A 71343-nucleotide genomic window follows, 5' to 3' on the forward strand; every position below is an offset into this window, starting at 1 on the left:
CTGGGTGAGGTAGGCACTCACTCCATGGACCACCCCCACCCCATGCCTTTACTTCCTCATCTCCTCTCTAGACTGCAAGACCCTTGAGGGCAGGAACTGTGTTTGGTTCAGTGTTGCATCCCCATTGCCTGGTATCTATTAGATGCTTAATGCACGTGTGCAATGAATCAGAGAGTGTGGGCAGCTACGGAGCTGCCCTAAAACACGCTTGACTGAAGCCGTAGCCCTGGATGCCTCACAACAGAGCCCTCTGGGAAAGCACCCTCTGAATCAGCACCCTCTCTCCTGAGAAAACGGGGCAACTCTTCTGGCGGTACTGTGTTGAGTTCTGCTTGAGAGACCATCTGAACAAAAAGCTGCTATTTCTGAAAATATCTCAAAAACAGAGAATGTTAAAGCACCAGGTTGGCCTTCTTAACTAAAAGAAAACTCTCTAGATGAGGAAAATATTACACCAGAAAATGGGAAACTGACTAGGATCTGGCCGACCTAGTTCTAGGCCCAACTCTTTCACTTACTGACTGTGTGAAGGTGGACATCTGTGAGCCTGGTTCTTTGAGAATAGAACAGGCAAACCCTTGGGTTGGATGAGCCCAAATCTCCCTTTTACCTTTGTGATTTAGTACAGCCCAACAGCAAAGGAAATCCTTTTAGCCTTCATGGTCTATGTCCTCTCTGAAGCAATTTACCAGCTATCCTTGCTATATTTCCATTTGGCAACTTGTTTATAATAATCTTCATTTCATGTATGGTGCTCATATTCTCAGTTTGCCCTCACCTGCACCCCACCCTAGGTTAAAGGACTCTTTATGCCCTTTTCTGCAGACTGTGTCGTCTGTGGCTCCCTTGCCATTTGAGATCAGAGAGCAGGAAAAGGAGGAGACCAGGGTATTTCTTCCCCATTCCTTCTCTGATATATTAGTTTCCTAAGGTTCTCAAAACAAATTACCACAAACTGTGTGGCTTAAAACATTAGAAATTTCTTCCCTCTCACAGCTCTGGAGGACAGATGTCTGAAATTAAGGTGTCAACAGGTTTAGCTCTTTCTGAGGCTCTTGGGGAGAATGTGTTTCATGCTTGTCTCCTGGCTTCTGGTGGCTGCTGGTGACCCTTGGCATTCCTTGGCCTGTAGAAGCATCACTCCAATCTCTGCCTCCGTTTTCTTTTCTTTTTTTAAATTTTATATTGGAACATAGCTCATTAACAATGTTGTGTTAGTTTCAGGTGTACAGCTAAGTGATTCAGTTATACATATACATGTATCTATTCTTTTTCAGATTCTTTTCCCATTTAGGTTATTACAGAATAGTGAGCAGAGTTCCGTGTGCTATACAGTAGGTCCTTGTTGGTTATCTATTTTAAATACAATAGGGTGTACACGTCAATCTTAAACTCCCAAACTATGTCTCCCTGGGCTCGAGTGGGCAGGGCAAACGCCCTCCTCTGCTGCTCCTCTGGTCTGGGGGTCTGGGAGGGCCGCTTCCGCCTCCTCTCCTGATCTTCCAGGCCTCCCTCCTATGTCCCCAGGACAAATGTGGGCAGTGAGGGGGAGATGGGGGCCTTGGAGGGCAGGGGACTGGCCTGCAAGCTCAGCAGGCTCCCCGTGCCCGAGTGGGTGGGGCAGTCGCCCTCCACTCCTCCTGGAGGGCCCGTCCCACCTGCCTCTCCCGATCTCCCCAGCCTCAGGGGCACCGATCTTGTCTGGCCTCCACTTCTTCACCCCTCTCGGTCCCCCTACATCCTACCGGCTCACTCTGGGGTTCCTCCCGCCTCCTTGGGGGTTAGACTTCCCCACCAGTGGCAGGCAGGTGCCCTAGTTGTGGGGAGATGCTAACTTCGCGTCTTCCCATACCACCATCTTGACTCTAAAATTAATTCTTACAGTGACCCTTAGGTAAGTACTATTCCTATTCCCACCTTGCAGGTGTGGAAACTGAAAGAGAGTGATTAAGTAACTTGCTCAGAGTCATACACCTAAAATAGGAAAAGTCAGAATTCAAACCTCAGGCAGACTAGCTCTAGAGCTTGTACTTTAACACTATGCTATCTTGCCTCCATGGCATTCCAATGCATGAACAAAAGAAATTAGATAACATAATAAAGGAAATAAGTAACAGACATAAAAGGTATCTCTACAAGAGCATCAAAAACTTTCAAAGAAATTAGGTATAAAGCTAACAAAAGATATGCAAGACAGAGCTCCTTACTGTGGAGGAAGCCCTGGCTTCCAGCAGGCTTGCAGCTTCTGACAGGGGTAAAGAGTGGGCTCAGGACTCCTGCAAGTACATAGGATGCTCTGTGTGGTACAACTGTCACTGTAACTTCCGTTAGCAAATCACCTCCTGGATTTCAAACAATGAGCCCTGGCCTAATCTTCTACAATTCACTTATCAAGTTCCATCCCTGGGGCCTGACTTTGCAGGGCAACAGTAGAGAGCAGTTCCTCTTTCTCGATCAGCACTGTGGCTTTCCCTCCTTCCAGAGGGTGACGTGTGGAGCCTAGTCTCCATCCAGCATAGTCTCCCTATGTTATTAGCAGCTCCAGAGACAGTGCGTCAGTTTGGAATCTCCACCTGCCCCCAGTGCCAAAGCTGTCTCCAAAGCTTGACCTCCATCTCTATAGAAAAAATATCTTTTAGCACCTTGGAGAAGCTCTTATCTATAAGAAGCCTGGCCAAAGACTTCAGCCAAATTTTCCAAATTTCAGTTTGGCAGGCTGCTTACAGAGGTTTCTTTTTCAACATACACAGTTTAATAATTAATATTCTGAAAAATTTAAAGAATGATCCCATAAATATCTCTGATATTATGCGCAGGACTAACTTCATCCTTAACAGGACCCTGTTTCATAACAGACTGTCTGCAGCATTCTTCCTACTAATATAGGACCAACGGGGTCTTTGCTGTCAGGCTCCCAGAGTAAGAAGAGGCAACAGAATGAAGAGAGTTTCTGAGATTCCCTTCAAGGCATAGAAATATCCTGGGGATACCTATGGAACTGTGCTCAAGGTTGGTTCTTTGTGTCCTCGGAAGTTAATTAGTCATCCACCTCGGCCGCGTAGTCTGCGCTCTTAGCTGAACGGTAAACTCTACTGTATCTCTATTCTCAGTTGATTGTTGTAATTCTAAATCTTCTTTTTTTTTTAAGTTTATTTATTTATTTTTGGCTGTGTCTGGTCTTTGTTGCTGCGTGCGGGCTTTCTCTAGTTGCGGTGAGCGGGGGCTACTCTTCGTTGCGGTGCGCGGGCTTCTCATTGCAGTGGCTTCTCTTGTTGCAGAGCACGGGCTCTAGGGCACACAGGCTTCAGTAGTTGCAGCACACAGGCTCAGTAGTTGTGGCTCACAGGCTTAGCTGCTCCTCGGCATGTGGGATCTTCCCGGACCAGGGCTCGAACTGGTGTCTCCTGCATTGACAGGCAGATTCTTAACCACTGCGCCACCAGGGAAGCCCTCTTCTTTTAATTGCAACAATACTTATACTTTTACTTATACTCCTCTAACTGGGGGAAGAAAAATTGCTAGGATAATTTTTAAAATAGATTTAAAAAACTAGACTAAGCTAATATTTGTAGAGTTTAAATTTTTTAATGTACTGTACTGTTGACTGGCTTCTAATTATCTTCTATCTACATTACAGATCATGCCTCTTCTTTCTATTCCTTAAACGTCTGTTCCTCTATTGTAAGACTCACTAACTCCAGGGAAAATGCTTTCATCAAATTAATTACAACCATGATAGTGCCAAGACACATTGTAAAAACAGCGCTCACTTTTCAGTATTGTTAGGGGTTGCTTCGGTGTCTTTTATCACTAGAATCCCTAGATGCCTTCCATTTCTCAGAGTCCTAAAAGTTTAATCTCCAAGAGCTTCTAAAAAAAGGAAAGAGAAACTATAATTAACTCTCTGTAGTACTATTATGGACTGAATATTTGCCTCACCCCACCCCATCGTGGCTATATTTGGAGATGGGGCCTCTAAGGAAGTAATTAAGGTTAAATGAGATCATAAGGGTGAAGCCCGGATCCAACAGATTAGTGTCCCTACAAGCAGAGACACCAGAGCACACACACACTCTCTCTCTCTCTGCCCCTCCCCTCTTTCCTTCTCAATCACCCTCTTTCTCCAAACACATACTGAGGACAGGCCATGTAAGGACGTTAGAGAGATGGTGGCCGTCTACAAGCCAGGTGAAAGTCCTCACCAGAAACCAAACTTGCTGGTGGCATCTTAATCATGGACTTCCAGCCTCCAGAACTGTGAGAAAATAAATGTATGTTGTTTAAACCACTTGGTCTGTGATGTTTTGTTATCGCAGCCCGAGCAAACTAAGTACCTATAAAGCTTCAGAGGATTTTAAGCTGGGGCCCATGGATAGTACTGTGTTTCTATAAAACTGTTTTAAATGTAATCATATGTAGTTTATGGATTTAGAAATATTATTCTGAGAAGGGCTCACCAGACTGCCAATGAGGCCCATGGCACAAAATAAAAGATCAAGAACCTCTTTATATCTTATTTGGGCAGACATAAAATAAGTATATGTGGTGTCAGTGTGATATGCCTCTCCAAGTGTTTTCAACCATAAATTTTACTAGGACCTAGTACATGCTAGTCTATAATCTTTAACTATATTAATATCTGTAGATCAATATAGATATAGAAGAGGAAGACTATTATGTAGAATTTTCTAAAATATTTAATTCTACCAGATATGTTGAGTGCAAGCCACTATGTTCTATAGTATAACTGTATATATAGGTACCATATGTGTGTACCATACATACCATAGTATACTACATAATAAGCATTACAAATTGTTGTGAACATTATGAGGGTAATTTCAACGGGCAACTAAAATATTATCAATAATATTTTAAAGCTTAACTGTAAGAGTCCTTCCAATAAAGTAGAGCTGCTGACGTCTGAAATGGAAACAACTCACACATTTGCAGTCAGTGCTTCGAGAAGAAAGCTAATGAATCAATGCCAATGAGCAGACCAGGAAAGTCAATCAAATATTTCTGCTGCACTAGGTGCTAGCCAGAATAAAGAATGAGTCAGTGGTTTATATACAGGTCTAAGGAACCTAAATATCATATCTGGGAGAAATCATTATCATCATCATCATCGTCACCTCCAGATCTGAGATATCTCACAACTCCATCAACATCAAATCCTACCACCAAAAAAACCAAACAAACTAGTGCTTTATAAAATAAAGAATTGGGAAGAATTAAGCAAGCAGAGGCCAAGCTTTCATGGTTTACTTGCCTTATGGCAAGTAAAATAGCTATGAAAATAGCCTTTCTGAGGGGTTTTCCTTTGCATTGTATTTGTACACAATTATATTTATAATTTATATAATTATATTTTGAAAGATGTTGCATAAGAATAGGCAATATATGAATAATACTACCAACCTTCAACAGTTCATCCTAACGACATGGAAAAAATATGGATAATATAAATAAAGGGAACTCTTATTTTATATAGTCTGTGCCCAATATCCTATTGAGTTGACTTTACTAGTTACTCTCAGACTAGCCTGCATTTGGGGAAGAGCAAATTGCTATAGAATAATGATTTTAAAAAGATGTAAAAAACTAGATTAAACTAACATTTGTAGAATTCTTTACATTTTATAAACGACTTTCACACACATTCTCTGAAGCTATTTAATAGTTGTCTATATGTGGTATACATTTTTACAAGCACGTCTATAACTAAAAGATTTAAAATTAGTTTCTTTAAAGTAAACTACCAAATTACAAATGGTTTTAGTATTGATTTCTATTAAGTATATTGTTCGGTCAGATGTCTGTTTGTGTTTGTTATATTGTCTAACACTACAGTTTAAGTGGACATTTACCTGAATCACTATACTGAAATTAATGCTAATTGGTATACAAAGTGATGAAGGAGAATGGACTATTTAATTGAGCTAGATGTGTAGAGGTATGCATGTTTTCAAGCCTTGATTCCAAGAGATAAGAGTCATATTTTTCTTAGTGGACAGGTAGCCATAGAGATGGGGTAGCCATACAGTGGGGACAGTTCCTGGAAGATATACCCAAACATCTGTGCCCCTTCCTAGTCCTATTGAATGGGTCCTTTAATACTTGAACCTGGGCTTCCCTGGTGGCGCAGTGGTTGAGAGTCTGCCTGCCAATGCAGGGGACACGGGTTTGTGCCCCGGTCCGGGAAGATCCCCCATGCCGCGGAGCGGCTGGGCCCGTGAGCCATGGCCACTGAGCCTGCGCGTCCGGAGCCTGTGCTCCGCAACGGGAGAGGCCACAACAGTGAGAGGCCTGTGTACCGCAAAAAAAAACACAAAAAACAAACTTGAACCTGATTGCAAAAAATGTAGGTAGCCACCCATAGTTCTCAAAACTAGCAGAGGGGAGATATATATAAAAGGACTGAGTCATGTGGTTTGTTATAGAAAGTGAAGTAACTAGAATGCGGAGTGCATACTAAGGGGTGATGGACAGGCCTGGGTGTTTGTGAGGTGGACAGGTCGGCTGAGTCCAGGTCATAAGAAAATTTGAATGCCAGGTTAGGGAGTCTGGAATTTGTTCAGTAGTCAGTAGGGAGCCATGGAAAGCATAAGTTGATAACTACTTTTTAAAAAGTCAAAATTTCTTTAGAGTTTTATGACACAGATAGGAAGACTTTACCTGCCTTGTTCATCTTTGTATCCCCAGGACCCAAAAGATTGCCAGGCGCATAATAGGAATTCACTATATATTTGCTGAAGGAATGGAGAAGCCTGAAGGAGTCTCTGTGGAGAAATTACACAAGATTTAAAAGCCATTTAGAATTATTTCAAATTTGGGGGAGGCAATTTGACCATATGCACCAAGACTCTTATAAATACTCCTGTCTTTAAATCAGTAATTCTATTTATGGGACTCTGTTCTAAAGTAATAATCCTAAATGAGGAAAAGCTTTATGTATAAAGTGTATTACAATATTGCTTTTAATAGAAAAAAATGGAAATAATCAGCCTAACAATTGGGAAACAAGTTACTGTGTGCCTTCCTCCTGTGCGGTATTTAATATGCTGTCACCAAAATTATGATTATAAAGACAATACCAGAGGAAAACATTTATATTATTAAGTATAAATATAACAAAACTCTACCAAGATGCACAATTGAAGATAGAGTATGATTATAAATTATGGGAAGGGGGAATCTCTCTCAGTTAAAAGGGTTTTTCCCGGGGTGGTAACATTTTGTTTTCTTTCTTTTCCTCTTATCCTTCTGTGCATTTTCCTGTTTTTCAAAATTACTTCATTCACTCAGCAAGTATTTACTGAGAGCCCACTATGTGCCAGGCACTGCTCTAGGAACTTGGGGAAACATCAGTGAACAAAACACAAATCCTGTCCTCACGGAACTTACACATTTTAGTTGGAGAAGGCAGAAAATTAACAAGATAAGTCAATTAAGTGGCATGTTAGATGATGAGTGATCGGTAAAAAAAATAAGGCAAAGAAAGAGAATAAAGTCAATACTACATTTACTTTTTGACCTGGAGGGGGAAGATATTCATCCAGGTAAAAGGACCGAATTCGGAACTTCCGCAGCGGTAAGACTGAGAGCCCGGGATACGCCAGCCCTGCAGGTGACGCTGCAGCCCGGGCCGGGCGCGGCGGGTTTAGGTGGGGCGCGGGAGCGCTAGGTGAAGCGGGTCACGTGATGTGAGGGGGCGGGAGCAGGAGGACCACAAAAACACCGAGTTTGGCTCAGCACTTTCTCTCCAGAAAGGCGGGCGGAGCCGAAAACCAAACAAACGTCTTCTCAGAGCTTGGGGGCGGGGCAGGCGGGAGAAGACGGAGCCTCCAGAGCCGAAGCCTTCGCGGAGTTGGTTTTTCGGTTGCTGGTCGTTGTGGCCGAGGGGTCTGAGGTCGGGCTGAGACGTGGGGAGCAATGGCGACCTTTGTGAGCGAGCTGGAGGCGGCCAAGAAGAACTTGAGCGAGGCCCTGGGGGACAACGTGAAACAGTAAGAACTCCCCGGACGCAGCCTCCGGGTTGCCGCGCGGGTGCTCCCCCAGCTTCGGGCTGCCGACCCACTATGGAGTTGTCCCCCGCGGCCGCGAGGCCTGTGCAGCCCTCGCGTAGCGGGTGGCGGGGCCTCTGGGTTTCTCGGGCCCGGCGGGCAACCCCGACTCACCCGGCTGGAGGGGCCGGGCCTCCCTGGTTCCCTCCGGAACCTCGCGGGCGCCTTCGCCCGAGGCTGTGCCCTGGGTGGGGCGGGAAAAGCTAACTCCACGCCTTCACGCCCAAGGGCCTGTTGGGCGACTGCGGCCCGTGCGAGGGTGCGGGACGCATGTGGCTGACTACCGGCCTGGTCTGAGCCGGCGCCGTGCAGGCGGCCCGCTCCCGAAGGGCTTCCTGGAGGCAGAGGCTTATTGAGCGCGGGTGTTGTGGAGGCACTGTCGGTAAGAGCGTGGACAGCAATTTCGGAAGGCAGACAGACCCTCCGGTGAAATAGTCACCGAACAATACTGCAGTTATAGTGATGATAGCAGTAGCAGACATTTACTGAACACCTTTTAAGCGCTCTAAATGTACTATCTCATCTAATTCTTACAACAGAGATGTGAGGTAGGTGCAATTATCATTCCCGTTTGATAGATGAGAAGACTGAGATTTTTGAGAGGTTAAGTAACTCTTCAAAGTCATGGCAGGATTGGGGCCTTTGCATCTGATTTCTGGCTCTGATACCTTACAGAGGGTTGCAAAGGACCCCAGAGACTCTCAGACAGACTTTCACCCAGGTTATAGCAGGGGACCGAGTACACAGTGGGGTCAGATGCTGAAATGGCCGAGTGTAAAATCAATAACTCAATACAAGGCTGAAGTCATAGAAGGAACCCTCCGAGGTACAAGGTCAAGTTTGGAAATTTTCAAAACATTGTTATTACAATTTTATTTTTCTAAAATATAAGAAGCAAATTTTAAACGTTTAAAAGTATAAGTCTTGTGTTGTTGTTGCTAGATGGTTTCTGTGATATTCTACACGTTTGCATTACTCAACAGACACTTTGAAATGATGTTTCCGGAGGAGCAAGGTGTTTGGGGGATCTTTCTTTTTCTCCAGCACTTTCTCCTTCTCATCTTTCTACTTTTCATTATGACTGGAGATTGAAGTTACTTAACTTGGATGTCATACGTGATCTTTGGAGTTTTTCCTTCTTGTGAAATTTTGGGGTGGCAGAATCTACTTTTCGTCCTCGCGAGATAGATATGCAGAATTCCCATGTAAGACTTCTTGGAACACTCATGGCCTAAATGGAATAACTAAGAACAAAATATTTTTAAAGATTACTTTAATATTAGGAACGTTAATAAATCAAACTACAAACACTAGAATTAAAATTTAATCATCTAATCTGTTATTTTGGCATAATTATTCAATTTTTTGTAAACATTGATTCCCAAAGATAAAATGTTCTACCTAAAGTTATATTTTAATATTTATGTTGACTTTGTCTCTTTCCTTGCTTACTTAATTAAAAATTCTTAATTATTTTAATGAGTAAAATTGACAGCTTTTACCTTCATTAATTACTATAGCTTATTTTTGTAATAACAGCTAAAATCTACACTTTTTAAGCACAAAAGACTTTTCACTCGGTTATATCTAAGATGCTTACAAATATTTGAAAGTGAATGTTTCCATGTTACAATAAACCTGGCTTGTGTGTATAATTGATTGATTAGATGCGATGGTGAACTCTGTGATACCACACTCCTCACACAAGCTTGGGGTCGCCAGAAATGTTGAAGTTAGCATTTCCTGTTTGGTCTTTAAAGGTCAACACTGGCTGTCAAACGTTGGTCACATAGAGCTGCCAAAGCTAATTTGGTACATCTTTAGCTGAATCTCCACTAACAACGCAATCAAAATATGCTTTTGTGCCAGGAACAGTTAATGGTACAGTGTTGTTCTCTATTAGTTTTTCCCATTCTCTCATTGTCTTTTCCCCCTTCTGCCCCTTGAAAAGCGCTTCTTGGTTGAACAGTCTGTGATATTGCTATACAGTAATTTCTCACATTTCCTCCATGAGTAGTTAGCTTTGGTTTGTACAACGTGACCATTTAAATGTGGTCCTTGTTCGTAGGTAAAATATATAATAAGGTGTATAAGGAACTCAGATATGCGTTGCTTTCTATTTATGCAGTGGCCCTAATGTTCTTTATGTCAGGTTGTGTGCCCATGTCAGTTTGTAGAAAGAAATGAGCTTTGCTGGCTAACTCACTTTGTATAGTACCCAGTAGAGTTCTGGGTTCAAATGGGTGCCTAGTTTTTCGGATGATTTAGCCATATTTTTTTTTTTAAATATTTATTTATTTGGCTGTGCTGGGTCATAGTTGCGGCATGCGGGGTCTTTAGTTGCAGCATGCGAACTCTTAGTTGCGGCATGTGGGATCTAGTTCCCTGACCAGGGATCGAGCCCGGGCCCCCTGCATTGGGAGCGTGGAGTCTAAGCCACTGGGCCACCAGGGAAGTCCCAGCCATATGTTATTTAATTCAGGTATCTCAAGTGCTTCCTAGTCTGACCCATTTATACTCATCAGCCATCATCCTCACCTACATAGAGGTTGACTAACTTTGTTTTTGTTATTTTTGAGGAAAACAGTCATTTGCCCATGGCTATACAGCAAGTTAATACAGGGACCAGGATTGGGGAGCGAGTCTTCAACTTGATAGCCAGTGCTGGCTATTTGAAAGTTTGCCACTGGAAAAGATAGAGAGCATCATGTTGGCAGAGCCTTGCCTTAGTTCTGGAACAAGTTCATACACCAAATATAAATATATTTGCCTCTTTCTTATAAAATAGGAACACAGGGCTTTTAAAATAATGAAGTTTTTCTCATGTTACTATCTTCTTTTGTTGTATAAAATGGGATAGGAAAAGACTTCTGTTTTTCTGTGGAGCTTTATTTCATTTTTTAGTTGTTCTTTGAAAAAAAAAAGCAGGGGTTGGGGCATTTAAGTGTTTGATGTTGGGAAGTTATTATTGACTGCTGGGTGTGACTAGTCACGTGGAACATGGTGCCAGGCTCTAGAACTAACATGTTTTGCTGTTGAATGAAACGGGTCTTGGGAAGCTTTAAGACGCCACTAAAGCTACGGGTTTTCTCCGGTGTGGGGGGATGGGGGGGATGAGGGCAAAGCACAGGAACCCAGGCAATTACATATATACTTAGTCAGACTTAAGCTAGTCTACATATGGGAGAACAGGAGAAACCCTGCCATGGGTATAATAGGTCAGTGAGAGCATTAAACCATCTCATTTAGGAATCGCTCCTTTTTTTTGTTCTTTTCTGTTAGAAACTCAAATGAGCATTAGAAAGTAGTTAATCGTGAATTGAAAGTGATTGTAAAACATACTAAGTAATTTTTAGCCCTGTTTCTTGAAGGAGGAGTAGCTTTCTTCAGCACGAACAAGGGGTGTGGATGTGAAAAGTAAAGTATTTTACTCCTATTTCTAATAATGTTGTTAAGGTATAAAAGATTGGATCCTTTCTTCCTACTAGTTAACTAGTAATTTTTATGATTAGTGGTTGATTTTCACTTTAAAAACCACTAAGTTTCTCCTATGCTCAGGTATTTTTCTTTGTGGCGAGCTGTTTTAGAATCCCATTCAGCCAGGATAGATTAAAACTTGAGTTCATTTGAAAGGAAAGAGGTTGCCCAGAATTGGTATTAATGCCCATAAAACACATACACATTTTAAAATATAAATCTTTTTAAAATTGAGGTATAATTGACATATAACTGTATATTAGTCTCAGGGGTACAACATAATGATTCAGTATTTGTATATATTGCAGAATGGTCACCACAGTAACTCTAGTTCACGTCTCTCACCATACATAGTTTAAAAAGTTTTTTTCTTGTGATGAGAACTTTTAAGATCTCAGCAATTTTCAAATATGCAATATTTGATAATTTTAATAATACTTTAAAATATAAATCTTAAGTGTAGGTTTCTGGTGAGCAGGTCTTTTAGAAGGGCAGCAGTGAGAAAGGAAAGGTACAGCAGTGGTTTTTGGCTGGTTGACTCATGAGTCTGATTCTATGACTACTGCTCAGTCCCTTTTAGGGAGGACTTTCCTTCTTGTGATGGTATTCGGACTCCTAAGTAGCTTAAACAACAGAGATTTATTTTCTCACAGTTCTGGAGTCTAGAAGTCTGACATCAAGGTGTGAGCAGGGTTGTCTTCTGAGGCCTCTCCCCTTGGCTTTTGCCTTCTGTCTCTCTCTCTGTGTCCTAATCTCTTCTTATAAGGACACCAGTCACACTGGGTTAGGGCCCACCCTGCCGACTCCATTTTTCCTTAATTACCTGTTTAAAGGCCCTACTTCCGAGTAGAGTCACATTCTGAGGTACTGGGGGTTAGGGCTTCAACAAATGAATTTGGGGGGAACACAACCCAGTCCATAACACTAGGGAATGCAAAATTTCCTTCCTCTTCTGGGAGTTGAGGCAGATAAGGTGAACTTGGGGAAGAAGCAAAACCTGAGGCTCTTAATATTGTTTCTGCCTCTGCAGATACTGGGCTAACTTAAAGTTGTGGTTCAAGCAGAAGATCAGCAAAGAAGAGTTTGACCTTGAAGCTCATAGACTTCTCACACAGGATAATGGTAAAATAATTATCTGGGGAGTTATTTTACTGTTCTGAAGTTTTCCCAGATTTGCAATAAATTAAAAGTTTATTTAAAATTTTTAAAAAATTTTGGTTTTAGTGGTATAAGGTCATTTAAATAATGTGGATATTTAAAATTAAATGGAAAGAATGGCAGAGTAGGGGATATCCAAAGTTCTTAAAAGCTAGACTGAAACAGTGGGTTCCTTATGTTGTAAATATTCTGTATTTGACTTGTGACAATCTTCCCTTTTTCAGTCCATTCTCACAACGATTTCCTCCTGGCTATTCTCACGCGTTGTCAGATTTTGGTGTCTACACCAGGTAAGGCAGTGGGAACACCTCCAGGGATGTCAGTCAGCAAAACCACAGAATGCTGGGCTTACTAGACTTTCACTTCCTTTAACAGACTTGTTTGCAAATGAAATGTTCTTTGAACTGCTCAGAAGAAACATTTTATTGTGTAATAGAGATTCTTCTATAGAACCTTTTTAAAGCAGGTGATTTCTCTGTCCTTTCATTGACTTTTGGTCTTTACCCCCCATTCAGCTGGGTTTAGGTTACTTAAATGAGAAGTGAGGAGGAGGGTAGGTGGTCAGGAGGAAGAAGCTGAGGAGTGAAGGGAGGGAATTTGGTGGTTAGGAGAGCGTTTCCATAGATATAGGGAAGGTAAAGTACGTGGAGGGGAAACCACAGCATATGTTGAGAACCTGGACTTTCTCCTATTCTTAATTAAGTGACATATTAGCACCTGGAAGGTTGGAGCTTCAGCATGTGTTTGGCAAACTGTTGGTGAAGAACAAAGGTAGTAATAGCAGCATGGTGGGGAGGTATGTGGATGCTAAGTCTGTCACTTCGACCTAAATAAATAGGTATAGACAGAATGATTCCTTTGTCCCTAATTTTTTGGAGCTTAAGTGGTACAAGTCCCCTCTTTCAATTTTATTTTAATCAGTCAAAAAAAAAGGTAAATGCATTAAAACTTTGCCTCATGATAAAGCTTATCCTGGGCTCTTGTTAAAAACTTGAATTTACAGGTACCTCCTACTGTAGATTAAATTGAAGTTTTTGTTGTTTAAAGGGCCTGTGGTGATTCTGATGATCATTTATTAAAAGCCCATGTTTACCTAGAAGTGACTAGTATTTTGTATCATCCCCCTCTGCTAAGCTCTGTTGTAAGATAGAGAGTTCAGATGAGATCTCCTAAAGGCTTGTTCTCCACACTCAAAGAAGTCGCCATTGGTGTGAAGAGTAATAAGCAGTGAGCGTTTGTTTACGGAGGTTGGTGTTAGAGAGGGAAGGCAGTTTTCCACTCCTCACCACACCCCTCACTGCACATCCTACACTGTGTCACATTTCTAATGTTTTATTTAATTTAAATAGAAGTGGACTTTCGCCAGTTAGATCATAAAGATAATCCACTTCATTGTATAAAGTTTAATTTGATCAGAAAAGCCAACATTGTGAGGATTAGATCTTACTTTTTAGGTAGGTATATTCTAAAGTGGCACCCACCCAAAAGGTTCAGTGGGATGATCGGAAATAAAAACCTTGGTTGGGGCTTCCCTGGTGGCGCAGTGGTTGAGAGTACGCCTGCCGATGCAGGGGACGCGGGTTCGTGCCCCGGTCCGGGAGGATCCCACATGCGGCAGAGCGGCTGGGCCCGTGAGCCATGGCCACTGAGCCTGCGCGTCCGGGGCCTGTGCTCCGCGACGGGAGAGGCCACATCAGTGAGAGTCCTGTGTACCGCAAAAAAATAAAAATAGAAACCTTGGTTGATAGGAGTCAAGGGGCTTGGGTTCAAGTTTAGGTTTTGCCACTAGCTTAGATAATGTAGTTAATTATTGAGTGTTCTTAGCGTCCACATTTATAAAACAGAGACAGTAATATCTACCCTGCAGGATTATTAAAAAAAAAAAAACAGATGAAAGAACATGCAAAAAGTGCTCTTAAAAATAAAAAATGCCAAACAAATACGAAGTGGTATTAGTATAGGTGGCTGATTTTAATTAAATAAAGCCTTTGATATTCTTGAATATTTGTTGTTGGTTAAAAATAAATGAAGAAACATTAGAATTTAGAGATTATTTCTCAAATACCCAAAATGTCTTCCTTTAAAATGAAATTAATATTTGCTGGCAACAGAGGTGATTTCTATTAAAAGTAAAGTATAGAAGTACAGTTTTTTGTACTTTAATAATTGTGATCAGGTTGGTTACTGTTTTTCTAAGGCAGGCAGGAAAGCTGATTTTAATAATGTTATTTATTGAATACTGTAACTGCAGCGCCTTAGACGCTTTATGTGCGTTATCATTAATCCTCACAACAACTCTTCAGAAGTATTAGCCTCTTTTTTTGTATGCTAGGAAACAAACTTCAGAGGAGAGAAAACAAAACAAAATAAAAACTTACCTGAGGCCCTCTTCAGCTAGTAAGTAGAAGTGTTGGATCCAAACCAAAATCTGACTGCTGCTGTGAAGCCCTCCTTCCTTGGGGTCAGAGTCAGTCCTTGCCATGCTTTGCTTCCTCACCCGAGGTATATTTGGCCACTCAGCAGCAGCATCGCCTAACATCAAGTTCCATTCATCAGGGAAATCATCTAAGATTGACTGGTCTTACCAGGTGTGATCTAGGTGTGCCAAAGATACTTAAAGCGATGGAGAAGAGGAACTTGACTTTCCAAACAGTTCTTTTTTAGCTGAGGAACCAGGAATATTTTTTCAAAGCTTTACGAACTCATTCTTCCAAAAACATCAAGATGAAATAATGTTTTGTTAGAATGATGGGTGATTTTTTTTTTCTTTTCCTAAAAAAATTCTTTGGGATATTTTTTTCAAGTGTACTGTAATGAGCTTGTATAACTTTTGATTTTTTTTAACACTAAACTATATATGTTCATGGTTTAAAAAAAAATAGTACAGAGGGTCTTAGAATGAAAAGCTTCCCCCTCCTAGACCAGCTTGTTCTCAAAGACAACTGTTTTTGCTTTTTGTTCTTCTTATGGGATCTCAGTGGCTCCGTATAGTGTGCTGAAACGTCTTTCTGGATTGACTGGTTTTTAAACATCCATCTTGCCTTATTGCTCTGTGTTTTGTGAGATTTCCTCAATTCTTTCTTTCAGCCCTTCTGTCCAGTGCATTCTTTAATTCAGCAATTTTTGTAGCGTCTTCTTTTTGTTTTATGGATACCCATCTTCTCAGACTTCTCTGAGGATATGAATTAGAAATTATTCAAGTTCTTTGTGTTGCCTGAATTCTTTATCTCTAGGATCTCAATTTTTTTTTTTTTTTTTTTTACTTTGGTCTTTCTTACCATGTTACAGCTTACCATCAAATGTCTGAGAATCCACATTTACGAATGAAGCATAAAACCTGGAGATTGTGCTTTAGAGTGAGCTGACGGGAGGCCAGCCATTACAGTGAGGTTCCTCAAATGCCAGCTGCAGAGAACTGTGCTCTAGGGTACCAACATTCATACCAGCTACCTCAGTAAATCCCAGAAATTTTGTTCTATTTAACTAGAGAAGAGTTCTCCATTCTCCATTCCCTGCCACCTGTTTATACTGCACTGTGTACAGGAGTGAGTGGGGCTGGTTTCATGGGGCCAGGAACTGTCCATGAACTTGGAAGGGCCTGCACTTGGTTTAGTGCTGTACTGTGGTTGTCTTGAAATTCTTAACTTTTGAGCAAGGGACCCTGCATTTTTGTTTTGTACTGAGTTCAGTCCTGGGGGTGAGGGAAGGGGTTTCTATGGATGACTTTTCAATATAGATCTTCCATTAATCTTGTTTTAAGCTGTACTATCCCTTCTGGTTCCCACTGCACTCACCTTCTCCAAATCCAGATTCTTTGTGGATATCTACTAGTCAGGTTTATTTACTTCCACCTATTTACCAACCTTGCCAACTTAGGTCACAGCTTCCAAGTGTCCGCTTTGTAAGTTGGCTTCTTTTTAGCCCATCTTTGAAATTTGTTGATATCTCATCTTGGTCTGCTACTCGTTTTGCTTTTTATCTGTGTTCTGGATGTGTGCCATTTACTTTTTTGTGTGTGTGTGGTACGCGGGCCTCTCACTGTTGTGGCCTCTCCCGTTGCGGAGCACAGGCTCCGGACACGCAGGCTCAGCGGCCACGGCTCACAGGCCCAGCCGCTCCGTGGCATGTGGGATCTTCCCGGACCAGGGCACGAACCCGTGTCCCCTGCATCGGCAGGCGGACTCTCAACCACTGCGCCACCAGGGAAGCCCCCATTTACTTTTTTCTACTGTCATATTTAGTAGGGTCTTGGAAGAGAGAGGAGACAAATACATGTGCTTATTTCACCATCTTGAACTAGAAAATTCTGTCCTGCTTTTATAATACTACTGCTACTAGTAAGCAAACAAACACCCAGTAAACAATGAAAAATGTGAAAAACAAATTTGTCTTCCTAAAAGAACAATTTTGGTTACAGCTAGAGAAAAAAATGTGATTTGAGAGAAGTTGTGTTTAGGGAAGGAGAATGTTTTGTTTAGAGAAGGAGAATGAGAGATCTGAATTTAAGCGTTTGTTCGTTTTCATCATTTGAGCATTTCATACTTTTTTAGCCTAAAGTGAAAACAAACTTAGCAGTTATCAATTGTCATTCTTTTCTCTTATGATTGTTATTTCTCTGTCTTATAGAGGGTGCTGGATCTTTACCCTGGACAGGGGGTTCTGCAGCCAAACCTGGAAAACCAAAGGGAAAGAAAAAGCTTTCTTCTGTTCGTCAGAAATTTGATGTAGGTTGTTTAGTAGATCTTGGTAACAACTGATTTAAGCACTGGTGTGATGGAACTGGCTTTAGTTTTTTAATGAATATTACAATTCTGGTAGTAAAGTTGAAAAAAAAGGGCATGATTTGGGGAGAAAACGGCGTTATTATATTTGAATTTGGTGAAGAGGGTTTCAAAGATTGTGTCTGAATTTTTATTCCAGTTTGTTATTGTGTAATTATTAATATGTTATCATTAGTACCTAATGATTTTTCAGTAATTCAACAACTATGCCTGTGTTCTTTTTCCTCTTAAATATCTGTGTGGAATGAATAATGTTTCTCAGATTGAAGACTTCTGTTCCAAGGGTCCAGGAGGCCCAGAGGCCTCTGGCAGGATGCTGCTGACGCCCCACTAGGCCTTGAGCCTTCTGGGGATCCTCAGAGAAATCTTGAAGGCATTGGGCTATAAAATTTGTAAACGTTTTAGAATAACTTGCTTTTTTTTTCTGGTTTATATCCAGGGAACACAGTTTCCCAAAAGTATCCCTTTTATAGATTTGACTGGGTATTGATAGCCTTATTCATTAACATTAACAAGTATTTATTTATTTCTACCTTGGCTCTATGTTTTAAGTCAAGAATATTCGATCTGGAGGGCATCAGTATCTCCAGAGAGGTATACTTGGTTTAAAAAAGCATGTTTGATATAAAATACAGTTTTATACTTACTTGGAAAATGGAAAAACAACAAGAATTGCTTTTATAGTACAAACTTCAAACAGGACAAGCCATATTCGCTACAAAATCTTGTGAGTTGGGCTTAAGGAAAAGCTACTGAGGCATATCTCCCACTGATTATGGAGAATATAATTGGGCTATCAGCATCTCCCAGAGGAAGGCTGAGATTTTATAAGCGGAAAAGATTGGGAAAAACTATTTTTAAAAAAACTAATGACTGTGTCTTAGAAAGATTCTGTGTTGAGAGTTGTTAGTAGAAGATAATGGTAAAAGTTACACTACCCTACATTATCTTGGAATATTTGTTATTAGATCTGTTATATTGGTTAGCTAGGTTTTTTTAGGGCTTTTCTTAAGCATTAATTATATATTTTTATTTTCAGAATCTGCTTACTTACAAGTATACTTAAAATACTCTGACTTGTTTGAAAATAGTTTGATATCTTCTCCTTCTCCCCAGTTGTTATTTTTAGCACAGAGCCATATATTCTGTGATTGCCGAGGTATTAATTGAATAGAATAAACTGCTATGCATAGTACTGTTATTCCCCATAACTCATGTCTTCATTATTACTATGTAATGGGTGTGAATCTGTGATTAGTTGTGCTAATTAGAGTAATTAGAGTTACTTTTTTTTTTTTTTTAACTCTTGTGGTATAGTTTTGGTGGCATTAATTTGTGGGATCTCAGGTCCAATTCATAGGTTACTTTTGTTTGTGTCTTATTACTTGCCACATAATGAATAATTTTGAAAAGTTTTCTTACCCATAGCATAGATTCCAGCCTCAAAATCCTCTCTCGGGAGCCCAGCAGTTTGTGGCCAAGGATCCCCAAGATGATGATGACTTGAAACTTTGTTCCCACACAATGATGCTTCCCACTCGGGGTCAGCTTGAAGGGAGAATGATAGTGACTGCTTACGAGCATGGGCTGGACAACGTCACCGAGGAGGCTGTCTCAGCTGTGGTCTATGCAGTGGAGGTTGGTTTGCTGGTGGCAGAAACACTCTTACAGATTGAATGTGACAAACTTGTGTGAGTTATTCAAAGCTGGTACTGCAAGAAAAGAACTAAAATGTGACTCTGATCTCAGAATTGTCATCATTGAAAGTTGTTTTCTTTTGAGGGGAGAAACATCACAATCCAAACAATTGCCTTCAGTTAACAGACTAAACTTTTCAGAAAGGTTACTTGCATAACACTTTGGATGTTTAATTTCTCAACAAGGGGACAGTTTTTAAGCAAAAAAAAAAAAAAAAAAGAGATTGAGAATCCTAAAGATTAAAATCACTTGATGTTGCTGTGGTACGGCATTTGAAGAGCATTATTAGACTTGGCATCTGAACTGTGGGATTCTTGTCTCAGCACACTCTTTCATTCATTCATTTTACTCATTTAGTTACTCCACAGAACATACACTGGGGTCTAGAGTGCACAGGTACTGACCGGTGACGCTGGGTCATTCCTTCAATTCTCTGGGCCTCCGTTTCCTTGCCGGTACCTCAGAGATTATAATAGCTTTCTCAAGAAGTTATAAACATTGAATCATAAGTTGTACCGTGAAGTCCTGACATGAGCTGATCTTATTGGTAGAATTGAAACATCATCCCTGACCCCAGCACCCCTGTTAATAAGGGTAGGCTGGGACTGGTTCTGTCTCTATTTTCGCAGACATTCTCTAACCCTCTCTTAGGTACTTGGCTCTCACAAGGGCGAAGAGATATTAAATACCTAACTTTCTGTTTATTTCCTATATATCTTTTGTTTATGTGGCTTTTAAGAGAGCCAAGGTTCTTTTTATGCAAGGATTTTAGTAGATTGGGCACTATAACCAATATGTTCCTGATGGTGAAACATTTTGTACCATTTTAAACCAAGCTTCAAGGTAGTTTGCTGCTTAAAAAAATTACTTATTTTTGTACTTTTATTTAAAGCTATCTGAACATCATTTTTGAGGGAGAGGAGCCAATTCAGAGATATAAAAACTTTAATAAATTTTAAAGTAGAGCAAGCCCATCCTAAATAGAACTAAATAAAAATAGCGTGTCTCCCTTTGCTCTTTTCTGTACCCTCGTACCCTGGTATGTATGGCTCTGTGGCTGTTTCGTGAACATTCGTCTGGTTTCAGCACTTGTTTGCCTGTCTCACATCTCCATCCACTAAATGCCAATAAACATTTTTTGATCAAAGGAAGTTTTATGGTTTGCTTTTAAAGAGGAGTTCATGCTATTTTTCTCTTTTTTTTCTTGTTTTTACAGAATCACCTTAAAGATATATTGACATCAGTTGTGTCAAGAAGGAAAGCTTATCGATTACGTGATGGTCATTTTAAATACGCCTTTGGTAGTAATGTGACCCCACAGCCGTACCTGAAGAACAGTGTAGTAGCTTACAACAACTTAATAGAAAGGTATGTGAAGTTTCTTGTGATCTTTGCATCCATCCTTCCTAATTGGTTACACTACTCTTTTGTAATAGACCACTGTTAAAGTTGGTTACTGGGGCTCTAAGGTACCTCTGAGAGCAGTATGGTTTTATTTTCTTAAGTTGCATCCTTGCGTGATAACCAGTGAATTCTTATGGTACTCTTTATGTTAGGAGTGAAGTTGTAGAGTTTGGCCGCTGCATGTGGTTTAAAGTGAGTGCCCCCCACTTTCCGAAGTACAGTGGAGTAGTTCCCTGGGGCTGTGCGTCTGGATGGTTCCTGAGGGGCATCACCTGACTGGTGGGGGGAGTGGGCCGGCTCTCACTCAGGAACGTGGCCTGTGCTTGTTGGGTCAAGGTTGGGTTTCTTGATGGTGGGAGGAGGAGCAGTAAGTGTCTCTCCAGGTCCTTTTCTGGCTTTTTTAGCTGTAGCTCAAGATAGCGGCCTGTGCTGGGTGTCGTCAGGTTGCTCTTGGCATCCTCTTGTGCAGTTCTGGTCTCTCAGCTCCGATCTCTGGAACCTCTCTGTCTGCACTCCACTGTGGGCTCCCAGGACCTCTCTGATATTCTGAGTCATCCCTCTGAGATGACCTGAATTACCTTCATCCCTGTGTTGTCCCTTTTCAGGGAGAAGAGAGGTAAAGAGATGACAAGAGAGATAAAACTTCAGAGAAAAAAGTGTGATTGGGAAGGCTGGCAGGAGTGATGCTGGGGAAGAAGTAATGGGCAGGGAAGGCAGGAGGAGTGACAGTGAGGGGTGTGGGGTGGGAAAGCCGAGCAGGGAGTTGAAGAGAGCAGATGGTGCTGACACCATGGGGAGGGCATGATGCTGGTGCCTGTTTCATGGCCCCGAAGACCTTGAGACGGCTCACAGGGCTCATCTTGAAGATCACTGGCTTAAACTGGGTTCACTATTTAGATTGCCATAGGTGAAGATTTACTTTCTTAATCTCATTCAGGCATATCTGTTTGGGATTATTTGTTCTCATTTGTGAGTCATTCTTCTCTAGAGAAAAACAAACCAAAAAGAGTAAAAGAGTGGCCCCTCGTAGCGGGCGAGTGCTGGAGCGGTGTGTGACCCTGCCGGGCCTCCAGCTGCCCTCTCCCCCTGCCAGCCTGTCCCTGTGAGGCTCCTGTCTCACCGTCGGCCGCTTGTTTCTCTATCAGCGCTGCCTTTGTCTGCTGCCGGAGCCCACGCTCACGCTCCACTTGTGCTTTCGTTCTAGTTCCCTCCTCACTGTTGTTTCACCTCCTGCGTGTTCTCCAGAATTGCATAGGTTATCTCCTACTGTATTACGATACAAAAATTATGTCTGACTTCCCAGCTGATGTTATATCTGGGTTCTATTTTGGGAAATTGGCAAGATCTGGATGAATTTTCTTCACCCTCATTTTTGCCTGTTGCTTTTTTTGTGCTTCATTTTCTTTTCTTGCTTGTTATTTTTGATCCTGTTGTCTCCAGTATCATCTACCTTCCTCTCCAGGTTGGTTGTTTCCAATTTCATTTTCCTTTAATGAAGGTCTGTTACTTTTTTCCAACTAGAAGCTCTTTAAGGGCAGGGAACAATTTTGACTCAGTATCCTGACTTAGTATTTTAGCACTGTGGAGGGAGAAGGGTAAATGCAGTTGCACTGCATTTTATTTCCAGCCCAACAGATGGGCTGCCTTTAAAAATTAAAACTATAGACTACTCGTGTATACACTGGCTGAAAGATAACTGGATTTCTGATTCACGTTGAGATATATTTTATAGGAAGTATTCTTGCAGCCCATCCCTATTCTGTTTGTTCAGTTGTTCCCATCTTACTTACTGGTAATATTTCTGAAACATTTTGTTTCCAGCCCTCCAGCCTTTTCTGCTCCTTGTACTGGTCAGAATCCAGCGTCTCACCTGCCTCCTGACGATGCTGAGCAGCAGGCCGCACTCCTGCTGGCGTGCTCGGGGGACACGCTACCCACGACTTTGCCTCCAGTGAACATGTACGACCTTTTTGAAGCTTTGCAGGTAACTCTTGGCTCCTTAAGGTTTACCTGGATTTATGGATAGGCTCAAAGTTTCTTCAAGTCTACAAAGATATTCACTAGCTTTTCCATTTCCTGGCTTTTGTTTTTCAGTTTCTATTGTTTGTTATTAAAGCCATTAATAGTAACCTAATCTTTCAAACCCCCGGCTCAAGAGTCCTTCCTAACTTACCTCCCGCATCTCTCACCTCCCCAGTGAAAGAAAAAAAATCTCCTTGTCCCCTTATTTCTATTTCAGAGCCTTGTTATTTCCTTGTTTTCTTGTTATCTGATTTGGGATTAATTAGGTTCTGGCTTAAAACTTACAGGTTTGTGTGTCTTTTGTGTGAGTATTTTGTTGACACAGATCTTACTTTCATTTTCTGTGTTGGAAAAGTAAGTATACTGAAGTATAATGGGAGACGTGCTGATATGTTTTCAATCCCAGGTACACAGGGAAGTCATTCCTACACACACTGTATATGCTCTCAACATTGAAAGGATCATTATGAAGCTCTGGCATCCAAATCATGAAGAGCTGCAGCAAGACAAAGTCCACTGCCAGCGCCTGGCAGCCAAGGAGGGGCTCTTGCTCTGCTGAATTGGGATTGGAGGGTGTGGGACCCTCAGCAAATTCATTGATGATTGGGAATTGAATGCTTTTGGGGGCCACATTTCAAGACTGAAGTGTGTAGAGTAAATATAACCTTTCCTATGGAAAGGTGATAGTACATTTTGTGTTGCTACTGTGAAGCCATTAATAAATCTGATTTTAATAATGACCCGTATCTCTGTATGTATGTGTGTGTGTGTTCCCAGTTATGGGAATAGGCACTGAGAAAGTTCTGTGCCTGGAATGGTGCTGTTTAGGCATCTGAGGCCTAGTATCCTGTGGTCTGCATGTGAGGTAGGTGACATTCTAGAACAAAGAAGCTGTTATAACTTAGTCCCCACGATCAGCAGGACATCTCTGTGTTTAGAGACATCACGTATTCTGTATCTGGCAAGTCTAAAATTTCTGCTTTCCTCCTGAAGAAAGAACTGTGCTTTTAACACAGTGTTAAAAATCGGTTATCATTTTTAGTGACCAGTTTTATATATATATATATATTTTTTGTGACCAGTTTAATTTTTAACAGGTATACGTAGTTGCCTAAAGATTCATTCCAACTCCATAGAAAATAAGACTTAGAAATGCTGTGCTATTAGAGAAAATAAAGTCCTTTCTTTAAATTAAAAACCAAATCAAAACAATCTCTTAGAATGTAATTAACCTTATAAAATATCTTCTCATAACTCAAGTTTCTTTTATAGAGTTGTTATGCCCAAAGACTTTGATTGGCAGGTTCATCTTTTAATTATTCCTATAGGAGTCCATGTGAACATATTGGATTTATACTTGGTAATTCTCCTATTCCTGTGAAGTATCTTTTTCTATACTTTCAAATGGCAGTGTTACTAATAACTGTTTGTTTGTTTAGAGATATGTTGCTTTTTATTCAAGAGATGTTATTGGTGGATACATTAGAATGTACAGATGGGTTTACGTAGGTCTGAATAACATATGTATAGATATGTATATATGGTTCAATATCTGGATCTGTGTATTTGGTTTTGTACTTTAAATGCGACGAATAAACCTTTTGGGAGAAAACTTTTTTTGTTTATTAAAGTAAACGTATAAGGAATACCACCTTCTACAGAAATATGAAGAACCTTGCTTTCTGAGATCTTAGCAGAGACTTTTCAAAAGAACGTACTACATGAGAAAGATTAAAAGCAGGTTCCAATTAAGGCATGTCATTTCTTCCTCTTGTGATATGTAGGTTAAGACTAAAAAGAAAAAATAAACAGCCTAGTTTCAGTTCTTGGCACAAGCCTGGAAAGTCCTTTAGAGTTTTCAATAACTCAAGAATTTTTAGGGTTTGTAAGAATTTGAACTGGTATCTAATTGCATATAGTGGTTTTGGCTTGGCCTATCCATGTATCTGAGTCTTAATGCTAAGTATGTGTTAAATTTCATGTGTTCCATAGATGGAGAGGCAGCTAGAAGCCTCAGACATGCCCTGCTGCCCACTGCAGTGGCAGGTTCCATAGAAATCTGTATAGCAGAGGGACCTCCAAACAGAAAAATTGCTCACTACTCCGTAGGACCTGGCCTAAGTCCCTAGTTGCCTACTCTGGTGGGACCACAGGACACCAGAGGACTCTTTTTGCCTCCAAGTTTCGGGCCTACACTCCAAGATCTACTTTCCATGCCAGTTTCCCTCGAGCATCATTTTGTACAGTGGAGAGATTGGGTTGAGGGCAAGGCAGGCAGGTAGATAGAGTGATACTTAGGATTTTTCAAGAGAGCCAGAGTTCAAATGCCTTGTTCCACCAAAGGTGGCCTCCAGCCGTAGCACCGTGGTCAACTGTGGGATCCTGAGTGCAGTCTCTTCTATAATTAGGTTCTTAAGAAATCATGAGTGCTTATTATCAAGCATCATTTAGAAAAATATTTCAAAGAGGAAAAAAGCTACTAGAAACCAGATAATTTCAGGCTTAGAATAGAGCTTAGTTTTCCTGTAGGGATTTCAGTAATTGTCTTTTAGCTGTAGGTATATCATTGTGCAAAACCAGGTTTGATAAGGCCCGCCTTATTTTCTACCAGGTACCAGAGTGCTGGCTTAGCACACATTCTTATCCCCTTTGTCACCCATTGCTGGGATCAACCAAGCACATAATTTCTCTAACACTTCTCCCATTGTCTGAAGTGATCACGACGTTCCTGATCGAATTTCATGAAGCGTCTTCTAAATGATTGCTCACTTTGACCGTAGATAAATACCTGTGTTTCCTCATGTCTTTTGACTCGGACCAGAATGCCTCCAGTTTGAATAATGGTAAGGAAGCTTGGTTTTCGGGGTCAGACTTAGATGCTGTGACCAACAGATTGGTTCAGCATTTAATTCTCACGGCTTAATAAAGGAAAAATGTCTAGATTATTCTTGGAGAGTAGATTAATATTTAATTGAATCTACAGGCATGGTAAATTGTCAAGACTAAAAGCACACCATGAAAGGGCATCTAGGTTCATCATACTTTCATTTTGAGAGAAATTTATGAAAACAGGACACAAGTTTTCTGTTCATCAAGCTGCATGTTTCCATCCTTTTAAAATTAATATCCCTTTATGAATTTCCTTCGTGTGATTTTTCCTGTGAGCATCCAAAACATGACTGATTGATTGAGGGAAAAAGGTATTTTTGCCAGGGCCCTTTCCCCCACCTTTAAAAGCCAGTTTAAAACCACATGTAACATTTGTCTTTAAAGACACCGACATTACTTACACTGCCATCCCATGAACAGACTTTTTTATTTCAAGGGTGTAATATATTGGTACCAAACTGAGTGGAGAATAAAGTGTAAATGAAGAGTTTGAAATGTGACTTTTCACAAGGCTAGCAGATAATAAATAAAACCACCAGAGCCTGTTGTCTTTATTATCAAAGTTTATTGTCGGAGTCAGTTCCTATCTACTGGGGAGTACAACTATGTCTCAATATGTGCTATAGTAACTCTAGGGTAGTAGCCATTCTGCAAAATAGTTGTACTGGGGCTCTGTTAGGCATAGATCATAATAAAGTCAGTGGAAGAATGAGCCCAGAAAAACCCTGACAGTAGAGCCATTCCTCTAGGGAAGTTCCAGTGCTAAGCAACCTGTAAGGCATCATCTATCAGCTGACGATGAGACTCAAGGAGGTGTTGGTAGAATGAAACGGGAGTTGAACCCATTTTCTACTCTTCCCTGCAAGACAACTATGGCTCCAATGCAGGAACCAAAAATTAGGTCTTATAAAATCCTTTAAGCTCCCAAAGCAAGTAAAATAGGACATAAAGAGGAAAGGGCCAGGAACCAGGATAGTGGAGGATAAATTAAGTGTAATTGGAGGGAATGAAAACTTCTGGAATGAAAAGTAGCTGGATTTAGATGCCGTTTGAGATGACAAAGAATACAGTACAGGTAAAAGCAAATGGGGAAATGATTCAAACATTGAAAGTTATTCAGATATCAGAAGTTAAGTGAAATTTCCCCTCTTAGAGGAAAACTGGTTTTAAAAAATGAGGAAGGTGAATCACTAATAGGAAAATGAGTACCTGAGTAGAAATAGGTGTTTCAAAATGCCAAGAACAGTATAATATACAAATGAGCTGGGTCTACAGGAAGGAAAAGTGGTTATGGTAGCCTGTTAACCAGATCTGACATTGGAATGACATTTCTAACAATGGCTTTGTCTATGAGGTTCTGGCATATTTTTCGTAGCACAGGTAGCTTTGAAGGAATGTTTTCATAACACTCAACCTATGTGGGAATGCACATTACTTTAGTGTAAAAATTCAAAGACCTCCCACCTGTTTCTGCAGGAGAGAAGAAGTCTTCAAACAGCTGTGGCTAAAGACCCACGCCCTCTCACCACCCTTGCGATAAAAACATTAAAGGAATCGGAATTAACAAAACTATCAGATGGGTCAATGAGCTTTGTACCATGTAGACAGCAGATAATTTATGGTGACTTTTGCAGGCAGCCTGAGAAACAGAAGAGCTTGTGTACTAAATGCTACCCTATCATTAAATATAATAATAATGAAAAACAGGGCCATTAAATGAGACCCTAGAAAAGTCTAGCTGCCAACCAGATTGGGAAGATAAATGAAACGGCATAGTTTATTTTAATCTGTATCTTCCACACTAACCTAGTTTGTCTACAGAAAAGCCATCCGCTGGCACCAGGCCAGTACGTCTGAATTTTGTTGCTGTTATTAGCATCTCATTTTTCCAAAAGAGGAATGTGTAAGTAGCAGGTGTACATAAATGACCATTTCTACAAAGCCTTCTCTGCAGTCTTGACCTGTGTGGGGACAGGTTCTACTGATGGAAGCATTTTTAAAGGCAGAAGAAAAAACATTGACTTGAGGTTTTCTCCACAGAAAATACCAGTGGAGTTGGGCCCGTATGATGAGTCTCTTATTGGCGCTGAACAAATGGCCTCTTCTCCAGGAAATACCTTTGTTCATTCCTATCTACAGGTTTCTTTTGATGGACACATGGAGTAATCTCTAAAACAAGAAATGAGGCAGAAGCAGTTTCTTTTCTAATCATGTCTCTGACGAAGTGAAGGGTCCTAGACTTTTCTGACACCTCATGGACGTGGGGCGAGGGTGGGCGGTGTCCCAAGACAGGATGCTCAGGCTGCTGTCCGGACCTGGGCTGTTCTGAGCCCCATGGCCTTTTCCTGCTGCTCCCTGTGTACCTATGCTGCGAGGAAATCTTCGTGAGGATTTTCCTCCTCAGCTGTTCCAAATACAGTTCATTTGCTGGAAAACAGAGAGAACCTAAGTGTGAGTTAACCCTTGGATTTTAGACATTGTATAACTTTTCAAGAACAGATTAGTAAGATTTCCAAACAGATGAGAAGAGGCCGTTTTATGCCCACGTCGCCTCCAAAATGCCTTGTTCGATGAGAATCCCTGTCTACTTCTGGCACTTCCTCAGCTCAAAAACAGGGCAGCTGTACAGAGAACTGTGGCTGTCAAGATGAGCCAAAGCTAGTGGTTGGGATCGGACATAAATGCCTACATACGTAGCTGTAGCCCGGCATTGTTTTTTTCCCTTTCCTCTTCTGGCGGGTTTTTTTTTTTTTTTTTTTTTTTTTTTTTTTTTGCGGTACGCGGGCCTCACTGTTGCGGCCTCTCCTGTTGCGGAGCACAAGCTCCGGACGCACAGGCCCAGCTGCCATGGCTCATGGGCCTAGCCGCTCTGCGGCATGTGTGATCTTCCCAGACCGGGGCACGAACCCGTGTCCTCTGCATCGGCAGGCGGACTCTCAACCGCTGTGCCACCAGGGAAGCCCTCTGGCGGTTTTTGATCCAGTCCTTTGGGTAGCAAATAGCTTAGAAAATTAAAAATGCACAAAAATGTTATCTAACAAGGGGGGGGCGGGAAGGTAAAAAGGATAAAAAGTCACTATAATTCAAAGTCTGATAATCCAGTGGAGGCAGTGTAATGATTGGCAGAAAAGGGAGGCTGAATTCACGGAGTGGAAGAATAAGGGAACATGAGGGGGAAAAGCAATTTTCATGATTTCGACTGTAACAGTAAGAACTTCTCCCTGTCTCTGTAATTCTAGGGGTCTCAGAATAACACTGCGGTTCAATGTTAGGAGTACAGTTTGATTTGGGGGCAGGGAAGGAGACATAAGTCACTCTTCAACTTACACAGCATGAAGGGGGGCGGTGTAACAGAAGATTTCTCTTAGCATTTATTTCATTTGGAGAAAGAAGCAAGTAGGATGGAAATACCTAATTATACTTTAAAGGAAAGAAAAACCGTCAAGATACTTTTAGGTCCTCTGTAAAAGGAGTGCTGTCTTCATATTAAACACTGTCTGGAGGAACAAATGAACTGACAATTAGGGAAATGAGAACAAGAAGGTAAAATGAAATGTCTGTTCTCTCTGTATGTTGCCCACTGTAGGTGGTCGTTCACTCTCTCTCAAGGGGTCCGGGTGGAGAGGCTCACTCCACTAGTGATATCTGGTAGCCCCCCACTCCCCACTTCCTTTTTTTTTTTTTTTTGTGGTACGCGGGCCTCTCACTGTTGTGGCCTCTCCCGTCGCGGAGCACAGGCTCTGGACGTGCAGGCTCAGCGGCCATGGCTCACGGGCCCAGCCGCTCCGCAGCATGTGGGATCTTCCCGGACCGAGGCACGAACCCGCGTCCCCTGCATCAGCAGGCGGACTCTCAACCAGTGCGCCACCAGGGAAGCCCCCCACTTCCTTTTAAAGCTGTTGCCCTTCTTTACTCAACTGAAAATTCTCGGGCCTGTGGTCCTTAGTCCTTAGACTTTACTCACTGTAGTCCAAGATAAGCATTCTGTTTTGTTTTTTTTTTTGGTGCAGTTTCAATTTAAAAATATCACCCTTCAAACGTCTGTGAAATTATTATAATTGTTCACTCCATGTGAATGTCATGAGAATGAGATGATGGTTTAAAACACACTTCTGAACTCCCAGGGAGAAGCAGGCATAAGCTATTTCTTTCCTTCCCCACTGGGCTACTGCAGACCACCCCAGGACGGAGACCCGAGGCCCAGGGTACACAGTCCGAAGGCACATGCGTCCTTACATCCCAGCCCTACAGGCTACCCAAGGCGAGCACAGCCGCTCCAAGTGAATCAGGTACACACACTGGCCCTAAATGTTCAGCACGATTTATAAGGGGAAGAAAAATTTTGGTTTTGCAGACAAAACTTTTTCTTATCGGGGCCATGTCAGACTACGCTCTTTCAGGCCCAAATAATTTCAGTGATAATTACAGCTCTCAGATTAAGTGTTCTGGGAGCTCACTCCTTGTTCACTTCATGCATTATACAAAGTACCCACGAAATAAGCCAAGCAACCAGTTTCACGTAAAGGTGAAAATGCTGATGGCCTGTCACCTACAGCACTGCACTGTGGGCTCGAAGAGTTCTCAGAAACAGAGGAAAATAATGGCAAGAGAAAAGGTGTCTGTGGAACCCAACACGTACCTCAGGGTACGCGCTGGGCGGTTCCTCCCGACTGCTTACCTTGGCTTTCCCTCAGTTGCTCTCTGTCAGGCTCTCAGTGTCGCATTCTTTGGGCGGTTCCCCTCCTCCTGGCAGCTCGCTCTCGATTTCCCACAGGACGTCATCCTCGTCCTCCAAGTTGCTGGAGATGTGGCACTTCTTGAACCCCTGGACGATGGATTCGCTTGAGATGCTATTCCATGCCACCATGACCCACTCCAGAAAGAGGCCGAGGGGCGGCTTCTTGGCATTCCCCGTGGGGCTCAGTGCCAGGTTCCCCGCCAGGAGCCAGTTGGAGTACTGGGCCCGGACACTGTCATTCAGGGGTTTGTAGACCACCACATCCAACACCTGCAGCTGCGAGGTCAGGCCCCCCGGGATGATGACCATGTCGGTGTTCATGCTTTCCATGGAGCTCTTCACCGAGTCAGTGGCGTGGCCCCGGAAGCCGTTGAGGATCAGCATCCCTCGCTGCTTGGGCACTGCACCGGTTCTCCGCCTCCACACCACTTCCAGCCAGTCCTGCATCAAGTCCTCCGTCATCCATCCGTACCGGTGACAGCGGATTTCCATGCCGCTGGGGAACTTCCCGGGGGGGATGTATGTGCCCCTCAGAATGATGTACGGAGGTAACTTCCTCCCATCTGCCAAGACACCAAGCATGGCGGTGATTTTCAGTTTCTCCCTGCCTGGCGTCTTGACCAAGACGGGCTTTTCACCCTGGTTGTCCACAGTCACCCTCGAGGGCACCTCTAAGCAAATGGGCGTCTCATCAGCATTTCCCATCTGAGCCACCTGGTAGTCATGTGCCCTGCGCAGAGCCAGGACGCTCCGCTGGTAGGTGACGAGCTTCTCGGTCAGGTCTTCCGGCAGCTGCTGGGGCACCGGTACCTTATGCCGCAGAGACAAGTCATACCTTCGCATCATTCTTCGACACCAGCCCAGGCTGGCCTTGAACCCTTTCTCCGGAATGTTCATCTCCTGGGCAATCTCCAGAGCTTTCAGCTGCATGGCCTCCCTGGTGATGGGGTCCCCTTTGGCCTGCATGTATCGAACGTACTCGGCCACGCGCTGGTCCACCAGGGCGAAGCGCCCGTTTTTGGGGCCCCGGAAGGCGCGCCGCATGGCGTGGGCGTTCTGCAGCTGCGGCTTCACTTTGCGCCAGTCGCGGACGTTTTTTTCCAGCACCCCGAACTGCTTGGCCGCCTGGCAGTTGTTGGTGCTCTCGGCGTACTCCACCACCATTAACTTGAACCCCGCGTCGTAACTGCGGCGCATGCCCCGGCTGAACTGAAACTTCCCGGCCAGGTCGTCTGCCGAGAGGTCGTACCCGGGGAAGCCCACGGCCATGTAGAAGGGGTACCCCTCGCCCCACTCGGGCAGCTCTGTGATGTCCCGAGGCAGACGGAGGCCATAGCCGTCCAGGTGCTGAGGCTGCGGAAACTGGGAGGCCGTGTTCATCGGGCCCACCCAATCTGGGGGCTTCACGTCAGATTCTTCATTTTCTGGCAGACAGACAGGGAGGGGCAAAGATAGTGCCCGTAAGTAAAATGACTTCTGGCTCGTTCCCTGATTTTTTTTTTCTTTTTTTGGTCGAAATACCAAGAATACCTTAATCTCAAACTCACTAAAAGCAGTAGCTCTAATAACAGATAACACGAAGTCCTTACCCCCGTGCCAATTCCCATGGATTACCCCATCTAATTCTCACAATAACTGATTATTTCTTCTTTGCACGTGAGTCTAGAGAAATTAAGTAATGCATCAAGGTAGCTGAGCTAGGGAGTGGCAGAGCTGGAAACTGAACACAGGCAACAAGCTTGGATCACATACCAACTGTGTGGGCCACGCTTGGGTCAAAATAACCTTTACCTGGACGAGAAGCCAATTATAACCCATATTACCACGTAATATTACAGAATTTGTATCATCATGGGCTGAATCATATCCCTTAAACCAAGAAAATCTATAGCAATACCACACTTAGCAAAGTTAAGCTTATCAGGCAGAAGTATGGTTCTTGCATACCAATGTCAGAACTGGGTTTCACTGTATGTTTCTGTTTAGAAGGTGGCCACAGAAGCTGAATACGACTCACGGAAATTACCGTATCTCACCCGAACTAAGATGCCGTCAACTGCAAGGTGCACCATTACATGCCAGTAAGGAAAAAACAGCTACTAGGGAAACTATAGCACGCCATCAATTTTAAGAGGCATTCTCAACTGCAGAGATGTTAAAGCGATGAGGGAAAAACGTGTCTTGGAATCAATGAAGTACAGCATTTTAAACTATTACTTATAGAGAGAAGGCAAATCAAACCACTCAGGCTTTTGGGAAGCTGTATTTTTCCAACTCCTGCCCTCTAACTGTATTTCTTGATAAAAGACTGAGTGCTTCTTTAGACATATTTGCTCAAGTATGTACTACAGCTGCTATTGCTTTTTCTATCCAAGATTAAGGAGACAGGAAGCCAAGTGAATAACCCTGGATGCATGCTTCGTCACACTATTTTCCTTAGTTTTCACAGGTGTGTGGTGTGCCACTGAGGCACCCAGGATGTGCGCTGGACCAAAGCCACACAAACTTCACTTTGGTTCACCTGCATACAAAGGTGCATGTTGAAGACTTATTACTGACAGTCGACAGGTGAAGAAATGGAGGCTCAGAGAGGTGGATGAAGTCGCCTAAGGTCACATAGCATAGGAAAGGAGATTCTGAAACTCCAAAGCCCATCATCTTTCTGCCTCACAACCTTGCCTTACTCTTAAATACCCCACAGAATGTACCTGGAAACTTAAAATTCATCTTCATTATTCTCCCATTGGATGGATGTTGAATTGGGTTAATCATAGTACCTGCAAAGGTTCCTCCCTGGAACTGCCATTCGTCAGAATTCTGAGACTCCTCCTCCCTTTCCAACCGAGTGATCATGTCGGGCTTAGGGAATGGGAATTCTGTTTATAGGAAATAGAACAGGTAACAGCTGTGTGTTACTGTCTTGGAACACTGCCAAAATAAGTACTTTATAATACTTAAGAAACCCTCCCCTCCACTCCCACCCCACCACAGCCTTCTCAATATGCAGATTTATGAAAGGCGGGGGGAAAGGGCTCAGGGATACTTAAAGAAAAAATATGATGGGAAATAGGTCTGTCCAAGGGAATTTATGAATCTCTGCTAATGTACTAGCAACAACAAAAAGGAACTGCATTTAGCAGGGAAGTGGGTGGGTGCAGCCACGGATCTAATGAGCACTCTGGTACCCATATGAGCAAATGGGGAGATCCCTCCAAATGGTTACATTCTAATAATATGGTTACATTCCAATAATATGGATATCAATGCTGGGAAGGGAGCAAGGATTCTTTGAGGATATGTCCCCAAGCTTCTAAGGCTGACAGGGTAACAATGAGGCCTGCCTTCCCTCCTAAGGAACATATGAAGCACAGGCCCAGACCCATGGTGACATTTCTCAGATTATGTCTTATTTTTTCTTTTTTTGATGAGAATGCCTGGGTTGAATGAGGATGGTTCTGAGAGCTGGCACAAGCCGCTGAGTAGAAGGACACAATATGTATATCCTGCCTAAATCAAAAACAGGAAATTAAATGGGCACAGGCATTGAGGGGACAGACTCCAAGTTCAGGAGAGAGGGATGTTGGATACACCAGAGAAGAGAGACGTGGAAACAATTCTCTGGGCTCAGAGCTTCTAGGAGACAAAGGAAAACAAAGCTTTACCCAGGGACAGGACAGTTTCATAATTCATCCTCATGACCTCCCGGTACAGGGCCTTTTGCTGCTCCGTCAAAACGTCCCACTCCTCATCGGAAAAATATATGGCCACCTCATCGAATAGGGCTGGCACCTGCAACAGTGAACAGGCCTTTCTCAATGACTAGTAGGCACATGCAGACACAGATCACACACCCGCATCTCACAGGCGAGGGCTTGGGCCCGGGGAAACGTCTGTCCTGAGTCACACAGCTCCTCCGAGAAGCAACACCAAGACAAAAACAAGGTCTCCCGTGCCCTGCTGAGTGCCTTCCTCCCCCGGCATCCACAGATAAGGAGAGCAGCACCTTGAGAAGAAAAGTCCCCCGTACTGGTTGGGAGACACTGGATCCTCACATACAGCAGGGAGAGCCGGTCACAGCTCAGCCCCCATCCAGAGCCAGAACCAACCACGCTCGAGGAAACACCCCGAGACAGCTGCCCCACCAACACAACCCTGCTCTCTCCCTTGGTCACAGATCCTCAGCCCAGGAGGGTGCTGGGGGCCTCCTGGGCACTAGTCTCCATTTGCAGGGCACTAGCCCCGGTTTTTGACTCAGAACCCAACGCTGCCAGGGAGGGGCCAGTGAGAGAAGGGGCTTCAGCCGGCCTTTTCCAATCCACGAGGAGGAGGACAGAAGGGCTAATTAGAGCTTCAATGTATGTAACGAGATACTAGAGCAGACTGCTTTGCTTCCGTGCCTAGACCCGCAGCAGGAAGCCCTAAGGCCAGAGAAGAGCGCTCTACTGCCCGCTCCCGGCTCACCTACCTCCCCATCCCCATGGGCCAGTGGGACGGGGGTGCCTGAGCAGCCAAACGCAGCCAAGGCACCCAGACCGACCCCCTCTTGTTCAACTCTCTGCTTTTCTTTTTACTATGTGCTTTCCTTCAGTCATTAAAAATCCTACTCCAAAGTTCATCGTATTCAATGGTAAGGGATCTGGGCTGCTGCTTTCACAGCTACTCCCCATAGCTGAATCTAGGGCCTGGGGGATCAGAGTACTGTTTTCCATCTGCTTACAAAAGTTCAGCGTCTGCACCACCTGCAGCTTCTTCAGGCCCCCGGCCATCAATCATCTAGATCTCCTGGCCCTTCTTCCTTACGCACGAAGCCCACCTCGTCCCTCCCCCCGATCACAGCCCCTTCCACACAGGGAGAACCTCCTAGGAAAGGCCCTGTAACTGCTTCCCTTATTCCCCCCACAGCCCCATTTAATTAAGGAGGAAACTGGCTCAGAGCAGCCCCGTTTCTAACCCAAAGTCACACAGCCAATAACGGCAGGGTTGAGAGTGGGACACAGCACTGTCTGACTTCAAGGCTCCCGCCCTCACAGAGGGCAGAGGGGTCGTCTCCCAGGTCACCAGCTGGCAGGCCTCTGCTCCCACCCTGCACACACTCGGCAGTACTCAGCTGCTGCAGTTCCCTGAACAAACCATCCTCGCACCCTCTGTGTGTCCGCACATGGTGCTCTGCTGCCTCGGAGGTCCTCCCCATTCTTGGCCTGGCTGACACCCACCCACCTTCCAAGACTCAGCCCAGACATCCTGTTCCCCGGGAAACTGGTCCCAACCCAGGCTGTGTGCCCTGTGACGCTCTGGGCTGAAGGCTCTGGTGGCACTTATCACACTGCAGAGTCCTCTTGGCTTACCTGTCTGCTTCTTCCACTAGAATATTGGCTCACTGAGGGCAGAACCTGGGCTTATTCCGTTTTGTTTCCCTAAGCCTAGAATACTTCCTGTAGGTAGTAATCCCTTAAAAATGTGTTCTTTGAATCAAAGATTTAAGCAAATAACCCCTGGACGTCTCTTATTCCGCTTGGAATAGTTTCAAATAATCCTTAAAATGTATCTGTCACAAGACTGAACTTACTCTTTGGAGTAAGAATGGACAAAAATCCCTAGTGTCAAATACCAGGAGGTACAAACGGATTGGTCTCTGGGCTCCGCTCAGACTCCATCAATCTGGAAAGCCAGGCAGCCAGGAATTTTCCATCCCACCCCATCCCACTTCCCAGGCTTTTAAACAACTCTCCCTTTGGCCTTTTCTCTCCCTAGGAAATTCCAGATCTAGGCCATACCTATTTATAGGCCCTTTCCCTTTGCTGATAAAACAGGACACAGGACTGGCTATGCCTGTCATTGCAGAGGGGCTACCCACGTCGATCCTTGTAAAAGGTAACACGTCCTGGGCCTGGTAAATATATCAGCAGCCCTGGAGTGGTGAGAAGGCAGCTGGAGGCTGAGGCTGGATTCATGTCCTCCCATTTAGGACTGAGCCCCGGAGGATCCTCAGACAAGCCCACATTATGTTCCAGAGGCGCGCAGTGCAGTGGCTTAGGAATTCTCCTCACAGCAACCTTCTGTGAGAATTGAGCAAGCCTTCAGCCAGGCCCTGCTGTGCAGGCCTCCCCTCTCTCCACAGAGGCCTTTTATCTAGCCAAGCACAGCAGAAGGTAAACAGGGCCAGCCCTGGGCCAAACTCAGAAATCAGGCAGCCGCCATCCAACCCCTGGACACCCTTGCTTGGCCTCACAGGTAGAGGCCCTCGATCCCCGCCTTCCTCCCTCCCCTCAGAAGGTCAAGGACTCATCAGACAGGTGTTCTTCCTTCAGCTTGTGTGTGCTGCCTCACTCGGTCCCATGAGCTGGCATTCCAACGCTTATCTCCAAGGGTAACCGTCCTAGAGTACTTACACGCTGCCCAGGCTCGCTGCACCCAGCGAAGACAGCACTTAGGGGGCTGGGACTGGTGCACTGATAGAGCGCCTGCTGTATGCCAGGCACTGTATAGGGCACTCCCTCTTACGTGGTTAAATGTGTTACCTTATTGAATCCTTTAAATACTACAGGGATACGGGGATCACCACCCCAGTTTTATGGGTGAGGAAACAGGGCTGGTAAGTATCTTGCCCAAGGTCACAGAGTTAGCAAGTCGGACTCCCAAGCCCGTGCTTTCTCGGCAGGCCACTTAGGCCAAGTGGCCTCTGCCTGGTGGCGGCAGCAAACCCTAGCGTCCCTTAGAAAGACGAGCCGAGGACTTCTCCCTCAGAGCTGCTAGGGAGGGAGCTCAGACTCCTGGGCGCAGCACACTCCCCCGCAGGGCTGGCTCGGTCCCCTGGCCCCCTCTGCTTCTCTCGCCCATCCCCTCCACTCCCGGACTCCCCTGCGGGCTCCAGCTGCAGGAGCTGCTCCGGACTCTGCACACACGAGCTTTCCTCTCCAGTGCTTTTGCTTCTGGCTGCCTGGAGGGCAAGACCCTCCCTTCCCTTGGCTGGTTCCACCTAGGCCGAAGGCTTGGTTCAGAGTACACTTTCCCTTTTTTTTCCTTGAAATTGGATTTCTACTCCAGTTCTCCCACGAAATATTACCCTAATATACAGCCTGATTCTTTGGTTGGAAAAGCTTTTATTGATCACTCTAACACAATCCCCAACAACCAAAATACATATTCGATTCTTTTCTTCCCCTAGTTTTAATGCTCTAGAGCAGGGTTTTTCCCACCTCAGCACTGCTGACATTTTTGGCCAGATAATTCTTCGTTGTGGGAGCTGTCCTGTGCATCACCGATGGGTAGCAGCATCCCTGGCCTCTACCCAGGAGATGCCTGTAGGATCTCCCACTCCCCAAGCCCCACCCCGAGTCATGACAACCAAAGACGTCTCCACCCAGACGTCCCTGGGAGGGATGGGGCTGGGGGCAAAACTGCCTACTGCTCCAGACCAGGTCCCTGCCTGCCTTCTCCAGTTCTCCAGCCTGCAGGAGAGCCCGTCTTCCCCCACAGAACTCCAAACACTGTGCAGTTAATTAGATTTACTTCCCTACCTTCCTCACAAGACTGGTACCCCCGCGAGACTAGGGATCTTGCCTTAATAACACCCAGCACTGTGCTCAGTAGCTGCGGATGGATGGCAGGCTGCCTGGGTGCCACACATGCCAGTCCCCCTCCTCCAGCTCCTCTGGTTACCTCCTTCTTTCCCAGCCAAGCATGGGCTTCACCTTGCTCCTCTCTGTGTTGTCCCAATACACTCGTATGTGCGCTTCTACTGCACCTGCTTTGCGCACTTCTCCATTCTGTCTAGATGTTCTCGGTTGGCCAATGCAGCCTCAAAGCCATGGGTTCTTGCTCAGGGCTAGATAGGACGGATGCCTGCTCTCCAAAGTCTCCCCAGCTGCATGGATCTGAACTGGGGAGGAGGCCAGGGTGGGTGGAAGAGACAAATGCAATCCAGGCTCCATAGCTAGATGAGAAAACCCAGAGCCTGGTGTCGTACTGCTTTAAATATTTTTAATTGAAGTATAACATACATACAACAAAATGCAGTACTTTTAAGGTTCCAGCTCAAGAGGTGTTTTTAAGAACAAATGTCAGCGTACATGTGTATCCTAGGAGCAAAATAGATAACCTTGCTGCACCCCATGCAGTGGGAGCGGAGCGGGGCTGGATAGTTTGGAAGGACCATGATTCTATGAATACAGATCTCTCACTGGAAACAAAGGATATGTATACCGATGACATTCATACACAGTGGAAAACTAAGCAGAGAAAAGGAATGTCATTTTGTTGCTTCTTTAAAATGTTTACCATTCATGCCCAATTATCATGAAGTCCAGTAAGTACTGTGAATAATGTACATAACGATGACTATTAATATCTGTTGCATTTACACTTTTATAAGTTTACTCTAATTCTATCACACTATGCTGTTTGGATTATGCTCCCTATTCACTGCTGCCTACTATCGCAACCCCTCCATCCAGGACCAGCTGGAAATGCAGCTCTCTCCTGTGTCAATTGGCCTCGTCTCATAAAGCTCTCCTCACGTCAGTTCAGTGCCCCAAGACTTACTTAAATGGTTTAAATGGTTCCCTTCAACCAGCGGTAGGTGATAAAGACTCTCTCCTCACCCAAACTTTGGCCAGGCTCCTCTGAGCCCTCTTCTCCACTAGGCCTCTATCTTGGACACATACACACCCCCCTCCGGTTCTCAGTCTGCCCAGACCAGTTTTAGCAAGAATCCTGCTAAGTCAGTTTAGAAAGAACCCTCCACCGTGGATGTCTCCTCTTAGTAATTTTCCAACCACTGAGCCCTCCGCGCTGCTCCTTGGCTATAAATCCCCACTTGCTGAGCCCGATCTCTCTCCCCTATTGTGACAGTCTTGAAACCTATCTCAATAGTCCTGAATAGTCTTCCTTATCATCTTAACAAATGCCAGGACAATTTTTCTTTCACCCAGGCCAGCAGAGATTTAGTTGGTGTCTACAAGGTGCCTGGCATTGAGCAGGATACAGGGAATCCACGGGTACAGGAGAGAGACACAGTCGTGGCCTCTTGGACTCCCGATCCTGATGGTGTGCTTGAAGCTGCGTGCCTGAAGGGACTGTTCCCAGAACCAGTTCCATTCTTCGCTGTGCCTTTTAAAGCCACAGAACTGTTTTCTCAGGAATGCAAACACACCGGGCTGGGCTAGGCTATTTTTACTTCCTATGTCTGCTTGAGGAAGAGACTTAATACAAGCCTGGCTCCCAGGCCTGCCCCTCACAGCTGTGTGTGGACTCCACACCTTCTTACTTACCCATCCGCCCTCTGAGCAGATTCGGACTTTCTGCATATCTGTGGGGCCATCCTCCAGGTCCCGGCTCTGAATCTCTTCTTCTTCTTCCTCTTCTTTCAGGGTCAAATTGAGAGGGTAGGCTGTGGACTCCATCTCTGTAAGCAAGATTCAGTTCAGCAAAATCAGGTGCTAGTGTGAAATCTTTAAAGTCTGTGATGGGGCAGCTCAGGCTACACAAACTTTTTAGCCCCAAGCACAGTTCAGCTGCAACAATGGAAGGGGACAGGGCCAGGCCTGGGGAGGAAGGGTTTCAGGGAAAGCACCAGGAAGCTGGAAGGTGACATATTTAATTATGATAAGAAGAGGGTTGCAGGCAGATAGCATACCTGGCTGCCTTCGAATATTTAAAAAGCTATCTGTGTAAGACAGACCAGACTGGTTCTGTAGAGACCCAAAGGCAGAGCAGGCCACTGAGTAAACATTCCAGGAAGAGGTTTTAAAGAGTGCATCAAATGGCAGAACTTTCTCACAGCCAGTGCCACCCAAACATGGAATTGGCAGCAAGACAGCGCTATTGGCTTCCTTTCAATGAAGGCATTTGAACACAGATAGAGCACTCGCTCAACTGGGTTGTTCCTACAGGGCCAGTTCAGCATCAGGAGGTTGGGTGGCCCAGAGTACCTGGATTTTCCAGATTCAAAGGTTCTGTCCATAAGCCAGGTCAGAAAATAAGACTGTTCTGCCTTAAGCGACTTTCCAAGCCCAGGAGTCGGTGATCCTTAGTGAGGGGTAATGCCTGGACACGCAAGAAGGTGCAGAAATCAGCTGGGGCCAGGCTCTGGGGCCCACCGCCACCGGGAAGACTCGCTGCCTCTGGGCCGCAAATTCTCTTCTGCAAATTCTCTCGCCCAGCTCCTAGGCCAGTACAAAGGGCCGCGCTCCTGCCCTCTAGGGGCGCGGGCAATTCCTAGGTGTGGAGTGAGCGCGCATCTTGTGGGCCGCATCCTCCCGGGCTTCCAAAGAAAAGATCCTTCCGGAGTTCAAAGTCTGCTCCTTCGATATTTTCAAAAAGGACGGGCGAATGCGGCAGGATAGGTCTGGGGCGGGTGGAACAGGCTTCAGATCCCTGGAGCTGGGGCCCGAACTTGGCCGCGGCCTCCCCCGCCGGCTCCCGGGAGGGAGATGGGGGGGTGGGGGCGCCGCCCCGTGGCGAAGGTGCAGGCGAAGAGGTATCCTCTGCCCCGCCACCGCCCACCCGCCCGGCGCCCCGCCCGCCGCCGCTGCCGCGCCCCCGGGCGCGCTCCGGTTTCTCCAGCCATCTTGTCCCATTTCCCTTTCTCCGCGGCCCCGCGCCGGGAGCGCTCCTGCCGCCCCCCTGCCCGCGCCCGGCCCGGCCCATCTCCCCGCCTGGCCCGCTCCCGGCCCCAGCGCACCTGCCGAGCGGCCGGGGCCGGCGCCGCCTGCCTTCCCCGGCGGGCCCGCAACAAAGGCAGTGGCGGCGGCAGTTGCAGCTGCAGCCTCGGGACCCCCCGCCCCCGCCGCGGCCCGACCGCCGGGGGCCCGAGGGAGGGGCCATGCCGCCCCCGGCCCCCGCCCCGCCCGCCCGCGCGCACTCACCTCCGGGCCGAGAGCCGGGGCGTGGGCCGGGGCCGCGGTGGAGACGCCGAGGGCTCCGGCCCGGCTGTCACAGCGCCATCCTTTCCGTCTCTCCGGCTTCCCGTGCGCGCGGCCCCTCGGGAGGGAGCGGGGAGGACACGTGGTGGGAGGAGGGAGGGTCCGGCCGGGAGCTGAGGGTGTTGGGAGGCGAGGGGAGGAGCACGGCTGATGTCAGCGGGCCGCGGCAGCGCCGGGGGACGGCGCCCGCGCCAGCTCCCGACCCTCCTCCCGGCGTGGCTTCCGGCCGGTCCGCGCCGCGCGCTCCTCTTGGCTGAGCTCCCGACCCTCCGCCCGGCTCCGCCTCGCTGGCCGGAGTAGTGCTCTCTGCCCTCTCTGCTTCCCCTGGTGCAGTTTCCTGTGCACCATGTGCGACCTCGGCATAGATGAGGCAGGAAGAGCCCGGATTTATGTTTGAACTGAATGTAGCCTGGGTGCACACGTTCATGCGCTTATTTGCATGAACCACTGCTTTGCACTTGCTTGGACGAGCACTCGAGGCACTCTAAGGCATGCTTCAAGGAATGTGTTATGAAGAGTAGACCAGCGAGGGGGTTGGGGGGAGTGAGGAGGGGTCTAGGATCTTTCGGGAAGCATGCATATTCTGGCAGGCATATGTTCAGAACTTCGTACGTAATATGCATGTTGGAGGAACTTCCTGATTTTTGTAGTTGTTGCGTGTTAAATCCCAAGTGTGTAATGCCATGGAGGAAGTAACTCTAAAGCAGGATCTTCTCCAAAATGTTCAAAGAATTTGCGTGCAGCTCTGTGGACAATACAACAAAAGTGAGCGGAGAAGCCCTGAATCGCTTCTCATATGCGATCCCGGGTTTGGTATTTTTGTTGGGAACTCATTAAAGAAGAAATTATCCTGACAATTGTTAAAGCGGAAAAGTAGGACTTTATTCGGGATTATTGAGATAGCTGGCAAGACTATCGCAATAGAGCTGAGCTCTCCGGCTCAACTCTGAATACAGCAAAGACCAGTTGGGGAATTATCACCCACCTGGGAGTGAGGAGGTCAGTGGGTGGAATACTAAGAGGAGACAAGAAGGGTAGAGGGACCCTTGCTAAACCGATTTAACGGGATGCTTGCTGATGGCAAGCCAGGTTGATCAGATATCCAGGGTGGGGGGCTCTCTCTGTGCTGGGAGGGCTGAGGACCGGAGGGGGTGTGTATGTGTCCCATGTAGAGGCCTAGTGGAAAAGAGGGTTCAGAGGAGCCTGACTAAAATTTGGTCAAGGAGAGCATTTTGTCAAAATTTTCAGACTGTCCCTGAGAACTGAGTGCCTGCAGGGAAAGATTTCTCCAAGTTTTTGTCGCCATTCTTGTATTTATTTATATGTGACTTTGATTTCTCTCTGCCGTGGAGAGGCTACAGTGGAACTGTGGAGCTCTCAATATATAAAATATAGTATGACAATCGCATCTTTGAAGTGTAATTATGGCGGACAACCAAAGACCAAGACCAAAGAGGTCTAATCGATGGAGAGCAGTCAATTCAAATACTGGGAGAGAGGTAGATATTAGGAATTTTTGTTTGTTTTTACGCACAATTCTTTTTGTGTATAAAGTTAACATTTTTAGAGCAAGTGTGACATCTTAGCTCAAATTGATTGACATTCCCATCTTTTCTGAGAAAATGGCTGGTTCAGATGGAAAGGTGAGGGAGTCAGGAAGGAGAAGAGTACTAGGGGCACTGCTGACAGCTCACCTTCTTACAAAAAAAGTATTGATACGGGTTATGAGATAACCAAAGAGGAATATTATGCTAGGGTTTTGGGCTCTGAGAGCCCCACTGTTCTCATGCTGCTTTGATTAGGTTTTCCCTGGGAAGAGGCCAACCAACAGTGTCCCACCTGAATTCTTGACTTTGAACCCACAGCCCCATGATCTCAATTATTGTCACAGGCCCACCTTTGTAGAAGTCCACAACTGCTAACACGACTTACTCATAGGAACAAAGTGCTGGGGTCAGCACAATACACTGCAGACATTCATGTTTGTGGCTAAGTCACATCACTTGTCTCTGCCTGAGTTTCCTCATCTTCAGAAAGAGGGGGTTGAGCTAGTTATTGTCTGAGCTTCCCCTCACCTCTATCATTCAGTGATTCCTTTCTCCGTAAGACTTTGGCTTAGTCTGAATGGGGAGTGACTGAAGCTAGTCTTTGAAATGGTGCATGGCTTTGGTACTTAGGTAGGATGGACATCTCTTAGTAAGTGGTTAACAATTATGAACAGAACACCCATGGCATCAACATGATAGTTCTTTAATGTGATTGGTCTGACTTCATCTTTCCTTCTGTTGAATTTTTGCAATACACAAACCATAGGGATTCCAAAGAGCCCAAGTCCCACAAAATACCTCTTGAACTGTAGTGTCTGCTGGTTCATACACATTTCTGACCTTCAGTACAGACTCCATGGCCCTCAGACAGCATAGCTACTGGCCCCCATTGCTCCATCTCTCAGGGACTGTGGTAGATTGAATTAATGGTCTTGCTTCTTTGTGCTTCTGTGGTAGTACACCCTGCTGTTACATAGCACACCTTGCTGAGGTCTCAGTTGTGCAGAATGTACTTCAATGCCCCTTCACTTGGCATGGCCATGTGACATGCTTTGGCCGATTGAATGTAGGTGGAAGTGACTACATGTGAGTCCTGAACATGGGTCCTAGAAGGTCTCACATATTCTCATTTATCTCTCCGGTAGCTTTTGTCCTCTGCCATGACAAAATCATGCCTAGTTAGTCACTGCCCCTCCAGCCTGGGCTCCAGAATGAGACCTGTGCTGCACAGCCATCCTGTGAACATGAGAAGAGGTCGCTGTTTTGTTGTAAGCTATTGAGTCCTCAGGAGGCTGGTTAGGTAGCACTTTTGTGGTGAAAGCTCATTGAGACAGTGACAGTCCAAGGCAGCCTTGGACTTAGAGCTCCCATCATTGGCCCTCATGGGGATGCTCTGAGGCAGGGGAAAGGAGAGTTGCCATTTCATGGTGGAAATCCTCAGATATGTGCACAAGGGGATCCGAGATTGGGAGTGGAGACATAAAGAACCAAATGGGGGGAGGGCATGCAACTGCGGGCTGTATCTTTCTCTTCCCTGGGACTCTGGCACCTCAGAGGAAGATCAAGATATGACCTCTACATTCATATTCCCAGTGAAGCCTGAAACTACTCCTGGGAGATCTTGATAAAATGGTAAGGGAAACCCTGCTCCGGACAGTTCTTGGAAGGGTTAAAAGGTTCCTGGAGAGGCAGTGTGTTGTTAGAGAAACTCAGAGGATTAAGGAACAGGTAGAGGTCTCTCTAGAAAAAAAGCAAAGAGAATTGTAGTACTGAGTGTAGTACAGTAGTCCCCCCTTGTTCACAGGGGACATGATCTAAGACCCCCAGTGGCTGCTTGAAACCACAGGTAGTACTGAATCATTTTCTGTTCATGTCTTCCACCCACAAATTTAATACCTTTTCCATCTTAACTGAGCACTTATCATACACCGTGACCATAATTTTTGCAGTTTGAGGTGCAGCAGCAAAACTAGCATGGGTTTTGTCCTTCTTTCCAATTTCATGAATAGAAGATTCGTTCTTACCATATCTTAGCAACCTCAGCATACGATCTTTTTACTTTCCTTATTAAGTTGAGAACTTTCACCTTTTCACTTAAAGGAAGCACTTTGTGATTTCTCTTTGGCATATCCAAATTACCAGCATCACTACTCTTGCACTTTGGAGCCATTATTAAGTAAAATAAGTACCACTTTGCAAAAGCACTGAGATACTGAGACAAATCAGTCTGATAATTGAAATGGCTACTAAGTGACTAATGGGCAGGATATGCTGGACAAAGGGATGATTCACTGTCCCAGGCAAGATGGAGGGTGATGGTGCAAGAATTCATCATGCTACTCAGAACAGTGCACAATTTAAAACTTATGAGTTATTTCTGGAGTTTTCCATTTAATATTTTCAGACCATGGTAGACTATGGGTAACTAAAACTGTGGAAAGTGAAACCATGGATAAGGGGGGCATACTGTACAGACTACAAACAGACACACAAATGTATAAAGGCTCAAACAATAGAAATTTATCTTTCATTTATGTAACAGTCCTCTGTGGGTGTTCCTGGTCCACAGGTGACTCTCCTCCATGCTGTGATTTAGAGACCCATGTTCCTTCCATCTTGTGGCTCTGCCACACCCTCAGGCCTTGTGATTTTCTTCATCCATCAGAGTGAAGAGGAAAGAGAAAATGGAGAATGTACACCCCCCCTTTTTTTTAGCCCTAAAGTGACACACATCTCTTTGGATAGCTCACTGTGTTCCTGAGCTATGACCTCCACAAGTATTTCTCAGTTTTTTCCTCCTTCCCCGTTAACTGAGACACGATGAAGAAGTTGGACTTGGGTTTTTCCCTTCCTCCAAGTCAGTTAGGCTCTGGTAAAACACGAGTTGGTTAAGTTCTGTTAAAATAAGTTTTCCTTAAAAGCAGGCTTTTGTTAAGGAGAACAGAGCACGCTGGGCTTATTTAAAAATGGTTAATTTTCCCCTTCCCCTTCTGGATGTATGAAGGGATTTTTTTCTCCCATATTCACCCTGAGAACCTGGTGAGGCTCCTGGACATAAAACTCAGGAAAGTGTGAGGGCTGCCAGGCAAATTTATCTCTTAAGCTAGTCGGGGCCCAGTCGCCAATAATTAGTCAATTGCCCTTTACATGTTCCTGCAAGGCTCCAGCTGCAGCTTCTGCTCCTAATAAACTATAATCCTCCATATTTGTCTGTCTCTCCAGTTTTCGGGGTAGCAGTTTGTCCTGTAACCTCAATTCCCTGATGTAGCTAAGACTTGTTGATTTTCAGTTTGTTCAGCCTTTTTTTTTTTTTTTTCTTTTTGTGAAGATAGGAGGGATGACTTCCGAGCTCTTCACATGTCAGACTGGCTAGGGCTTCTTTAAATAGGGAAGCTACTTATCTTTAACTTGCAGATAAGGCTATGGCAAATCTCCTACTTTACCTTTATCCTCATAGATGACACAATTCAATAGCTAGTTTCCTTTACACCAGTGGAGTTGAGCTCAGTACAGCCTATTCATGCTGGTTCTTCTTATCTCTCAGTTTATATGTTATGTCTACAACCCTCTCTCGTTCTCTTCTATAATATTCATTTATTGCTCCTAGTCTCAGCCTCTGAGGTGACACAAAACAAATCTAACATAACAGCCTTGTCGATATTTAAAAACCTCTGTTTTGTTCCTTCAAATCTCCCCTAAATGTTCCTGTTTTCTTCAATAGTTCCTCATAGGGCATGGTTTCATGCCCTATGTCCTTTGAGATTACTTATGCCCCTTGTCCTTTGAGATTACTTATGATCTATTGTAGTTCAGGATTTTCCTGAGATCTTAGTAATACCATAATCCTCAAAGTAATTTTCCCACATATGTTTTTGTGTGTATTTAGTTTTCTCTTCTCTCTACATTCAGAAGAGTCTTTTTACTGGAAAGGAAAAAGCAAACTAGTTCTTTGGCAGAAAACAAATTCTTCCCTAGCAGTGAATGCTAGGTCAGTTTCTCATGTGTCTTGTATAAGGGAAACTGAATGATATAATACTGTCCTCAACAACACTGTTTGAGAAAATGTAGTCTCAAAATTCAAATAATGTAGCTGTCAGCTTTTGCTGCACAATGGGATGTTAGTGGACATATGTGAGCAGAGAAATGACCTGTGCTTGCACAGCGGGGCTTGCCTCTGATACTCCAATGGTTGGCTATGAAGAGTTTTCCCTGGGTAGCTGCTCCTTGAGCCTGGTCTCTGGACCACATGTGGATCTGACCTTAACTCAACCCACAGCCTGGAACCAAACCCAACCAATTCACTGCTTGAAGCAGAGCTGCCAGTGGAGCCCAGCCTAGATCATCTGATCCATAGTTGGCCTAAAGACCAGTGAACATGAAAATAAATACTTTTTAATATAAACCACTAGGTTTTGGGAGATGGGACCAGGCTGATCACTTGAGCAAAAGAGGCGAGCCCCACTGTGTAAGTACATGTCAATCCTCTGCTCATATTATAACCACTAACATGTTGGTCAAAGCAAATCACATGGCCAGGCCCAAAGTCAAGAGCTGGAGAAATACTCTCTCTCCACCATGAGGCCATGGTAGGAGTGTTGTCTCAGTCTGCCCAGGCTACCTTAACAAAATGCCATAGATGGGGTGGCTTAAACAACAGACATTTATTTCTCACAGTTCTGGAGTCCGGGAAGTCCAAGATCAAGGTGCTGGCAAAGTAGGTTTCATTCTGAGGCCTCTTCTCTTGGTTTGTAGGAGACCGCCATCTCACTGTGTGTTCCCATGCACTTTCTTCAGTGCTACATGTGGAAAGAGAGTGAGAATTCCTTCTCTCTTCCTCTTCCTATAAGGCCACCAATCCTATTGAATTAGGGACCCACTCTTACAACCTCATTTAAACGTAATTACCTCCCAAAGACCCCACGTCCAAATAAAGTCACGTTGAGGGGCAAGGCTTCAATATATGAATTTTTAGAGGGCAATTCAGTCCATAGTAGGTGTCACTGTATAATACTACCACAAGGGATAAATCATTGGAAACAATAATTCAATCTGCAAAATTATTCATGACCCTCCCTTGTGCAAAATATACTCACACCCATTCCAAGATCCATCCCCACCCCCAAGTCTCATCTAATCACAGCATCGGCTCCAAGTGCAGATTTTCATGACTACATCAGGTCTGCTTGATCAGGAGAGCTGTGATTTAAGAAGGCAAGTTACCCTCCTCCCCAGCTCTGCACACCCTGTATAGAATGAGAGCACAGGGACAGGATAACCACAATGAACACTTTGATTTGAAAGAGGCTGAGCAGTCTTTTTTTTTTTTTTTTTTTTTTTTTTGCGGTACGCGGGCCTCTCACCGCTGTTGCCTCTCCCGTTGCGGAGCACAGGCTCCGGACGCGCAGGCTCAGCGGCCATGGCTCACGGGCCCAGCCGCTCCGCGGCATGTGGGATCCTCCCGGACTGGGGCACGAACCCGTGTCCCTTGCATCGGCAGGCGGACTCTCAACCACTGCGCCACCAGGGAAGCCCTGAGCAGTCATATTTATAGCAATCCTGAAAGCCCAGTAGGCAAGTGTTGTCAGGTTTCACTGTCCTGCGGGGTTGGGAATGTCTCTTGGTTAGGCCCTGGGTCTGCTTCTGGGAGCGACTCCGAAGCTCATGTCCTTTACCACTATGGCTCCACACTCTGGGAGGTCCTTCACTTTCCATCATTTTCCTTAACCTCTTCTGAAGAGGCCATAGGGGAGCATGCCCATCTTGGTGGCAGAGTGGCCTTCTCAACCTGCTCCCTGCCTCTAAAATATAGAGGCTCACAGATCCTTATTCATTGTGAACACCCTCGGGGTTGTTTTTTTTTTTGTTTTTATACTCTGGGTTTGTGAGGCACCTTTTGCAAACACAGCCCTCCTAAAAACTTTGTGAATTTTCTAAGTATTTGATTACAATCTGCATCATGTGTCCAAAGACACACCTACCACTCTTTGGGGGATAAGCTCGCGCTCTCTCTCTCTCTCTCACTCTCTCTCTCTCTCGACACAGTTAAGGAAATGTGGGGCACTTCAGGCTTCTGGGCCAAGCTTTTTGATATTTCTAGTGGTCCTTTTGTGTAGTTGGAAGGATCTGCTCTGTGATACCTTAGTCCTTTCCAAGGTCTTAAAAAGAGCCATACTTTTGATTTGGTCTTTTTCTCGAGTCTGTGTTTTAATAGCCACTCCTGTGATTTGATGGGAAATAGTTTCGTTTTCCCTACTCTGCAATTTCTGTGATCTCTATATTCCCTCTAATCTCTGCTTGAAATCTGGCCAGTTTTTTCTCAGCTCATTTCGTAGCTGTCTTTACTCTAGTACTTTATCAAATGTAACTAGTAACAGCTAGTCCACAGCCAACAGTCTGCCTTAAAACTTTGTCCTCATTTCATTAGTTACTTGCCTTTCCAGTAACTACAGGTGACAGTTTTATCAAATATTTTACCGCTATATAAAACGTCATCATTTTCCAGTTTATAACAGTTTCTGGGCCACCTGCTTCCCAGCCCAATTTTTTTACACTTTTGTTATAGCAGCAGCTCGTCTCTACTCACAAACTTTCTGTTAGTCAGCTTCTACTGTATTACATATATTCCCAAACTCAGTGTCTTACAGAAACAAGCATTTATTTTTGTGCTCATGGGCCTGCATGTCAACTATTGTTTAGCTAATCTCAGCTGGACTCACCTGGGTAGCTGTGCTTAGGCAGTGGGTTGGCTGCACATGTTTCCAACTTGTGGGCTGGGCTCAGGTGTGCTCATGTGTGTTTGCTTTAGGTTCCAGATTGAAGGGACAGCAGCTACTAGAAGAAAACTCTTCTCATGGTGGATTACAGGCACACAGGAAGGCAAGAGCATCTGTAAGAAAGCACATTTCAAGTCTTCATTTATTTACGCATATCCTGTTGGCCAAAGCAAGTCACGTGGCCAAGCCCAAAGTCAAGGGGCAGAGAAACATACACCCTGCCTACCTTGAGGCCATAACAATTATGTCTGCATAGGTACAAAGACTGGAAGAAAACATAGAGAAATGAAAATGATTCATATGATAGAACAGTGGAATTGTATGTAATTAAAAATTTTTTCTAACATTATTATAAATGTTTTCGTAATAATTTTAATTAGAATACTATGGATCTTAGGAGTATGAAATAATTGTAGAACAATCATATAATAAAATAAAATATGTCCAGGAAAAAAAAGGGTGTGGGCATAAAATACCACAGGAGCATAAAGAATTGGGACCAATAACGCATAATAAATTAGTACAAATTGCTGTCTTTATTTGCTTTTCTGCTGACTTCCTGTTATTAGGAGCCCAAATGATGTGGTATAAAGACATGGTAGGGAGGAGAAGCATTCCATAATCCTCTGATTAGGTCTCTCAGTCTTTTCATGAGCCCGTGTTCCTGGGCTCTGACTTTCTCAGGTGCTTCTCTGCTTCCCACCCCTTCACCCTTAAGTGAGACAGGAAGAGGGGGATGGAGCTGGATATTTCCCTTCCCCCAGGTCAGTTGGGCTCTGCTAAAACCCCAAGTTGTTTAGCCTCTGGTAAAATAGTTTCCCTTGAGGGCAGGATTTTGTTAAAAATAACAGAATAGGGATTGCATTGAATCTATAGATTGCTTTCTTTACAGAATTAGAACAAAAATTTTTACAATTTGTATGGAAACACAAAAGACCCTGAATAGCCAAAGCAATCTTGAGAAAGAAAAATGGGGCTGGAGGAAGCAGGATCCCCGATTTTAAACTATACTACAAAGCTACAGTAATCAAGACAGTATGGTACTGGAACAAAAACAGAAACATAGATCAATGGAACAGGATAGAAAGTCCAGAGATAAACCCACGCACATGTGGTCAACTAATGTATGACAAAGAAGGCAACAAGATACAATGGGGAAAAGACAGCCTCTTCAGTAAGTGGTGCTGGGAAAACTGGACAGCTACATGTAAAAGAATGAAATTAGAACACTCCCTAACACCATACACAAAAATAAACTCGAAATGGATTCGAGACCTAAATGTAAGGCCAGACAGTATACAACTCTTAGAGGAAAGCATAGGCAGAACACTCTATGACATAAATCACAGCAAATCCTTTTTGATCTACCTCCTAGAGTAATGGAAATAAATACTAAACAAATGGGACCCAATGAAACTTAAAAGCTTTTGCACAGCACAGGAATCTATAAACAAGATCAAAAGACAACCCTCAGAATGGGAGAAAATATTTGCAAAAGAAGCAACTGACAAAGGAGTAATCTCCAAAATATATAAACAGCTCGTGCAGCCCAATATTAAAAAAACAAACAACCCAATCAAAAACTGGGCAGAAGACCTAAATATACCTTTCTCCAAAGAAGACATACAGATTGCCAAGAGGCATATGAAAAGATGCTCAACATCACTAATTATTAGAGAAATGCAAGTCAAAACTACAATGAAGTATCACCTCACACCAGTTAGAATGGGCATCATCAAAAAATCTACAAGCAACAAATGCTGGAGAGGGTGTGGAGAAAAGGGAACCCTCTTGCACTGTTGGTGGGAATGTAAACTGATACAGCCACTGTGGAGAACAGTATGGAGGTTCCTTAATAAACTAAAAATAGAATTACCATATGACCCAGCAATCCCATTCCTGGGCACGTACCCAGAGAAAACCATAATTCAAAAAGACTCATGCACCCCACTGTTCATTTCAGCACTGTTTACAATAGCCAGGTCATGGAAGCAACCTAAATGCCCATTGACAGATGAATGGATAAAGAAGATGTGGTACATATATACAATGGAATATTACTCAGCCATAAAAAGGAATGAAATTGGGTCATTTGTAGAGAAGTGGATGGACCTAGAGAATGTCATACAGAGTGAAGTAAGTCAGAAAGAGAAAAACAAATATCTCATATTAACGCATATATGTGGAATCTAGAAAAATGGTACAGATGAACCAGTTTGCAAGGCAGAAATAGAGACACAGATGTAGAGAACAAATATATGGACACCAAAGGGGGAAAGTGTTGGGCGGGGCGGGCATGGTGTGATGAATTGGGAGATTGGGACTGACATATATACACTAATACATATAAAATAGATAAATAATAAGAACCTGCTGTATAAAAAAAATAAATTAAATAAAATTTTAAAAAATTCAAAAAAACAAAAACAGAACAAAAAAGAACAGAACACTATGGACTTGTTTCAAAAAACCTACTTGTCCTCTTCCCTTGCCAGAAACATGAGGGGAATTTTCTCTGATCTTTACTCTGAGGACCTGATGGGGCTCCTGAAGGTAAAACTCATGAATGTTAAGGGCTCCACTAAGACTCAGCCCCTGGAATTTTTAACTTATAGCTAGTCCACACTTAGACTCTAGCAAGTGTTTCTACCCATACTGGCTCCAGCGGTGGACTCCTGCTCCCAGGAAGCTGTGATTCTCTGTATTCACCTGTCTCTCTAATTTTCAGTGTGGCGACTTGCCTTATGAGCTCAATTTTCTCACAGATCTAAGAAGGGTTGTTGATTTTGTTTTTTCAGCTTTTCTTCTTGGGAGGACAGGAATGACCACCTCCAAGCCCTTTACATGTCAGAGAGAAACTGCTTTTCTTATTAGAAAAAAAGAAAACTTTTTCTCATGGAAAAGAATAGAAATTGCTTGAAATTCTCATGACACACATGTAACTGCTGAATATGGTTGTTTCTTAGGAAAAGTTGAGGGAATAACATAGAAATGTAACTCAGTAAAGGTGAATCAGTAAGGTGATAAATGGATGACATTTACTATTTATCCCTTAGGTGTCCAATTCTTGATGTAAGGAGTGAATGTAGAGATTTTGGAGGAGTAGATGGAAGCTAATTTGTGGGTCAGTCTTGTCTGAATAGCATTGCTACCAGCCTAGCTTTTGCTAGAAGCTTGAAGAGAGACAATTTGCAAATGAGAAACAGAAACGCTGGTGTTTTATATTGCCCACAGGAAGACTCCATGTGCTTAGGAATCCACATCACCGGGGAAGGGCAGGGTGGGACAGAATTGACATTCAGTGACAAAATTACAAAAATTAAGTGACCTGGATAGAAGGGTACCTGCGGGCAAAGCCAGACTTTTCTTTGTGAAAGTAATTTTAGATCCGTTTCAGCCCATGCTGGGTGGAATCCTTAAAGTTCTAAACCTCAAGCATGGTAAAGTACTGAATAAGTTTTGCCTTGAAAAACTTTCAGGCAGATGTTACTAGTTGTCCTACAGAGGTTATGGAGAAACAGTAGTCCCATGAATCATCTATTGGTCTTTTCTATCAGCATAAAAGCATGTTACATGCTTCCCCCTCCTTCTTCCTTAAGTGAGACAGGAAGACAGGGCTGGAGTTGATTATTTCCCTCCCCAGTTCTCAATCTGCATCTTACTAGACTATGGTACATTGTTACATTACTGTCCCCAAAAGGTCATGTGTCTCAGGCTCCACCCCCATGTGATGTCCTTCCACATCAACTCTGGACCTGGCCATGGGGCTTGTGTTGACCAATGAGTCATCAGCAAGTCTGAAGCAAGCAGAGGTTTGATAAGCATTTGTGCATTGATACTGGCTCTCTTGGAGCCCAGTTGCCAAGGAAACAAGTCTGTGCTCTCTTGCTGGAGAGGTGATGTGGAGGAGAATCAAGATGTGGCAGGCCAGACTGACCACCAGATCTATCAATGAGGCCCTCGGGAAAGAGTCAGCTCCCAGCCAACCTGCTGTCTGACTGCAGCTGCTTAAGCGTCCCTAAGCAAGACCGTTAGAAGTGCTGCCTAGGAGTGGTGTCTGCATCACGGTGGTGTAAGACAGTTCTCCTTTGTATCCCCCCCTTTTAAACAACGAAATAGGTATCCATCCATGAACATAAGGGCCTCTGTGGGTGTTGTGGGATCTAGCACCACATGCCAAGGGATCTGGGAGAAGTCTTGTCCCCGGTGATTTCAGTAATAGGCAGACAGACCTTGGTATAGGCTGTGGAAATGGGGAGCCAGCAAACCTGCCCAGACCTCTCTCAGCACAGTCAGGAAAAAACCTGGAGAGTGCTGCCCTGGGTAGATATCCATGCATGAAGGAGAATTTGCAAAAGTCCAGCTTTCCCAAGGAGAGATTCCAGCACACTATTCTAGAAAAAAAAATGAGTTTGATTGCAGTGGAGGTGGGGGTTAAGAGAAACTTTCCCAGGTCCCCCACCCCTTGAGGTGGGACCTCCATGACAAGGGGGACAGAGGATATTGGGAAAGAAGCAGAGAAGGGACTTCATTCCTGCTGATTGCACTCAGCAGGAAGTCTGCCCACAAGCCTCTGGGAATACCGAACCCAGGAATCTATCAGATCCGTGGGTACCTCCAAGGCCCCAAGTGCTAAACCCACACCTTCCCCAACTCTGCACCGACACCTGCTGTGCACTTCCACACGAGGCATCGATAGAGAGCCCCAGTAGACTGGGAGCATTCAGAAAACAAGCCACTATCTGTGGGCAAGGAGAAACCATAAACTTGAGCTATAGCGCCATCTTCTGGAAAACAAAAGAGAGGTTTCAACTAGCTAGCCTAGTGACTGGTAGGAACCAGAGAAGACATAACAGCTTAAGAATCCTGCCACAAGAGGGAGCAAGAAGACTGGAGCAGGTACAGAGACAGATTAAACCCCAGATACTAGCACTCAAATACATAAAATCAGAAATGAAGGAGGAGACGTTACAACTAATAATACAGAGATATAAAGCATCATAAGAGACGCTTATGGATAATTACATGCCAACACACTGGATAACCTAGAAGAAATGGATAAATTCCTAGAAACACATAACCTACCAGGACTGAATCAGGAAGAAATACAAAATCTTAATAAACCAATAATGAATAAGGAGATTGAATAAGTAATGAAAACCCTCCCAACACAGAAAATCCCAGTACCAGTTGGGTTCACTAGTGAATTCTACCAAACATTGAAAGAAAAATTAATACCAGTCCTTCTCAAACTCTTCCAAAAGACTGAAGAGGAGGGAACACTTCCAAACCCATTTTATGAGACCAGAATTACTCTAACACACCTGATGCAAAAATTCTCAACAAAATATTAGCAAACTGAACTCAACAACACATTAAAAGGATTATACACCATAAGCAAGTAGGATTTATCCTTGGGATGCAAGGATGGTTCAACATAGGCAAATTAATAACATGATAGACCACGTTAATAGAATGAAGGATAAAAATCTTATGATTATCTCAATAGATGAGGAAAAAGCATTTGACAAAATACAGCATGATTAAAACTTTCAAAAAATTAGGTAAAGAGGGAACATACCTCAACATAACAAAGGCTCTATATAACAAACTCACAGCTAACATTATACTCAATGGTGAAAAGTTGAAAGCTTTTCCTCTAAGATCAGGAACAAGGGTACCCATTCTTACCACTCTTATTCAACATAGTACTGGAAGTCTTAGCTAGAGCAATTAGGCAAGACAAAGACATAAAAGACATGCAAATAAGAAAGGAAGAAGTAAAATTGTCTTTGTTTACAGATGATATGATTTTATATGAAGAAAATCCTAAAGACTGAGCCAAAAAACTGTTGGAACTAATGAATGAATTCAGGGAAGTTGCAGGATGTAAAATTAACATTCAGAAATCCGTTACATTTCTATACACTAACAACAAAACACCTGAAAAAAAAATGAAGTAAACGATCTCATTCACGATTGAATCAAAAATAAAATACTTAGGAATAAATTTAAACAAGGAGCTGAAAGATCTGTACAATGAAAACCACATGGCCTAATGAAAAACATTGAAGAAGACGCAAACAGATGGGAAGATATCCCGTGTTCGTGGATCAGAAGAATTAATATTGCTAAAATGGCCACACTACCTAAAGTGATCTATAGATTTAATGCAATCCCTCTCAAAATTCCAATGGCATTTTTCACAGAAATAGAAAACACAATCCTAAAACTTGTATGGAACCACAGAAACTAGACTAGCCAAAGCATTCACGAGAAAGAAGAACAAAGCCAGAGGCATCACATATCTTCATTTCAAAGTATAATACAAAGCTACAGTAATTTACAAAATATTGTACTGGCATAAAAATAGACAAATAGACCAATGGAACACAATAGAGAGCCCAGAAATCAACCCTCATGTATATGGTCAACTAATATTTGACAAAGGAGCCAGGAATATTTAATGGAGAAGGGATAGTCTCTTCAATAAATGATGCTGGAAAAACTGGATAACTACATGCAGAGCAATGAAATTGGATCCCGATCTTGCACCACTCACAAAAATTAACTCAAAATGAATTAAAAACTTAAACATAAAACCTGATACTATAAAATTCCTAGAAGAAAACCTAAAGAAGAAACTCCTTGATGTTGGATTGGGTAATAATTTTTTTGATATGACACCAAAACCACAACTAATAAAAGAAAAAAATCAACAAGGGGGACTACATCAAACAAAAAAGCTTCTGCACAGCAAAAGAAACAAAGAATATGAAAATCAACCTACAGAACAGGGGAAAATATTTGTAAGTCATATATCAAATAAGGTGTTAATATCCATGATATATAAAGAATTCATACAACTCAATAACACCAACAACAACAAAACCCCAAACAATCTGATTAAAGATAAGTGGATAAGCTGATAGGCATTTTTCTAAAGAGTGCATACAAATGGCCAACAGGTGCCTGAAAAAATGCTCAGTGTCACTAGTCATCAGTGAAATGCAAATCAAAACTACGGTGAGATATCCCCTCATACCTATTAGAATGGCTATCATCAGAAAGACAAAAAATAAGTGCTGGTGAGTATGTGGAGAAAAGGGAAAATTTGTGCACTGTTGGTAGGAATGGAAGTTGGTTCGGCCTCTATGGAAAACAGTATGGAAGCTCCTTTAAAAAATTAAAATACAACTACCACAGGACCCAGCAATCCCACTTCAAAGGGATATATTCAAAGGAAATGAAAACAGGAGTTAGAAGAGATATCTGCACACCCATGTTTAGTGTAGCACTATTCACAATAGTCCAGATAAGGAAACAACCTAACTGTCCATCAGTGGATGAATGGATATACATATAATGGAATCGTATATAGCCATGAGAAAGAAGAAGATCCTGCCACTTGCAACAACATGGATGGATCAGACAAACACTGCATAATATCACTTATGTGGAATTTTAAAAAGCCCAACTTAAAGAAATAGAAACTAAAATGATGGTGTGAAGGTTACCAGGGACTAAGGAATGGGGGAAAAGGGGAGCTGCTGGTCAAAGAGTATAAACTTCTTTCCAAGATGAATACATTTTGGAAATCTAACGTGCAACATGACGATTATAGTTAATACTGTATTATATGCTTGCAAGCTGCTAAAAGAGTAGATCTTAAATGTTCTCACTACAAAAAAGAAATGGTAATTATGTGACATGATGCAGGTGTTAGCTAACAATATGGTGGTAACCATTTTGCAATATAGAAGTCTATCAAGCCAACACATTGTATGCCTTCAACTTACGCAGTATTATATGTTAATTATTTCTCAATAAACCTAAAGTAAAAAAATCCAAAATACTGCCTACTGAGCCCAGTCCAAATTATTGACCTACAGAATCATAAGCAGAAAATGATTAAGTCACAAGGTTTTGGGGTGCTTTTAATGTATAATAGACAGCTGATATGCTCAACTAATTAGCAGCATTTGACAAAGTTGATCATGCTTCTATATGTATATATTTTTCAAATTACGGTAAAATATACATAACATAAAACTTACCAACTTAAAAACATTTTAAGTGCATAACTCAGTTACATTAAAAGCATTCACATGGAAAACCATCACCACTATTCATTTCCAGAACTTTTTCATCATCCCAAACAAAAATTCTGTACCCATTAAATAGTAACTTCCCATTTCTCCCTCCCCTATTCCCTGACAACCATCATTTTACTTTCTGTTTCTATGAATTTGCCTAGTTTAGGTACTTCATATAAGTAGAATCATATATTTTTCCTTTTGTTCCTGGCTTATTTCACTTAGCATAAGGGCTTCAAGTTTCATCCATGTTGTAGCATGTATCAGAGTTTCCTTGTTTTTAAGGCAAATAATATTACATTCTATGTATATGCCAAATTTTGTTATCCATTCATCAGTTGATGGACATTTGGGTTGCCTTTACCTTTTGGTTATTGTGGAAAATGCTGGTATGAAGATTGGTACACAAGTATCTGTTTGAGTCCCTGTATGTCTTTCTTTTTAAAACCCCTTCTTCCAGGATGTTTTTTCTCTTATTTCACTAACTGCTTCTTCTCATATTTCTTTGTCGTTCTTACCTGCCACACTTTTGAACATTTGAATGCCTCAGAGCTCATTTCTTAGATTTCTCTTTCTATACTCATTTCCTTACTCAGTCTGGTCCCCTGGCTTTAAATTCCCACATTTGAGATGAGACCCACATTTATGTTCCAGCTTGGAACATAACTCCAAGCTCACACTCAGCTGTCTACCCAATATACGAATTTGTATGTCTAATAGGCATCTTAAACTAAATCAGTCCAAACTTTAAATCCTATATTACTCTCAAATTATTCTTCTATTGTTCCCATCTTACCAAGTAACAGTTCCATCCTAACAGTTTCTCTGGCCAAGTTATTCTTGATTCCTGTGTTTTTCTTTTAATTCATTTGGAAATCCTGTAGGCTGTACCTTCAAAATATATCCCTAGTCGTTCCTCCTCCACCTGAAGTGAACCACCAGCAACTGTTACCTAGGTTATTGCTGATAACCTCATAGCTGGTCGTCATGCTTCCACTTTTCTCCTCTACAGTCTGTTCTCAACACAGCACCTAGAGTATTTTTAAAAGGCAAGTCTTCCCCTCTGCTCAAACTCCTCCAATCACCGTTGTAAAATCCAAAGTCATTACTGTGTCTTTTAAGGTCTTTATGTTCCTGCCATATATTTTTTTAAATTACTTACTTACTTAATTAATTTTTGGCTGTCTTGGGTCTGCGTTGCTGCGCGCGGGCTTTCTCTAGTTGCGATGAGCGGGGACTACCCTTCGATGCGGTGCACGGGCTTCTCATTGCGGTGGCTTCTCTTGTTGCAGAGCACGGGCTCTAGGCGCGTGGGCTTCAGTAGTTGTGGCACACAGGCTCAGTAGTTGTGGCTCACGGGCTTAGTTACTCCGTGGCATGTGGGATCTTCCCGGGCCAGGGCTTGAACCCATGGCCCCTTCATTGGCAGGCAGATTCTTAACCACTGTGCCACCAGGAAAGCCTTGCTCCTGACATATTTTTGATCTTATCTCCTACTACTTTCCTCCTATTCACTCCACATTGGTCTCTTTGCCATTCCTCAAACACACTGTACGCATTCCTCCTTCAGAATCTTGGCACTTGCTTGTCCTTTTCCCTGGAAAATTCTTTTTCACTTCCTCAGGCCTCCATTTGAATGTCACCATCTAAATGAGACCTCCCATGACTACCATTTAAAAAACAGCTACTTCCTCATATTCCACATCTTCTATCTCTTGTAGTCTGCTTTATTTTCTTCTTTATATTTATCTGACATCCTTCCTTTATATTAACTTATTTATCATCTGCTTTCCCACTGGAATGTAAGTTCCATAGGTGCATGGACTTGGTCTATTTTGTTAATTGCTGCATTGCTGGCAGCCAGAAGAGTACTTGGCAAGTAGTAGGCACTCGATCAATTAATGTCGAATGGACGAAGACATCATAAGCAACTCTGCCTCATAATATATACACTAGAATGTAGATCTGAAGAATATACCCTCAGCTAACAGGACAAGCTGACCTTCAGAAAGTAGTTACTTGTTGTACATCTATTAGATTGTGAAGATTGCTTGTCCTAAGGATAATACATTTCATGTCAGTATAGAGTAGTTTTGTTTTTGTTTTGTGGCAGTTGTTAGAGAGTAAGACCATTTGTATTTTGCAGCTACTTCTGGCTCTTGATATACAATCAGGAATTTTATCTTACCATTCAGTGATGCAGCGGTAGAGAGTAGGGAAGGGAGAAGGATGCCAAAGAATAACTTAGTAATAATTAAAAATTATATTTTTATACAAATATGGAATGAACACACATCAAAGAGTTATTAAACGCATTAACAAGGGAATCAGTAGTAAAGTTGGTGTCAAGAGCAATTGAAGAACTTTTAGGCACATCATGACTTTTAGAATGTCGACTACCAGGTTAGATGCAAACCTGGTTAGTATCATTCTGGCCAATAAAACCACAGCTTTGTGGTTCACTTTTCCATAGTAGAGAAATTATTTACAGTTCTACCTGATGAAAATCTGCAAGTTATCTTCTAACCTCAAAGAATCTTGGTCCCAATCAATAATAGCAAGTCAAACAAAGGTAAGTCTGCTAGAGAATTAGACACTTTTTGAGTAGGTCTGTGAGACGAAGCTCCAGTATGACACTGAAAGGGCACACAGTTCTCCTTCTGCCTTATTTCCAAGTTTTTTCTTAACAGTGACATAGACCGAATTAATCTTAAAGTGATTTCTACTTATTAATTTAGAATTTTTCAGAGGGAGCGATTTCCAATGATAAAAATAATAGCGCGACCTTATTTTTCAATCCCCAAATCCGAACATCCAATACGACAAGTTGGGAGATGAGAGTGGATCAACAGTAAGGCAGCTTATTTGGAATCAAGACTTGCAGACAATTGTGAATGATGCTCCGTATAAGGATATAGACTTTTTGAATCTAATCATTAGTTTTTCTTTTAAAACAGTTTCCTGGTTAAGAAGTTTTTTGTTTGGAGTGTGTGCAATGCTTGGGGATTCATGTAAGCAGGGAAATGGACATGCTGAGGAATTAATGCTGTTAGACCCCACAAGGAATTGTGGATCAGTGGCTGGCCATGGTCCCCTCTAGGATGAGGTTGTAGTGCCTGAGGCTGCACTCCAGAGACTGGAGTTGTGTTCTCAGTGCTATCAACAAGTGTGTAAGAAACTACTGGGAGCCAAAAGAAAATGTGGAAAAATGAGGAAGGAATTAGTTTCCCTCTCCTAATCTGTGAATCACAGTAGGTATTGTTACTCCCATTTTACCGAAAGGCAAGTAAGACTTAGAAATATGAAGTAACAGATCCGTGCAGTTAATGGCAGGACCATCTCCAAAGCCAGTTATTTTTACTTCTTTCTTTTACTAAAAATGGTACATCACTGCTTTCATCTGGGTGACTTGGCAGAGCAGACGGTCCATAAATCCTCCGTGTCTCTGGACCTCGTGGTATTATCTTAGGTGTTTTCATACATGTAAAGCTCTTATCTGGCACAGGATAAGCACTCAGTGTATGCCAGATATTACCTTCATTACCGGTTTTGCATGCCCTTTGTACCCACTAAATATCTTATTTTATCCTTACAATTCTATGAAATTGGCAGGGCAGATATTATTGCTGTCTTACAGATGAGAAAACGGAGGTTCAGGTAGATTTAGCATCTTTTTCCACAATAACTTCGGGAGTAAGAGGCAGATGTGACTAAAATAGGCATCCTGTCTGGAGCCATCCCCACTGCACATCCCACTGCCGCTTTTGCAGACACTGTTGTTTTCACACATGCTGCTTCCCTGCTCCCCACACCAAGCCCCAGTGATCACAGCACTTTTCTCTCTGGAGTGTCCAAGTATTCTCTTCCACCTCCTTCTCCCTCCCTGACTCCTTCAATATTCTTTTTGAGGTATGTGCTTTTGAAACTGGAAGGAAGGGCAGCGTGCAACTTGCAGCCACCAGTCTTTCAGTGAGGGAGGGCTAACAGCTCCCTCTGCTGTCCATTACGGGTAGGGCAGGCTCTGCACAAAAGCTCGGGGTCCCAGTGAAGGGTCACAGTCCCTAAATTACCCCCAGAAAGAGATACTGTGGTAAAATTCCAAAATTCAAATAATAAGCTAGGAAACAGGGTCTGAAAGAATTCATATTCCCTACTTATTTTTAGTATCACTAGAAAAAATATGTGAAGATCTTGGAAATTCAGGTGGAATTATTAGAAGAAATAATCTTATTTGTAAAAAAAATATATATATATATACATATATATACACATATATATATATATAATTCATATTACAAAGAACCTTGGCTTTGGAATCAGACACACCAAGAGTCTAATCCTAACTCTGTTATTTATCAGTTTTTTCACTTTGGGAAATTACCCCCACTTCTCTAGCCTCACTTTCTCCTTCTTTGAAAAGTAAATAGCCAATGTTGCCAACTGCCTCGCACAATGGACATTCAGTGGAAAAATAAAAAGGGAAAGTAGGGAAGATATAGACATGTGGGCATTAAAATTTCTTAATGATAGACTGCCTTAATGGAAAGCTGTATTCAATCTATAACATTTTTATTTCATTAACTATTTTATATATCTATTCTGGAATTTTGCTTGTCTTATCTTTTTAGACACATATCAATTATGGAAATGAATGAATTTGTCCTTAAGAGTAGTTGCCTACTCAATTCCATAGCCACCAAGAGTAAAGGCAGCTCTGCTACAGAAGAGGAAAAGTCTCCATTTCTGGGATACGAGCTCAAACAAAACCAACCAAAGAACAAAAAACTCTTTATCACTTGCTTCCCGAGAAGAGCTTAAGGCAGAGCTGGGTGATTAGGGGAGGCTTCCTGGAACAGGTGGAGTTGGATACGAACTTGAGTGTTGAGTTAAATAGGTAGAAACAAGGGAAGAAATTAATGAATATACCTCAGCCTATCCTTCAAAGCCTGGGAATTTACAAAGGGGATCAAAGGCCAGTGGCCCCAAAGGGGCAAGTTATACAGAAGAGACCAAAAGGATGTTTCAAGAGAATCCTAGAGAAAGAGGCCGTTTGGTACAATAATTACATTTATAATTCAAGGAAACTTCAGAACATTTACAATATGGTGAAAACTTAAAGAAACTTATTGTTAACTAATAAAAATAGCTAAGCAATGATATCACAAATCTGTGATCCATTATTATATCCATTAGAATGACTAGATTAGTAAAAGAAACAAGTGGAAGTTGGGTAGATTATACTGGAGCTCGATCTCTCTCAGCATAGAGAAGAGAACAACTGATGGATAAACAATTGGTATCCCCAATGGAGGAGTCCAGCAGATTCTTATGGGCTAACGTTCTATCTTTGGAAAGGGAAATTAAAAATAAGGCCAAAACTACAGAATAGAAACATGTCTTCTGGATGTTCTAAGCCTTTTGTGACTGGGCTTTCTTGGGTCATGGTGTGCAAGAATTTTTAAGGTGAACTCTTAGAAGGGTGCCAACTGCTAACACCCAGTGTTTAACCTATGGGATACAGACTCTGGGGCTATATGTTCCCCATTAGCAATAACAGCAACGATGATGCAATACTATAGGCACACTTGTTTATTGCACCTTGCAGATGCTGAGTATTTTTTTTTTATTTTATAAATTCAAGGTTTGTGGCAACCCTGCATTGTTAGATGATGGTTAGCATTTTTTTAGCAGTAAAGCACTTTTTAACTAAGGTAGGCACATTGTTCTTTTTAGACATAATGTTATTGCACACTTAATAGACTACAGTAGAGTAAAAGCATAACTTTAATATTCACTGAGAAACCCAAAAATTCGTGTGAGTAGCTTTATCGCAGTGGTCTGGAACTGGAGTTCAGTATCTCTGGACCTCTGGCTGAGGAGCTAACAGTGGCAGACAGCTTCTCCCTTCTTCCGATTTCTCTTGGGACTCTTTTGACTCTTTCACAGGACTGCTTTCTTCTTCTTCTTTTTTTAAATAAATAAACTAATTAATTAAATTAAAAAAGGCCCTGGTGTTGATGACAAACAACATCAATTTTATGATGTTTTGCTGATCACCTGATCTTCAAACCCATGTTTCAAATGTTTGTGTTACCAAAATGACCTCATTCTTTTTTTTTTTTTTGCCCAATTCATCACCCCCATCCCCCACAGCTTTCCCCCCTTGGTGTCCATACGTTTGTTCTCTATATCTGTGTCTCAATTTCTGCCCTGCAAACCAGTTCATGTCTACCATTTTTCTAGGTTCCACGTCTATGCGTTAATATACGATATTTGTTTTTCTCTTTCTGACTTACTTCACTCTGTATCACAGTCTCTAGATTCATCCACGTCTCTGACCTAATTTCGTTCCTTTGTATGGCTGAGTAATATTCCATTTTATATATGTACCACATCTTTATCCATTCTTCTGTCAATGGGCATTTAGGTTGCTTCCATGACCTGGCTATTGTAAACAGTGCTGCAATAAACATTGGGGTGCATGTGTCTTTTTGAATTATGGTTTTCTCTGGGTATATGCCCAGTAGTGGGATTGCTGGATCATATGGTAATTCTATTTTTAGTTTTTTAAGGAACCTCCATACTGTTCTCCATAGTGGTTGTATCTATTTACATTCCCACCAACAGTGCGAGAGGGTTCCCTTTTCTCCACACCCTCTCCAGCATTTGTTGTTTGTAGATTTTCTGATGATGCCCATTCTAACTGGTGTGAGGTGATATCTCATTGTAGTTTTGATTTGCATTTCTCTAATGATTAATGATGTTGAGCATTCTTTCTTGTGCTTCTTGGTCATCTGTATGTCTTCTTTGGAGAAGTGTCTATTTAGGTCTTCTGTCCATTTTTGGATTGGGTTGTTTGTTTTTCAATATTGAGCTGCATGCGCTGTTTATATATTTTGGAGATTAATCCTTTGTCCATTGATTCATTTGAAAATATTTTCTCCCATTCTGAGCGTTGTCTTTTCGTCTTGTTTATGGTTTCCTTTGCTGTGCAAAAGTTTTGAAGTTTCATTAGGTCCCATTTGTTTATTTTTGTTTTTTATTTCCATTACTCTAGGAGGTGGATCAAAAAAGATCTTGCTGTGATTTACGTCAAAGATTGTTCTGCCTATGTTTTCCTCTGAGAGTTATATAGTGTCTGGTCTTACGTTTAGGTCTCGAATCCATTTTGAGTTTATTTTTGTGTATGGTGTTAGGGAGTGTTCTAATTTCATTCTTTTACGTGTAGCTGTCCAGTTTTCCCAGCACCACTTATTGAAGAGACTGTCTTTTCTCCATTGTATATCCTTGCCTCCTTTGTCATAGATTAGTTAACCATAGGTGTGTGGGTTTCTCTCTGGGCTTTCTATCTTGTTCCATTGATCTATGTTTCTGTTTTTGTGCCAGTACCATATTGTCTTGATTACTGTGGCTTTGGAGTATAGACTGAAGTCAGGGAGTCTGATTCCTCCAGCTCTGTTTATTTCCTTCAAGACTGCTTTGTCTACTTGGGGTCTTTTGTGTCTCCATACAAATGTTAAGATTTTTTGTTCTAGTTCTGTAAAAAATGCCATTGGTAATTTGATAGGGATTGCATTGAATCTGTAGATTGCTTTGGGTAGTAGAGTCATTTTCATAGTGTTGATTCTTCCAATCCAAGAACATGGTATATCTCTGCATCTGTTGGTATCATCTTTAATTTCTTTCATCAGTGTCTTATAGTTTTCTGCAGACAGGTCTTTTGTCTCCCTAGGTAGGTTTATTCCTAGGCATTTTATTCTTTTTGTTGCAGTGGTAAATGGGAGTGTTTCCTTAATTTCTCTTTCAGATTTTTCATCATTAGTGTATAGGAATGCAAGAGATTTCTGTGCATTAATTTTGTATCCTGCAACTTTACCAAATTCATTGATTAGCTCTAGTAGTTTTCTGGTGGCATCTTTAGGATTCTCTATGTATAGTATCATGTCATCTGCAAACAGTGACAGTTTTACTTCTTTCCAATTTGTATTCCTTTTATTTCTTTTTCTTCTCTGATTGCCATGGCTAGGACTTCCAAAACTATGTTGAATAATAGTGGTGAGAGTGGACATCCTTGTCTTGTTCCTGATCTGAGGACTGCTTTCTTCTGTCTAATAAAAATATAGGACTTTCCTGGCAGTTCAGTGGTTAAGATTCTGCACTTTCACTGCAGGGGTCATGGGTTCGATCCCTGGATGGGGAACTAAGATCCCACATGCAGCCAAAAAAACACAAAATAATAATCTTAAGAGCATAGAAAATAAAAGTAGTAAAATAATTAGGACGGGGTGAGTTTGGAGTATTTATCATTTTTGTTTTTAATATACTTTATTTAATTTCAAGTTTATATGATAGTTTAATTTTTAATGCCTGTGTTTAACAACTGCTTACCAAAATTCCTGAAAATTTACCAATTGCCTCTTGTAAGCTGGTACGAGCCAGCTCCAGCACATCATCAGGAGACAACTCAATCAGGTACTGGATATTTATGAAAAAAGGGTTTTGGAGTTGTCCAATGTGAATAGGTTTGTTAGGAAAGGAAAAAAATATGACTATTATTCAGTAGTTCAAAATTGAAAAAAAGTAAATTATGTAATTTAATTCCATTAATATTGTTAGGTTAATGGTAATCTAGAGATATTTCTTAAGATCTACCATTGTCTTCATAGCTCCTTTCTCCTTGCCCTCCACTCCAAGGCTTTCTGGATAGGTTTTTTGAAAAGCAGCTTTATTGAGATATCATTTATATACCATAAAATTCACCCATTTTAAGTGTACAATGAAGCGGCTTTTCATAGCTCCTTTGACTGACTATTCTCAGAGGTTTCCCTCATCTTTTTCTCTCCTCAGTGAGAAAACTAAGCAGAATGTGTTGATTTCCTGTATTAAAATGTTACAACTTTGACTTTTGTCAAATGCTTTTTCTGTTGAGATGATCCTGTGATTTTTATCTTCCCTTTTGTTAATGTGGTGTATCACATTGATTTATATGGGGGTACTGAAACTTACTTTCATCCCTGGAATAAATCCCACTTGATCATGGTGTTTGATCATTTTCATACGTTGTTGAATTTGTTTTGCTAATATTTTTTTGAAGATTTTTGCATCTACATTCATCAGAGATATTTCTTTCTTTGTAGTGTCTTTGTCTTGTTTTGGTATCAGGGTAATTGTGGTCTTGTAGAATGAATTTAGGAGTGTTCCCTCCTCTTCAATTTTGTGGAATAGTTTGAGAAGAATAGGTATTATCTCTTCTTTATATGTTTGGTAGAATTCCCTGTGAAGCAGTCCAGTCCTGGACTTTGTTTGCTGGGAGTTTTTTTGATGACTAATTCAATTTCACTGTTAATGATCAGTCTGCTCTGATTGTCTATTTCTTCCTGATTCAGTCTTGGCAAGTTGTATGTTTCTAGAAATTTGTCCCTTTCTTCTAGGCTGTCCAATTTGTTGGTATATAACTGTAGTATTCTCTTTTGATTTTTTAAAATCTCTGTGGTCTTGGTTGTAATTTCTCCTCGTTCATTTCTTATTTTGTTTATTTAGGTCCTCTCTCTTTTATTCAAAAAAAAAAACCATCTCTTTGTTTCATTTATCTTTTCTATTTTTTGTCTCTGTTTTATTTATTTCCTCTCTGATCAAAGGTTACAGCTTTGAAAGCTATTTTATGTTATTACTTAATCTTATATACAACAATAACTTTCCTTTGGGGATGAACAATTAAACATTTTCAGCAATGTGGATCTCTCCCACATTAGCCTCAAGCTGAAGGAAGCGAGCCCTTGATGGTGGAATGCCAGACATCAGTCAGCAGGTGAAGCTGGGTTGGTCTTAGTCTTCATGGAAGTCACACCTGTAGCATAACACCCCAAAATAACAATTATTGGGTTTCAAGCCCTGCCCTCTACTACTATCCTTCCCTAACAGCTCATGGTAAGGAGGCCAAATAAAACATGAGGATAGGACACAGAACTAAAAGTCACTCAGGACTTATATGTTAATGCCTTTATATGCATTATAACCAATACAATTATTATTAAATTCCTCATTTTATAGATGAGGCAATTGAGGCTCAGAGAGAGAGTAACTTGTCAGAGGTCTTACAGCTGGTTAGTGGTTGCCTTGGCTTGCAGTGACACTGTGCAGGACCCCATGTTTGTGCATCAGGTACCCTGTAGGCCTGTGAGAGGTCCTGTGGACAAGGAAAGCCAATCCCATCCAGAATAGGTTTCAATTCAGTAAGGATGAATTGATGCTCCTTCTATGGTGAAAGAGGTCTGATGCAATCAACTTGCCACCAAGTGGCTGGCTGGCCCCTTCAAGCTCAGTGTTAGGCTCTGCTACTGGAATATCAAATTTTCATCAGTGGCAGGACCCTTAGTGAGAAGGAGCCCATGTTTGGGGGCCTCTTCATAAAAGGCCTGATACCATGGCCATTATGGATCCATTGCACAAGCCCAGGAGTGGCTGAGAAAAGAGCCTGACCAAGGAGAGAGGACCTCTGCCAGGTTATTGAGGGACTCCTCTTTCCTGGGCATCAGTGTGAGAAGCATAGATTTACACGCTTGTGCTCACGCCAACAGGTCCATCCACATGCCCCCATGTGTCTCCAGTCTTCCAATTTTGCTTCTTCTAGGACCCTGGTCAACCAGTGAATCCATTGTCACTACACAGGCGTCCAAGTATAACCCACCTCTTCCTCCATTCAAGGTAAATAAGCAAGCACACTGCTCACAGGTCTGCTCACTGGGAGGATTTCGCTTCATTGCTGCCTTCCAGATCATTCAGTTTCAGCTTTCACCCACATGTGGAGGTAATCCATCTATGTACAAGCCCTGAGATTTTCTTCCTCCATCAGCTGGTTGTAGGCCCCACTCACCCCAGAAATAAATTGAAGGAAAGATGTCCATGTATCAGAATAGATGACCTCAGGTTTTAGACCATCTGTTCACGCAACTTAGTTTTGCTCTCCTGACCTGCTCAGGATGGATCCCAAATATTTTATTTCCATTGTCTAATGATTTGCTTCTGTTCTCTGTTAATCTTATGACTCAGTGGATTTGGTAAGTCGGCTCATTAAGGACAGCTTCTGCAGCTTATCTAGGACACACTGTTCTCATGGCAGAAGGCAGGAACACCTGAAGAGACCAAAAGAGCCCTGCATGTGCATTTAGAATTTCTGGTCAGTCATGTTGTATACACATGCACATACACCCCATTGTCACCTGGCCAAGTATGACAAGGGGGTGTGGAAATATATTTTACCCATGAAGAGACGGGCAAGGGAGGGGCTGTATAATGCTCTTACAAGAGAGGGAGAAGAGAGTTGGGAGTAAAATACCATCTGCCGCATTCTTGAAGCCTTCTTTGACCAGTCCTGCCTGTCACGATCTCTTCTTTAGTCTTTCTGTGATATCTATTGTCTAGACCACTCACAATTTTCTCCTTAGTTGTGTAGAGTTTTTGTTATGCTTTGGTTTAGGTTTATTTTTCTTCCCAGTAAGCTTGAGAATAGGAGCCAGGAATTACATTTCCCTTAAACCTTTTAGTACAGTGCTGAGAGTATCTCACTTCCTCAATATAATTAGCTAAGGGGTTGATAACCTCTTTATGATAAAATCATTAGCCACATCAGTTTTTATCTGGTAGCTCAAGGATCCCTGAAGATGCACTCAGGAGATATTTTCCTATTATTACTTTACATATATGAGAAGCTACTTCTTTTAAAGGTGATTCAGAAAAGAGCAAGTTCAGAGAAGAAAAAGAAGGCTCAACAAATATTTGTTATATGCGCATAGATATACTCCTCCTTTGTGGAGCTTACAGTTTAGCATCTACAAATCCTGGGGTATTTTCTGATCATCACAGAGAAAAGACTGATTTCATCTCAATTTCTAAAAAATGTTTTGGTGAGATGGACATCAGGGGCGTGTTATCTTATTCCCTCATAACATTAATATGGAAAGTCAGTTTATATTTAATCACTAGGTGGTGACATTATGGTGTAGTTAGACACAATGTATTCGGATTCTCTATTTGCCAGACAATTCTAGTCAATATTACCAGTAGCTCTTAGGCAAAGACGACAACTAGTCCATTAAGCCAAATGTTTCCGATCATCAGAAACTCCGGGTTGTTTTTTTTTCTTCTGCAAAGTGGATTAATGCAAGAATCTAGGTTGTTTACATAGTTATTAGACTATTAGACTTGTTTATCTAGTTATTAGTTTGTTTATATAGTTATTAGACTCTTTCTTATGTCATCATCTTGAATTAAACAATCTGTGACTAAATGCTAATCTCCGGTTGGCTTCTGTTTTAGCCAAGCTATCGAAGGTCAGGAGACCCTGAGCTGCTCTGTGCATCCCTCTGACAACAAGGAGTGCTTCATGGGGAATGAGAGGCCTCTCTGAACATCAAAAAGGGAGCTGGTGTTTTGCTTGCCCACTGATCCGGAGTAGTGACAGAGATAAAATTGTAATTTCTAAGGCTCAGTCTGGTCTTGCCTTAGGTACCTATCTAAGCCTTATGTAACATGTCATTTTACCATCAGAAGGACCTGGATTTGACTCCCAACCCCAGGCAAGTTGTATTTTCCTATTTGCAAAATGTGGGCAATACGAATTTTGCTACCAAGGGCTGCTGAAGGCCTTAGTGTGAATCGATATCTATAACTTTGTCTATATCCACATTCATATTCATATCTACTAATAATACTGCTCTGCCATGATAGGGGCACTCAACAATTATTAATGTACTCCCTCATCCCTTTATTCCTCATATCAAACTCTCTTCTAGACAAGCCAGTCTTCTCACTGACTCCAAATATGTTTTTCTCATTCTCACCTTCAGGTGGTGATGAAATAGGAACAAATGGAAAAATGAATATCCTTTCCTCAATCTTCCCTTTCAAAATTCTATCCTTCCTTTGAGATTCACTTAAAACACAGCTCTCTCTCTCTGTGTCACAATGATCATGTCTTAATATTTTATGGTCCTCTTTTTTTCTCCATTTCAGAGTGGGTATTTTGATTTCCTAAGGAAAGGATCAATTCCTTAGGACCAGAGCTATGTCATGGACTTCAGTCGCATCCCCTAATGAATCTAACATAGTGCTAGGCATGTGGAAGACTCAACACACTTAGGTTAGGGATTTGAACCGGAAAAGGGCTAACAGCTCTTTAAGGGTAACACACGGAAGGAGCATTTGCCAGTGATATGATGTTTAGAAGATCATGCCAAGAGTTCAGTTTAGTTATTCTGAATTTTAATTATTCTTTACCCCAGGCTTTGGTGATTTTTTTTCAAGGACTTTCAAGCATATATTAATTGAAACATATAATATTGATAAACATTTTGTAAAGAATAAATTATCTCTCAGAGTCTGCATGAAATAATTCAGACCAGCCAGGAAAATTTATGTCTCTTCTGTAAAATGTTTATTTAAAGAATTTGGTTTGAATATTTGTTGTTAGAAGATACCCAGCCAGCCTTTGACTATGCCTTTCTAGGATATTCCATCTTGACTAAATTTTAATCCTAGGTTGTCTGTTCTTTCAGCCAGAATCTCCATTGTGCCTGTGGTTATAGATGCATAGAAGTGGTACAAACCATTTCTCTTATTTGCCAAAGCTGAACATAAAGAAGTATAATCAGGTTTTGGATCACCTGCTGTTTATATTTGTGTCATTGACTCTCATGTCCTTTCTCCCTCATCTCATCAGTCTTTCACCTAATGGACCGTTGGTCGTGACGATGAAATATTATGACATATGTCTT

The 71343-nt window shown here is 42.8% G+C and overlaps 2 protein-coding genes across 13 annotated transcripts; one reads left to right on the forward strand and one right to left on the reverse strand.

Moving 5' to 3' along the window:
* Nucleotides 1-7788: 7788 nt before the first annotated feature.
* Nucleotides 7789-23346, forward strand: TADA1 (transcriptional adaptor 1). Of its 3 annotated transcripts, none has more exons than XM_060134114.1 (8): nucleotides 7789-8009; nucleotides 12574-12665; nucleotides 12926-12991; nucleotides 17328-17425; nucleotides 18911-19120; nucleotides 20397-20548; nucleotides 22406-22568; nucleotides 23013-23346. In XM_060134114.1, exons 1-8 carry the CDS (start codon nucleotides 7936-7938, stop codon nucleotides 23163-23165), a joined length of 1008 nt encoding a protein of 335 aa, XP_059990097.1. In that variant the 5' UTR covers nucleotides 7789-7935; the 3' UTR covers nucleotides 23166-23346. The 3 variants fall into 3 exon arrangements, with proteins under 3 accessions (XP_059990097.1, XP_059990107.1, XP_059990113.1); XM_060134124.1 differs by having other exon boundaries at nucleotides 7962-8009; nucleotides 18916-19120; XM_060134130.1 differs by lacking the exon at nucleotides 7789-8009 and adding an exon at nucleotides 8309-8448 and having other exon boundaries at nucleotides 18916-19120.
* POGK (pogo transposable element derived with KRAB domain) lies at nucleotides 8994-41375 on the reverse strand. Of its 10 annotated transcripts, none has more exons than XR_009537539.1 (7): nucleotides 41099-41375; nucleotides 39503-39636; nucleotides 33896-34022; nucleotides 32942-33109; nucleotides 30174-31657; nucleotides 14218-14406; nucleotides 8994-9310 (listed from the first exon to the last, which is right to left on the reverse strand). XR_009537539.1 is itself a non-coding variant. In XM_060134040.1 (6 exons), exons 2-5 carry the CDS (start codon nucleotides 39632-39634, stop codon nucleotides 30186-30188), a joined length of 1899 nt encoding a protein of 632 aa, XP_059990023.1. In that variant the 5' UTR covers nucleotides 39635-39636; nucleotides 41099-41375; the 3' UTR covers nucleotides 8994-9310; nucleotides 30174-30185. The 10 variants fall into 10 exon arrangements, 8 of the variants coding, with proteins under 8 accessions (XP_059990023.1, XP_059990015.1, XP_059990040.1 ...); XR_009537540.1 differs by lacking the exons at nucleotides 8994-9310; nucleotides 14218-14406 and adding exons at nucleotides 24352-24397; nucleotides 25395-25524; XM_060134040.1 differs by lacking the exon at nucleotides 14218-14406.
* Nucleotides 41376-71343: the final 29968 nt, after the last annotated feature.

The sequence above is a fragment of the Lagenorhynchus albirostris genome, chromosome 2, assembly GCF_949774975.1.
Source record: "Lagenorhynchus albirostris chromosome 2, mLagAlb1.1, whole genome shotgun sequence".
In the NCBI taxonomy this organism is placed as follows: Eukaryota; Metazoa; Chordata; class Mammalia; order Artiodactyla; family Delphinidae; genus Lagenorhynchus; species Lagenorhynchus albirostris.

What these genes read in the sequence shown, in the direction of transcription:
- TADA1 (XM_060134114.1), top strand. Translation starts at nt 7,936, where the DNA reads ATGGCGACCTTTGTGAGCGAGCTGGAGGCGGCCAAGAAGAACTTGAGC. An exon ending in CTGGGGGACAACGTGAAACA is followed by an intron (nt 8,010 to 12,573) that starts GTAAGAACTCCC and finishes CTGCCTCTGCAG; the next exon opens with ATACTGGGCTAACTTAAAGT. An exon ending in CTGTGGTCTATGCAGTGGAG is followed by an intron (nt 19,121 to 20,396) that starts GTTGGTTTGCTG and finishes TTGTTTTTACAG; the next exon opens with AATCACCTTAAAGATATATT.
- POGK (XM_060134040.1), bottom strand. Translation starts at nt 39,634, where the DNA reads ATGGAGTCCACAGCCTACCCTCTCAATTTGACCCTGAAAGAAGAGGAA. An exon ending in TCTGCTCAGAGGGCGGATGG is followed by an intron (nt 34,023 to 39,502) that starts GTAAGTAAGAAG and finishes TCACTGTTGCAG; the next exon opens with GTGCCAGCCCTATTCGATGA. An exon ending in TGAAACTGTCCTGTCCCTGG is followed by an intron (nt 33,110 to 33,895) that starts GTAAAGCTTTGT and finishes TCCTATAAACAG; the next exon opens with AATTCCCATTCCCTAAGCCC.